The sequence below is a fragment of the Castor canadensis genome, chromosome 15, assembly GCF_047511655.1.
Source record: "Castor canadensis chromosome 15, mCasCan1.hap1v2, whole genome shotgun sequence".
Taxonomy (NCBI): Eukaryota; Metazoa; Chordata; class Mammalia; order Rodentia; family Castoridae; genus Castor; species Castor canadensis.
Genome location: NC_133400.1, coordinates 64,523,380 through 64,595,468, shown reverse-complemented (window position 1 = coordinate 64,595,468; position 72,089 = coordinate 64,523,380). Strand labels below are relative to the sequence as shown.

General features: G+C 37.6%; 1 protein-coding gene across 3 annotated transcripts; it reads left to right on the top strand.

Moving 5' to 3' along the window:
- The first annotated feature begins 21,129 nt into the window (after positions 1–21,129).
- On the top strand, positions 21,130–66,465 carry LOC109697920 (integrin beta-1). Of its 3 annotated transcripts, none has more exons than XM_020181819.2 (17): positions 21,130–21,225; positions 38,116–38,182; positions 39,327–39,412; positions 42,316–42,538; positions 44,522–44,692; positions 45,105–45,343; positions 47,456–47,611; positions 48,551–48,646; positions 48,926–49,015; positions 50,723–50,863; positions 51,008–51,207; positions 52,727–52,965; positions 53,212–53,434; positions 54,983–55,215; positions 59,569–59,735; positions 60,579–60,659; positions 65,265–66,465. In XM_020181819.2, exons 2-16 carry the CDS (start codon positions 38,116–38,118, stop codon positions 60,651–60,653), a joined length of 2,406 nt encoding a protein of 801 aa, XP_020037408.1. In that variant the 5' UTR covers positions 21,130–21,225; the 3' UTR covers positions 60,654–60,659; positions 65,265–66,465. The 3 variants fall into 3 exon arrangements, with proteins under 3 accessions (XP_020037408.1, XP_020037411.1, XP_073912423.1); XM_074056322.1 differs by lacking the exon at positions 21,130–21,225 and adding an exon at positions 32,405–32,428; XM_020181822.2 differs by lacking the exon at positions 60,579–60,659 and having other exon boundaries at positions 21,131–21,225.
- Positions 66,466–72,089: the final 5,624 nt, after the last annotated feature.

The window sequence follows — 72,089 nt, the reverse complement described above, 5'->3', positions numbered from 1 at the left end:
CAAAAACATAATTGTATGAAAGCATCATAATTTATTTAACAAGTTCCTTGCTGTTGAACATTTAGGGCAATTCCATTTTTCTGTATCATAAATGACTCAGTGTTTTATCCTAAAGCTATCAAATTGACATCCATAAAATCATGGCCTTGAGTAATGTTCCTTTATTGAAATACGTTGCATCATTTATGGTTAAAGATGACCATATGTTTGTTCACGTGTCATCAATGAATCAGTAAATGATTTTTCAAGAAGTACCAGATTCGTAATATACATACACATTTTTGTTAAGTTTTTTTAAACAGGATCATGCTACATGACCCAGGACAGCCTCAACTTTGCCATCCTCCTGCCTCAGCATCTCATTACAGACATGCACCATGCCTGGCTACCTAGATACATTTTTAACCTAACATGCTCATTCCCCCAAACTAGAAGAACTCTTGGCCAATTTGTTTCAACAAATATTTACAGCTAATTTTGGCAAGCTTTATAAAGCTCTCGTCTCTGCTTTTATGAGTTTATAACTAAGCAAATTAACTCTCAGCACTTAAAGCGTTAAATTACCAGAGCTGTACATACATTTGTTTAACATTTTTTGGGGCATCTGTTACATGCCAAGCTCTGCTCTGGAAAATGGGTGCAATACCCTGGTAGAACCTGGTCATCAGTCCTCTTAGGTACCAAGAAAGAAGTCAAGTGGATCTTTCAAAGAGGTTCTTCATACTTTTTGTTCCCAAGCCCTTTGTAACATAAAAGGAAACATCTGGTCTCCCTTTTTTAAACATTTTTGAAAGAATAATCTATGGACAAGTTCTTCCATTGGCCTTGTCCCTGATGTCATAGATACTGTGGCTATTTAAACAAATGGCTAGACACAGCCAGAAAATGTAATTTAATAAACTTTATTTCCTGATGTAGTCTGTAGTTCACAGACAAGGCAGGAAGTGCTGCTCACAGGGTACTTCACTAGCTGTGGCCGTGACTGTGAATGATGTCAGAGCTCTCAAATACTGCAGAATCAGTCACTGCTAGCAGTTTCTTTTTTGAGTCCTGGACCAACCAGCATGTGGGAGACCATGGAGCATTGGACTGTGCCTTAGGACTTTTGTTCATTTGGGGGAGGGGTTTAGGATAGAATTTCAATCTTACAAACCAGATTAAATATAAACAGTTCCTTTCTCAGGTGAAACTGGCAAAAACAAACATTTCAATTTTTATGAAAGTAAGATTATAAGAATTCTTCTATCATTTTTGTGTCTAAAGTAATACAATTAATAAAGTCATTTCTTGGCTCAAAGGGACTAAGTTGGAAGAAAACATTGTGACTCTTTAAAATTTTAGACTTAGGAGGGCCAGTGGAAAGCAGGTAGTCTGATGATTGGCAAACGTAACTGCCAGATTCTAAGGTTCCTACTGCTCACTGCCCTAGGGAAAACCCTGGGGACAGAAACTAGTGTAGGGAACTGGATTCACTCAAGGTCAGCCCTAGAGAAAACAGGAGACTTCTATGGGTCACAAAGGGAGTAGCCTGAGACAGAGTTCTGGAAGAGGTCTTTATTCTCTTCTTCAAAAGTCATTCTGACCTGGAACCTCAACCCCTGGGAACCTCAACCTCTGGGGACCAGCAGTTGTTTTCTTTTCAGCAGACTTTACTTTTTGCAATTTGATTCATAAGAGCCAAGAAGACTCAAATGTGTTAGAGACCTCTCTAGAATTTAGATACCGTTTGAGAAGGATGAGTTCTTAAAAGATTAGGGGAGAGTATACAGCCTGTAATCCAAGAACTGGTGAGGCAGAGGCAGAGCATAGGATCTTGAATTGGAGGCCAGCCAGGGCTCCAAAAAAAAAGAAGATGGAAGGCAAAAATAATTCTGCTGGTTCTGTTGCAGGCATGTACAAGGTTGTGGTGGTGGAGAGGCAATGAGTGGTAAGGCTCTGGGATCCTTTCCTGGCACCACCAACAAAAACAAAAAAAAAGTAGGTTCCCTGGCCCCACCTGGACCAACTGAATCAGATTCTCAAGGCGTTGGGTCATCTTTTGAGGCCACTGGTCCAAACTTCTCAGTTCGCAGGAGAGGACAATGTAAGCCACAGTGTTAGATGTGCCTGGAGTCATACAATCAGGGATGGCAACAGACATGGCACATTTTATTCACTCAAACATCGACTTCCCTCACATTTATAATTGAGGATCAAAATCCACAAATTATCATACTCTACTTTGTTTTTTAGTATAGTATTAACCTATTTATTTATTTGCAGCATTGGGATTTGAATTGATGGCTTGTGCACTTGCTAGGCAGGTGCTCTACCACTTGAGCCAGGCCTCTAGCCCTTTTTGCTATGATTATTTTGGAGATAGGGTCTCGCTTTTTGTTCAGGCAGGCCTAGACAGTGATCATTCTATTTTAAGCTTTCCATCATACTGGAATGACAAGTACATGTCATGTTACCCAGCTATTTTCCATTGAGATAGTCTCAGAAATTTTTTTGTCCAGCTGATCTGGAAATATGATACTCCTGATATTAGCCTCCCAAGTAGCTTGGGATGACAGACGCTTTCCACTGAGCCAGCTATCAGTTGAGATGGAGTTTCAGGAACTATTAGTTTGGGCTGACCTCAAAATGAGATACTCCTGATATCAGCCTCCCAAAGTAGCTATGATTATAGGCATGAGCCACCAGCACTGGACAAAGGGCAAGGGCTTTGAAGCCAGGACAGGGTATAAATTTCATTCTGACCCTTAACTGATGCGCAACTTTCTAAGCCTGAGTTTCTCAAGCAGCTAATGGTGAAAGATCAGAACTTCTGATTTTTTCTCCCTTCTTCTCTTCCTCCCTCCTTTCATCCCTGCCTCATTTTCCTTCATCCCTTTCTTCTTTGTTATTTCTAACATATTACAGAACAATACTTTGCAAAGTACAATCAAAATATCTTAGCAATATTAAATTGCTATAATGTTACTTCTTTTTTTTAAGAAAAGGTCTTGCTAAATTGTCCAGTCTGGATTTGAATGCTCAGTCCTCCTGCCTGTACTTCCAGGGAGGCTGAAATTACAGGTGTGCACAAAGCAACCTGGCTGTTGTATGTTCTTAAATGCCAACTGTCAATTTCTGTTGTAATTTCACTGAGGACTGTGAACACTCATAGATTACACTCTAAGCTTTAGTTTCTTAATCCATTAATTTGGCACCCTAATACTTATATTATGTGGTTGTAATTTTTTAAAAAGAAACTGAAGAGAAATAATAGAGTGTTTACCACACCGGTATACTGTGAACGCTGAAGAATTAGAAACTTCTCAGAGGCCTATGTGAGAACGGGGATGGCAAGAAAGAGAGCTGTAAGAGGCAGACGCCTCAAGTATTCACAGACAGTGCTGTTTGAGTTAATTTTCTCCCTGTCAGACCCCCACTCTGGACTGCTCAATTGTTCCCTGGGACACATATTCCAGAACTCTAGTTTTTAAAACAATGTTTCACAAAGGATAAGTGATTAGTCTGGCCCAAGCTGTGAGTCATGCCAAAGGCTTGCACATTCTGGACTCAGCCTGCTGTTCTATTTTGCTCTACATAAGTGTGATCCTGGAACATCACTAAAAATAAGCAGTATAGAAATTAATATGCCGACTAAAAGAAGTGAATGTGTTATGACAGGATTTCAACTGTGATTCAAGCTGGCAACTCTCCCTGTAATGCCCAGTCAAACTAAATTGAGAACGCACTGCTTAAGTAACGCGTTTAATAGCTGTGTTTTGCCCTTGGGCATCACTAGTTCGTCTTTGGGAGTGGAATGAATCAAGATCCCAAAAAGGGTGGGGATGCCCTGTAATGATACCCCAGGCAATTCATGCACTCAGCGATTGGGTTGTCTGGAGGAGCAGCTGAATCAGAATGACTTCAGGCAGCCCCCAAAGCCTCTGTGGGCATCCAATGTCTAAGTCGTGGTGCTCACACGAAACAGGAAGGGCTCTGCTGGAGTTTCACTCACCCTGGCATAAGCCACAGTGGAAGCACCAAGGAAACATAAAGAAGGAAAATGAGTTATGGTTAGGATATGTCTGATGATTCTAACCCTGAGTAATATCCTCTGAATGATGAACAAAAGTGGACTCAGGAAATCAGCACCAAGGCCTGCCTGAGCTGTCAGGGCAAAACCCTTCAGAACCCTGATTCATATCAATTCTGAGTTCATACCAAACCATACCCGCATAAAGTGTTAAAAACACTTTCAATCCCTGGCACCAAAAAAAATTAAAAATAAAAAAAATTTTTTCAAGCCAGGCATGGAGGTATATACCTGTAATCCCAGTATTCTGAAGGCAAGGTAGGAAGATCCTGCCCAAGGTCAAGCCTAGGCTACATAACAAGATTCTGTTTCAAAAAGAAAGGAGGGAAAGAAGGAAGAAAGGAAGGAAGGAAGGAGGGAGGGAGGGAGATGATTGATTTGGGGCTAGTTCACCTAACTTAATCTGACAATCCACCAAAATGTGAACATTATCTTAAACCTAATGATAGTAATGAAATACATTTCTATATCTGGATAGCTCTCATAAAGGGCAAATTTTATTATAAGGAAAAAGTGGAAATAAATTTGGCAAATTCACAATGGACCTACTTTATTTTATTTCATTTGTAAATTGGAATGAAATAAACTAAGGACTAATTTCATGTCAAGTAATAAAATCCTTTAGGGCTTCAATTACTTACTTGGCAATGTTCCAAGTACTTACTGTGATGATACTATATTCCTATTTAGCTTTTAAACTGAATACTTAAAAATAAAGACTTCTATGGTAAAATGACCTGGCTTTTCAATCACCCGGTAAGCTTGAGGGAATAAAGGAATGGGCAGGAGTTAGTGTTATAGATTGTAAGAATTAAAGGACATAATAAACACAGGTAATGTAAGGTTGGTTTCAGGTTTGTATTTATTTACCTACTAGGTTCTGGTAAGTAAATGTGATTTACATATCATACAATTGGTTGTAATATATATGTTTAATGACATGTATATACTTATGTATTATATATTGTATGTATTAATGTACATATATGATAATCAGGTTTGATACTTGATATTAAGGGAAAAACCATTTGATAGTAGATATTAATAACAAACTAGGTATTTCCTTTATCATCTGTAATGACAATATTATGGGTGTGTAAGAGAATATCTTATTTAAAAAAATTATACTGAAGAATGTAAGTGTACAATGGGTTCTCACTAATTGGGTTTTGCTTCCAAATGCTTCAAAAATGGGAAAACAAGGCACAGGTGCAGCAGAGCTGGCAAAGCCTGGTAAGCTTCAGGCTGGTTTAGAGGCAGCACAGCTCTGTTCCACAATTCTCTCAGCTTTAAGTGTGCCTGACATTTTAAAAGATAAGCTAAAGGAAAAGCACTTACACACCAGGCAGTTGATTTTGTCTCGATATTGTGAAAAAATGATGCTTAGAAATGAAAACTCAATTTATTCGTATTTGAGGTTTTTTTCCTAGGAAGGTAGATCATATCATGTCTCTACATTCTGTGAGAAGAAATGTATGTCCTTGTTTTGGCAGTATTGGGGTTTGAACTCGAGGCTTCAAGCAGGTGCTCTACCACTTGAGCCACTCCATCAGCCCTTTTCTGTTTTGGGTCTCATGAACTATTTGCCTGGGCTGGCTTTGAACCATGATCCTCCAGATCTCTGCCTCCCGAGTAGCTAGGATTATAGCTGTGAGCCACTAGCGCCCAGCCAGAAATGTGATGTCTTAATTTTAAATTTACAGTATCTGCTTTGCAAAGTATACTTCCAAGCTCTGCTATTAATGCACAGCACAGTGAGGGCAAAACAGCTCTTTCTGGACTGTAAAGTAATAAAACAGTGAATTTGTATCTAGTCTTGTCTGTGTCTAGTGTCTGTGTCTAGTCTGCTAAGCACTGTGTTGTACATGTCTAAGAGCTTCACATGCATTTAGTCACTCATACCACATAATTCCAGACAAGAGCACTATCCTATCCTGAAGTTATCCACAGAGGTGGAAAATAATGGGTGGAGATGCTACATCAGTTGCCTACCTAGCAAATTTAGGGCAATATCATTTAGAAATGTTTTTTAAAAATCAAAACAAGCAAATGTTCAATTTGAAGGAGTTGGTTAAGAAAATAACAGTACAACCATTTAGAAGAATATTTGTTTTGAGGTTGGGTTTCAAACTCCTGAGCTCAAGGATTCATTCTAGCTTTGCCTTCCAAATAGCTGGAATTACAGGCATGCACCATTGTGCCTGGCTGTTGACACTTATTGGCACATAAAGATGTTTATATTACTGAATGGAAAAGTAGGTTGAAAACTGATTTTATATAATCCCATTAGAATTTTCCTTACAGAACTATAAGTAATTATTTTTATTCCTCTGTTTTTCTGAGTTCTTCCTTCACAAAAATTTATCAAATTGTTCAATGAAAATAAAAGAAAAATAATTTAAAAATGTGAAAACAGACTCTATCCAGGGAGACTGGTTTATAGGCTGTTCCTGTAAGTGGAAAATTATCTCAAGGAATCTGAAGTAAGGTTAAAGTATTTGAGTTGTTTCTTTGCTGGTTCTACCTTTGTTACTGGGAGGACAGAAAGGAAGGGAAGAGGGGAAAACAGAAAAAGAAAAATCTTACTATCCTTCAAGATTCATTTCAACTGTCTCCAAGAAGTGTTCAAAATTATGCCCTAAAAACACTTCAATGCTAAAAGCAACCAAGAAATCATCAGGTATCAATCCATTCCTATCTCGTCATTCACTGATTCACCTAGGTAGCAGGCCTGTTGCTAGGTACTGGGCAGCAAGATCTGGCTCCCAACTTCCCAAATGTGAGCCCTGAGAACAAAGAGCCCAGGACACTTCTATGGGGTAGGGCCCTTGCCATGGGCCAGTAGCCTATGCTGAGAAGTGCCCCAAAGCAAGAAAAGAAATGAGGAAAGGAGAGGAAAGGAAAAGTACAGTCCCTACAATATCAGAACCTCTACAGTTTTTCTTTTTCATCTGCTTTATAGAGACCTCTGGTGTTAGCAGGAAATTTGGCTCCTACAAAGCAAGTTTGTGTACTCTGAGAATCTAGTTAGATTTTAAAGGTATTCACTTTAAAACGATGTAGATTACTGGTAAAACATATTTTTTGCTTCAAGTAGAATAAAACAGATTCTGCAATTGATTCTTTCAAATTAAATTTATTCATCCATGTATACAAAACTCAGAGAAGAAATTAAAAGCCATGAACTCAAAGGTCACTTCTGATTTAGAAATTTGTGAGATAGTCCTCTCTTGGTGCATGGCACAAACCCCTCTATACTTTCATTTCAAAGCTTTTATTTCTACTGTCCTTTCTTAGGGACAGAAAGAAACCATTAGAAATTTGCAAATGATACCTTCTGTGTGCATATGTGTGTGTATGTGTGTGATAATGTGTATTATTTACTTCTGACCTGAATCTAGTCCAGCCCCCTCGTTTAGCCCTTCCATAGTGATTAAACACCTGGGGAAGGTCTGAAGTCATAACCACAGACCTTTAACCTAAGTGGCTCCTTAATAGCACATCACCAGAGCTAGTGATATAGTTCAGTAGTAGAGCACGTGCCTCGTATGTACAAGGCTTGGGAGGGCTTCAACTCCAGGCACTGCCAAAAGCAACAAAAAAATTTGATCTACATGAGAAATGAAGCAAGCTCAAAACAGAACTGCAAGTCTACTTGAAAGAGTGGTAATATTGTTCTACTTTATAAATAATGTTTAGATTTACAGAAGAAAGTTAGAAATGAATTTTGAAAGTTCACACTTTCAAAATATGAGGGTGTGCATTGAAGTTGACACTGGTGACATAAAAATCAAATCAGAAGAGAATAACAGTAAAAGCTATTTCCTTCCACCTATTTTTGCATGACATCCTGATAACAGCTGCAGGACTTTTCATACACTTGAGATAGTGATACTAATGGACATGGTAGACCTGCCTAGGTTCAGTCATTCTGTTAAAAAATAAAAAAAGTGGCCTCACCAGGCGCTGGTGGCTCATGCTGTAAACCTAGGTACTCAGGAGGCAGAGATCAGGAGGATCACAGTTCAAGAAACCCTATCTCGAAAACCCATCATAAAAAAAGGGCTGGTGGAGTGGCTCAAGGTGTAGGCCCTGAGTTCAAACCATAATACTGCCTCAAATCTTTTGTGCCAATAATAGTTAACTATTTCTTTTAATATTTGATGAAAGCCGCTTTCTGGTTTCCCGGAAAATATTTCTTTCTCCTGATAACCCAAGGAAAAGAGCGTCCATCAATGTGAAAATCAAAAACCTAAGGAACAATAAGAGATTATTTGGCATGTTCCTCAGTCTTAAGACTTTGAATAAGCTAGATGATTTAGTGCATATAACTTAGCCAGTTTGTAAAGAACTCCAGAGGTGATTATTCCACAACTTCAGTGACTAATTCCTATTCAACAATTCTTTATGTTCTTCAACCAGAATCCCAAGGGCTGCATTGTCCTAATTTCCTCCACTTCTGGACCCCACCCTTGGTATATCTGACCTGAGGTGGTCTTCATGTTCTGCTGTAATTTCAGTGTCAGGTGTTTTATGTGCACAGACACACAAAATCCACCTGTCCAACCATCACTAAAGCTTTACTTATCAACAGAGTAATCTCACCCTGGCAGAGCACTCACTTGTCCTGGCTTCCCTGTGAAACCCCCTCCTCCCAGCCCAATAATTTCACATTCAGATATGTAATTTAAATTTCCATTTTACTTCTCAGAGCTGTCATTTTTGAGGTGTCTTCATTCTCATCTCAGGGTCAGAAAGTCAACTTTTTGCCCCTAGATGTAGGAAACTTTTCACATGAGGATACCGTGTTTGCTTTTTGTTCAACTTGCTGTGTTCCATGACAAAGGGAGCACATGCTGTGCCTGCAGGCAGCAGCTCAGTCCTGACAGCAAGGACACTGATAACAATGACTTTAGTTTCTGTGTGGCTGATTAACAGTAGTAGAAGCTGTAAATGTTAAACTCCAGCCAGTGACCATGAATTCCTCTCAAATCAAATTTCCCTTGCAACTCAGGCCGCTGCAAACAGCAAACACTGCTGTTAGCACTCTAATTTAATGGTCTCCTCTCTTCTTTCTTCTCTCTTATTTTGAGCTTCTTGATTATATTGAAGGATAATGTCTTTAAAGTCCTCTCCTCCCATGCCAATTTTGGTCAGGGGGGCATAGGTCACCCAGTGCACCATGGCATATTTAATATTTTTCAAAGTTCCAGGGTGGAAATGGCCGAGTGACGCTGCTTTACATAGCACAGTGGCACTAGAAGGCTCTGGTGAGTAATCAGCCCTCCCTTATTTCTCCTGGTTCAGTAGTTCTGCACAGTTTTCTTCTCTTAGCTTTTAATCTCCTGATCTTTGATCTCTAGGGATCTTCTCTGAACCCTTACCAAGCTTAGTGGGTCTCACTGCTTTGAAGCTATCAGTGCTCGGTATAACATTCTTAGAAGGCTCCAGTGGGCCCAGTCCCATATGAGGAAGAAAATGAAAACTTCCTGAGTATCCAGAGTTCCAAGCAAGGCCCCAGGGGAGTTGCCACAGCCCAGCCAGGCCAGTGAGACTGGTCCCTGTCTTGGATTTATGTAAATTATTCTGGGATGTTCTAAGGGAATGAAATTAGACTATAGTTCAGCACTACCATTCTCATCACATGTGGTATTTCAGTAAATTCTTAGATTACATATATTGTCTCATTTAACTTACTATCCGTAAGAACTCTGAGGAAGAGGGTTCATTTCACATATTAAAAGGCTAAGGCTTAGGAGAGAAGGTGTGAAGAATCAGAATGGGTGGCTGGAGTATAGTTCAGTGGTTGAGCCCTTGCCTGGCATCCCCAAGGCCCTGGGTTTGATGCCTAATCCCACGACATACACACACACACACACACACACACACACACACACACACACACACACACCCCGAATGGTGTTCCAGGTTGATCTGCCTTCAGAGTACAAACTTTTACACTAAGTAATGCTGTTTTGTAAAATAGGGGCAAGGGGCAAGGAAATACTCCTCTGCCTAAAAAACAACCCAGAGGGGACCTACTTAACTAGTTATTCAGAATGGTGTAGTAAGCCTCATATCTGTGAAGAAACCATCAGTTTCTATTTGTTTACCTCTGCTCTTCCAGTTCAATACTGCTTTCATAGAGCTGTGTGGAAATATAAGACAAAGCAGAATTAAAATTGATTTGATAACAAAGATATAATGTTGAATTATTTTCTTCAGTCTAACACTCTCCCAACTGAGCTATCCCGGCTGCCTTAATGTTGAATTATTTTCTAACATCAACATTGAGATGTATGACTGAGACTTCTAGAAGGTTAGAATCAAGTCTCTCCAGTTTTAGGATTTGAGAATATTCTAGATTATTGTAGAAGCATGGGAAGCAATTTCTATACTAATGGAGTCTAGAGGCATGCCAGCCATTTTCAAGACTTGGCATTTGTTAATGACTCTATGATGTCATTGTTCACCAATCTCTATCAAATCTGTATACAAATGGTCTTTTCTTGGGTTTGTGTAAATTATCTGTGTTGATGTTATTACACATTCTTTCTGGGTTTTTCTTTCATTCTATTTTTCTATTCTGGCCCACTTCCCAAATATCAACATGGTTTGATACTAATCTTGCTTTCCACAGTATCATCTATCCACTCGGATTGCCAGTAAATTCTCTTGGAACTGACTGACTTTTGTAAAATGTTTACATCTCTGGAAGATCAAAATCTGTAATGCTTCCATTAGTTTAAAGAGTAATAGAAAAGATGAAGTCCCACTGTACTTTTGGACAGATGTATTCAAGGAATAAAATGAGAGTAAAGGAAGCCAGATGCGGTGGCTCACACTTGCAATCTTGCCTTAGGAGTTGGAAGAGAATTGTGGTTTAAGTCCTCAAAAGCCCATCTCAAGCGACAAAAGCTGTGATGGTGGCAAAGGCATGGCATCCTAGCCATGAGGGAAGCATAACAAGGAGGATAAGGTCCAGGCTGGCCTGGAAATAAAGGCAAGAATCTATTAAAAAAATATCTGAAGCAAAAGGGACTGGGAGTGTGGCTCAAGCCACATTAAGCTAAGCAAGCTCAAGGCCCTGAGTTCAAATCTCATATGGCCAAAAAAAAAAATTGGAAGGAAATTCCAGAATATGAAGGTTTTCAAATCTCTTCTATGACTTTTTTTTTTAGTTCTGGACTTTGAACTCAGAGCTTGACCCACACCTCCCAATCCTTTTAGCTTTAGTTATTTTTCTGGAAGGATCTTCAGTTTTTGCCTGCAGCCAGCAGAAGACTGCAATCTTCCTGCCTGTGTCTCCTGAGTAGCTGGGATCACAGGCACTGCCACCAGGCCTGGCTTGTTTGTTGAGATGGGATCTCAGTAATTTTTTTTCCTGGGCTGGTCTTGAACCATGATCCTACTGATCACTGCATCCAGATCAGTAGCTGGGATTACAGGCATTAGCCATCATACCCAGTATGTCTTTCCTTTTTAGAAAATCATAACTCATGATTTTTTTAATAATAAAATTTAATGTGCCTGAATAAATTGCCATTTTTCCTTTTTGATGCTCAAGTTGTCCTATCTTGGACAATGGAGTCTTTCACACTGGCTTCTGTGTCCTTTGCACATAAGCAAATTAATCTAGGTGGTTTCCTTGTTTTCTGGCACATGCACACACACACACACACACACACACACACACACACACACACACACACCTCAGATCCATCTTGTACATTCTCTATTTCAGTTTAGAATCAGTCATTTTCCAAGCATCTGGTTGGTGTGGGGAGGGGCTTATTTCCAATGCACCACAATTACAGCCCTAGTGGTGCTTATTGTTTCTGGGTTATTATTACTTTTGTCTTTTCAGTATACCAAACCAAGAAGTATGTATTTTTATGTGGTAAAATATATATAACATAAAATTTATCATCTTAACCATTTTTAAGTGTACAAGTCAGTAGTGTTAAGTACATTCACACTGTTGTACAACCAATCTTCAGAATGCTTTTTATCTTATAAAACTGACACTCTGTACATGTTAACTAGCAATTTCCCAGTCCCCAAGGCCCTCAGTCCATGCAACCACACTGTTACTTTCTGTCTCAATAGTTTTCTACTCCAAGTACCTTACATAAATGAATTATACAGAATTTGTCCTTTTTGTGACTAGTTTATTTCACTTAGCATGATATCCCCAGGTTCATCCATGTTGTAGCGTGTATCAAAATTTCATTCCCCTTTCAGACTGGATTCTATTCCATTGAATGTAAGTACCACATTTGGTTTATCCACGCACTTGGATTGCTTCCACCTGTTGCTGTTGTATGTAATACTTCTATGAACATAGGTAAACAAGTATTTCCTGGTATCCCTGCTTTAAATTCTACCAGGAATATATTGTAAGTAGCTTTGCTGTACCATATACTAGTTCTATGTTCAATTGTTTAAGGATCTACCATATTGTTTTCCATACAAGTTGCAACATTTTACACTCCTACCAACAGTGTACAAAGGTTCCAATTTCTCCACATCCTCATCAATACTTGTTATGGTCTGGGGTTTTATTTTGTTTTGTTTCAGTAGCAGCCATTTTGATGGGTGATAGTTTAAGATGAGGTCAAATAGGAATAGAGGTAGTGATTTTATTTTAAATGTAAAGAGAAGCAATATAATTATATAAATAAAACTGTGTGAGAGCTGGAGATGTAGGTTAGTGGTAGAGTGGTAGTCTAGCATGCATGAGGCCCTGAGTTTGATCCTCAGCACTGGTAAACAAAAACAAAAAGAAAAAATTGCAGATTCCTTAAGGAGTTAGGGGTGTAAGTCAGTGGTAGAGCGCTTGCCTAGTATGTGTAAGGCCCTGGATTTATATTCAGTACTGCTAAAACAAACAAAGAAATAAACAACAATAAAAAACAAAAAGAAAACCCACTTGTGTTAGACATACAAACACATAAGAGATGGCCATTGCCCTTGAGAAAGAATCTTTAAATTCTCTAATAAAAAATATGTAACTGACCACCTCTGGAATGAATTGGTTGCATAATCTTAGCCATACCCATATGCCTGTTTACCCTGATATCTAACAATTGTAATCATGTCATCATTTCTGTATGTATATATGGTTGTTTAGGGTCTAAGAGGTTCTCATACACTCTCATGCCCACCCAATTCTACATAAATTAATAGGTAGGCATGGAGTAACATAGAGATGAAAATGACATATGATTATTATTGCAAATGCTGATATTGGCTTACATCTGCAGGTGATCTACCTTTTTTGTTTGTTTGTTTGTGGTTCTGGGGATTCAAGCCAGGACTTTCACATGCTAGGCAAGCACTCTACCTCTGAGCTACACCCCAGCCTTAAATTCTTACTCTTCATCACCAGAGTTACAGACTAACCTGCCACAGTGGAGCTTAATTAGAGCAGACCCTGGTACTGCAAAGTTAAACAAGAGATCAGAGACAGTAATCTAGACTCTGGAGTGGAGGCAGGCTGCCTGGGTTCCAATTTTGGTTCTATAACTTACTAGTTGTACAACTTAACCTAACTTGTCTCAGTTTCCTTGTCTATAAAATGTAGGTAATATTAATACAGTTTTGCATAAGGGATTATATACAATGCATTCTGCATCTTTTTCAACTTGTCTAATTCATTTTTATTTAAAGCTGTTGATTATTCAAGTCCATGGATATACTCTGATTTACTCAAATAACTAATTCAATCATTTATTCTTTTCTTTCTCTGTTTCTCTCTCTCTTTCTCTTCTTGTTGCTTATTTTTTGAAACAGGGTCTTGAACTGGAGGTGTGGCTCAATCTATAGAGCACTTGCTTTCAAAGCCCTGAGTTCAAAGCCCAGTCCCACCAAAAAAAAAAAAACAAAAAAAGGAAACAGGGTTAAAGAAACAGGAAAAGGGTCTTATTTACCCAGGCTGACCTCAAACACATAAGCATCCTACCTTAGAGAAATTCTTAAATATAAGAATTCAGTACCCTCTACTCCATGAACTAGGTATTATATATCAGCAACATTTACTGATGAAATTTTGGTTGAAGCTTTTCATAACCAATATTCTGATGTAAGAGAAAAACAGTTTAGCTGACATTTAGGCATGTGGAAGTTATAGGACAATTATAGATAATGAAGCACTTATTTTATGAAATAATAGTGGTGGGAGGCTTTAGCATAAATTTACTTAAGTGAAGCAGAGTCAGGCAAACAAAAATACTAAAAAGCTAAATAAAACCATCAAAATTTCTCAGACTAAGATTATTTCATTCTAGGGATCCACACTAAGGGGAGTCTGCTCATGGGAAGAACAGGGAAAGGTAAGGAAGCCTAAAACTTGAATGTGGTCGATATGCTCACTGTATAGAAGCAAATATAGTAATCTTAAACTGGCAGAGACCACTATGGGAAGGGTACCAGGAAGTAACGAAGAGGTCTGGTAGACATGAACCATTGTGGGTTGTAATACATATATACATGGTAACAACACTAGGAATCTTTCTGTACAGCTATCTTTATCTCAAACTAGCAAAAAACGCTATGTCTTTCTTATCTCTTATGTTTTCTCTTCAACAAAATTGGAGAACAAGAGAGCAGAACAGATTCTGCCTGGAAGTGGCTGGGAAGTGGCCCAAAGAATTATACACATGTAAGTAAACATAAAAACGATAAAAAAAAACAAAACAAAACTATAGTCTGTTAAAAAAAGATTATTTTATTCTAGTTCAATAAAAAACACAAAATGCAAGAATTTTTCAATTTAAAACGTTACTCAGCTGGCAGTAACAAGTAGTTCTAAATAGGGAATTTTTGTGATCCTAGAGGGTAAAGCCTATGACATCAGCTAACAACCATGCAGAAGTCTTAAAGCAGAGTGCCACAAGGCTGATTTTCCAAGCGCTGCTGGAAAACATGAGGAAATATTTTGAATTGTCTTAATCTAGTTAAAATTTTGCAAGTTTTTAATCAGGGGTGGTTTTTAGATATAATTTAAAGGCATCAAAGCCCCCACTTTGCTAGGGGTTTAACCCAGGGCCTTGCACATGCTAAGCATGTGTTCTGTCACTGAGCTACATCCCCCAGGCACTAAATTGGGTATCTAAAATAAAAATTCTAGTTTCTTTTGTAGTTTATTTTGCTTTGAAAAGTGAACACAAATAGCACTCTTCAGTTGTGTGATATGATCAATTTTTTGTTCTATCTCAAAAATTCTAGTTTCCTTTTGTAGTTATTTTCTTTGAAATGTGAACACAAATAGCACTCTTTAGTTGTGTGGTATGATCACTTTTTTGTTCTACCTCCTTTACGTTGAATAGCATGCAATGAAAATCTTGTTATAAGAAAATATTTGGAAGTACTAGCTAATGTTTTGAAAACTGTTTCAAGAAACAGCCAAGATGCCCACTACTAACGAATGGATTAAGAAAATGTGGTATTTATATGCAATGGAATTTTACTCAACCACAGAGAAGAAAGAAATTTTGTTATTCGCAGGTAAATGGATAGAACTAGAGAACATTATCTTAAGTGAAATCAGTCAGACTCAGAGGGTCAAAAGCCATATATTCTCTCTCATATGTGGTAGACCTAACACGGATGCAGCAATGTTATGAAACACTGGTCACACTAAGGGGAGGTCACACATGGGAGGGGTAGGGAAACTAAGAATTTGAATAGGGTTGATATACTCTCTATACAAGAAAGAATACAGAAATCTTAAACCTACTCAAACTACCATAAGAAAGGGACTAAAGTAGAATGAAGAAAATTAGAGGAGATAAACCAATTGGGGTTATAATACATATACATATAGAAGTATCACAAGGAAATTCCCCAGGTAGCTACCTTTACCTCAAATAAGCTAAAATGCCATGTTTTTCATTTTCTCTTTTCTCTCTCTTTTTTTTTTCTACTAAATTGGAGAACAGGATGGTGGAACAAGTACTGCCAGTGGGGAGGGCTAGCACCAGTGGGAGGGGAGAGGTATTGGGGAAAGGGGGTAGGAGGGTGAATATGGCACAAAAATGTGTACATGTTTGTAAAAGTAAAAATGATATCTGTTGAAACTACTCCAGGAATGGTTGTGGAGGAGGGGGGGAGGTTGAAGGAGAATGGTAGAAGAGGTGAATTCATGTATATTTGATACATTGTAAGAACTTGTATAAATGCCACAATGTACCCCACTCATCACAACAATAATAAAGGAAAAATAAAACTGTTTCAGGTAAGAATAAATCAATATACAACTCAAAATTCCAGGGCAACAACAGAGAATTTATTTGGGTACCTCATCTACAAAAGAGACTAATCATATAGATGCTGAAAATAGTGATTCTTAATGTTTTGGGGTTAAGATCCCGTTAAAATCAGAAAAAAATGCAGAGATATATGTGTAAGTGAAATGCTGCCTATAATTTTAGGGGCTTCATAATATCCTATTCATAGGAATGAAGAAAAAACTTGGTGGAGCAAGAACCTTGCCTTACATAGTATGTTATGAGGATTAATTTGGGGGTGAGTGCAAGATGTTCTTACCAAAAATACCATTTTTAAAGGGGAGTCTTTGCTTACTACTCCCTAAAGAATCTAGGCTAAAATCAAGCTGGTCCTCATTCAAAATTGCAACTGCTAACTTTTTTCCAGATACTCAGAAGTAGTTAAATGAAGAAAGAAATGTCGTTTCATAGCCACTGGCCATAACTTTTTTTTTTTTCTCATTTCCTGTACTGAATGACCCAAGTTCCTAAAAATAACTTTAGTGCTATTCAACTGCTTATATTTGGCATAATCTTTATTCTTATTTGGGAAGGCACATTCCCTTCTACAGCTGAAGAAATTCAGTGTGTGAAAAGAGCTGCTACCGAACTCTGTTCCCTCTAGGCCTTTAAAAATGTTCAGCATCCAAGTGTGGCAAGGAATGCTCACACCCACTGGAGGCAATACTGTGAGGACTAGACAACAGAAAAAATAGAGATGCCTATATATGGAGAACAGGAAGCAGAGTCAGTGGAGGAGCCTCACTCATATGTGGCCATATTCAAAGCCATGATACAGACACTGCTAACTATCCAGAAAAGGAGAAGGCCTCATGGCTAGCATAAGCTATAAGGGATACCTGACAAATTGGGTCAGAGAGTTCTGCCATTTTCCACTTTACTTTTAAATAGACAAAGAAATGAAGCACTAGTCACAGCCTTACCATAGGCTAGTCAAGTAAATACATGATGTCTACTACACACTCAGTGGATTGCTGCCCTGTAGCAAAACTTAACTTTCCACAGTTCCTCTGACAGAGTATTGAGGGGTGTCACTAGGTGGAAGCTCCCAAGTTAAAAAAAAAAAGTTGTGAAATAAACTTCCAGTTTCTCTGAATTATATGGTTATTTGTATACTATTTACATATTTGGAGACAGAAAAAGGAAGAACTACAAAGACAGTCTCGCCGGTTTTTTTTTTTTTTTTTTTTACAAAATGTCAGTAAATTCCCAGGGCTGCTTCTTTCCAAGGCACACAGCTTCATGTGTTTTTTGCAGTGTTTGAGCATCAAATTCAGGGTCCCTATCACTGAGCTGCACCACTACCCCTAGATTTGCAATTTTACAAGGGCTCTTAGTTTCATATTATCAGATATTTATTTCTTGTATACCCATCTCCCCCTCTTTTCCTTTTTTTTTTTAATGTTTAAAGAAAGAAAGAAATTACACTGAAATCAGCTGGAGGAGATAGCTGAGAAAAATATTTCTAGGTCACTCTGTAGAAATAGTTCTTAAAAAAGTAGCAGACTTACCTAACCTCTGTCAACCAATTTGTACTAGAAGCCACCAAATACATTTACAACAATACTTAAAACCCAAGTTCCATTGATCAGCCAGACTATTTACAAGAGTTTTTCCTTAAATCTCCTTGCAGAGCATTTTCATCACTCAAGAATTGCCTAATTCTGTACACTCACCTCTACACATTTCTTCCCCTGTACTTCAGCGATGTTGGAATTGGTCTTTACCTATAAACCCAGAACCTGATTTGCAATGCATCCCAATGAAGCTCCTTTGAATTTCTAAAGTTACTCCTTATTTCTCATCATTCAAGCACCCTTATTTATAGGATGATCATACAACTTGGTATCTAAACCAGGACACTGTTTTGAGAATGGAAAGTGTTATTAAGTTTCAAACATAGACACACTGGGGGTATCTTGGGATACCAGGACATAGGTTCACTCTGCACTCTTGATTATTTAAAAATGATTTGTATGGATTGTCCCAGTCAATGGAAAAATTTGGTCTTTTATATATATATATATATATATATATATATATATATATATATATTCTTACAATTCATATATCCATCCTTTGTTCTAACCCCATGGGGTCTTGCCTTCTGAGGGTTATATTGCTTTTGAAAAATGATTCATAAGTGAATGTGTAGTAAACTATTTGTCCCCCAAAATTTACATTGTTTAGGATTGTATCCATTCTTAAAGACTGAAAACCCAAGGCACCATGGATGACTTGTGACTTTACTCAAGAGGCCAGTATTTGTCGGACTAAGTCCTAAGAGTGCTCAAGTCAGAAGAGATAGATAGGTAGCAATTCCTGAAGCTAGTGTTGATTCATTCTCACTCCCAATCCTGTCTTCCATAATCACCAGATCTAAAGTCAGTAATCAACTGTGATCCCAACTGTTGGAGGGAGATAATCGGGTTCCTAGGGTTTCTTTCATTTATGGAAACCATTTTATAATTACATGAAGAAACAAAGATAAAAGGCTAATTGAAACAATCCTAGGTAGTTGATGACATCTTTGTGGTCAGCAAGTTTGAAAATTAATTTTGGAAAACAGTAGGTTTGAAGAGCCTTCTACATTTTGAAGAGCAAGTGGTAATAGGGTGTCAAAACTAAAGGAAAAAGGCTAGCTTTCATAATTTGATGTAATTATGACTTATGAGATGGGAGAAGCCAACTTATTGGGTGATAGTGCAGGTAAGGTATGGGTTTATCTTAAATTCAAGATACTTACACATGTTCTATCATGATGATCTAGCAATGTGACCTGTATTATGCCTACTTACTAGGATTTCCTGTTGAGTATGGTAAGACGACCAACTCTTGTTGGGAGCAGTCACACATTTTACAGTTAGCTAATGGACCACCCTACTAAAAATTTGTATGAAATCATAAGTAGAGTCATACCTACTCTTGACCAAGCACTGCTTTTCTTAGAGAACATGCTTCTTTAATTCCTTTTTCTCAAAGCTCATGACTTCTGTATGTAAATTGCTCCTATTTCAGATTAGGCAATTTGCTAGGCTGGTCCCTGGGGAACAAGAGGACTCATTTGTTCATTTACCAAATATTGTCTGGGCCTCTATAATGTGTCTTGGTACAGTGCTTGATATTGGTGATAAAAAAGATTTTCAAATGGTCTACAGGAACTAATTTTAGTTGAGAGCTGTGTAAATGTGAACCTAATTACAGTTCTTGTGGCAAAGATTGCTAATGGCTCCCCAAAGCACATCCAGGGAAAGGACATGGAGTGCAAGTCAAGCATGGATAAATTGTGGTTTGTCTTTTGAACTATACAGTTTCCTGTGCTGAGACTGGGTTAATTTTGATAATTCTGAACAATGGTAAAATCAGTAACTTTAAAGTCAAGAGAGTTGAGCTTTACTATTGGATTTGTAATACAGCAATAGCTGCTTAAGCTTGGTCATCCATTAACTGGGAAAAATAACACTCATTCCTTTGAGGTCTTTAGAAATTGGCTAACCAACAGATTTGATTTTGCTGGTGAGCACCTATAAGTTTTCCATACATGGGATTTTTTTCTTTTGTATTTAAGATTGACAGCCAAAAGGGCATCCCATTCTCTAATGTCCCACATCAGAAACACTACTTGCTAGGTTCATAAATCTGGCAATTTGAGTTGTCTTGCAGCCCATCAGGTGAGAAGTCACAACTCTTTCTGCCAACTGGAGGGTAGCATGGCAGCCACATGTTCTGCATTATTGGGTTTCAGTATGATGTGGGTTGGTACAGGTTTCAATCCTCTAATCAGAATGTGCCCCAGCCAATCTTGTAATGAGTGTGACCCTTCTCTTTTATTTTACTTTTTTTTCTGTTCTGGGGCTTGAACTCAGATAGGGTTTTTCGAGATAGGGTCTTGTGAACTATTTGCCAGGGTTATCTTCGAACCGGTTCTCCTGTTCCTGCCTTCTGGGTAGCTAGGGTTTCTGGCACGAACCACTGGCGCCAGGCTGGTACTAGGGTTTTGAACCTCTGGGCCTGGAGCTTGCTAGGCAGGTGCTCACCTCTTGAACCACACCCCCAACTTCTTCTCTGTTAAATGTTCTTTCTCCAATCCCTAACTCCATCTTACTTAAAATAAAAGTGAGAAAGAGACCGAAGTCTTGAGATTGAAACGTTTCCCCTCATCCTTACTCCCCACAAACAGATTTCCAGCTACATCTGTCAAAAAAGCTTCTTGCCAACTCACCCCTTTTTCTCCGAAACTTCCCTCACCTCCGCTTCTGTGGGCACCCAGCTCTTTCCTAGCCTTCGCGGTTTTCACACACAAATCTGGCACAGGATCGCAATACTGATTTTAGCTAACTCCCTTTCCAAGGGGCGGAACTAACCTTGGCCCTCGACCAACCCTCTCCACTTGCGGGGGACTGGGGGGGCTTCCAGGGATCGGGGCTGGAGCACCACTCGCAGAGGGAAGCAGAACCTGCGGTGGCCTTCTCGCCCTCGGCTGCGCGCACCCCGGCACACCGCCGGCACTCCGCGTCCGGCGGGCTCCTTTGTCCCAGCCGCGGACTTCCGGCCTCCGACTCCTCCTCCTCCTCCTCCTCCTCGCCCGGGGCGCGGCTGACGCGGCCCGGGAGGAATGCGTTTCCGGAGGGAAGAGGGCGGCGGCGGCCGCCTCTGGAGCGGGATCGGCTGGGTGGAGGAGGCGGCGCGCTGGGGTCGTTTCCTGCCGGGAGTCGGCTCGGGCGGCCGAGTCTCCTCGGCCCGCCCCTGAGGAGGAGGAGCCGCCGCCCGCCCGCCCGCCGCGCCCGCCGCGCCCGAGACCCGCAGGCCACGCCAGCCCGCGGAGAACCCGAGCGCGCCGCGGAGCCGCACGCGCCGCGCTAGAAGGTAGGGCGGGCCGCGGTTCTGTGCGCGCCTAGGCCGGACCGGGTTGTGTTCGGTGGCGGCGGGAGTCGGGGAGCCGGGTGGGGGCCTCAGAGTTCTTGGCGCCCGGCTAGTCAGCCGCGTCCCTCCGGTGCGATCCGCCTCCCTCTCCTCCGGGGCCCGTCCGGACGCACCCTTCCCGGCGCGGCGGCCTTGGGGCGCACAGCAGGCCCCCCCTCGGGTTCCGAGTGGGTGGGTCGCCGGCCTGGGCACTGTCAAGTCGGGGTGGGGTTGTGAGGGACCGGGCTTTAGCCGGTCTGCCGACGCCGGCGGCGCTTGCACGGGCCTGCGGCCTGTTGGCTGACGCGTCCTGAACCGCACGGCTCCGGGATGTCGGCCCCCCGCCGCGGTGCGTGTGTTGCGGGGGAGAGGCGGCCGGGGCTTCCCGAGGACTCGTCTCGGGGCGGTTCTGGGCGGGCCCGGGGTGGTGGAGGTGGTGGTGGTGAACAGTGCGAGGCTGGGGGTGCACCCGGCGCCACCGGGTTCCCAAGAGGGAACGACGCGCGCCCGGACCTGCCGCGCTGGGCAGCGGGGACAGGCCCAGGACATGGTCCAGGCGGAGAGGCTCGCGGCCCCTGAGGCTCCACAGTCACCCTGTGCACCGCGGGACTTTTCCCTCTGCCCCTCATAACCAGCGAGGGTCGTGACAATCCTAATGTCTAATGCCTAAACAGTTGTAATCCTGTGGATTTCGTATTTTACTGATTGGAACCCTAGCACAAATTGGTAAGAGTCCTGGTAAGTTACACAGCTTCCGTTTCCTCATCTGCAAAATAGGAACAAAGTGTCTACTAATAATGATAATTATTATAATAACGAGGGTGAGAGCCTTGCTTAGCTCTCGTGCTCTCGTGCCTTGCTTGCATATATGATCTTATTTTATTCTGTAACCCATTCCTGGAGGTGTAGGTTTTTAATGCCAGTTTTACAAATGAGGAAACTGAGGTACGGCGAGTGTAAGTAATTTTCCTGCTTGTGGTTATCCTTGAAAACTTGGAGACCCCGTGTTTGAACCATAAGTAAGTAACCTTAATTGCAGTATGCTTGTGAAAATCAAATGTGAACAAAAAAAGTGAAATGTGAAGTAAATGCTCAATAAATACTGGATTTTTTTTGTTTTTTGTTTTTTTTTTTACTTTTTGAATCCTTTTTATGCTTTGTTGGTATGTTAAAAAGACTTCAAAAAATTTTCACACTGTTTTGGCAACGTTTGCTTTAGGTCTGCATTCCACATGAACATTTAAGTGGGTAATATCACTCGGTTATTTTTTGTTTTCATGGTACAAAAGTAAATGCCAAATGAATTTTGATTAGCCTCTTTAAAATCACACAGCCCCTTTGCATTAGTTTGTGTATTAGACAACTTTTAGAGAGTACAGGATTGACTTAAGACTTCCAGTATTATGTTCACCTTTTAATTAATTTTGGTTTATTGGTCAGTATTAAATGACTGAAGATGATGAAGTGAGAAGTAGGAAACATGCAACAGATCAGTGTTTTGTTTACTTCATAGACCTACCATTTAATTATCTGTGATGTCGATTTTCAATTTTTTTAAATAAGAAATTTCTACATTAAGTTCTTTTTTATTCTCAACCATTCTGAACATGAATAGTATGGAATCAACCATTTTGAAAAGTCTCTTGATTTTGTAATTTTAGTGTTCAGGCAGCCAATTATTTTCATTTCCTAGGCAGCACTGTTTAAATCTGCCCCAAATTATCATCACTGATGAAAATGTTCTGTATTGATGTTGATAAAGTCCTACCTCCAGAAGGGATCCTGAGCTCATCTCCTCACTCTGCCATAATCAATCAGTTTGGGTGTTACTGTTCACAGGAGTGCTTGCTACCTTTACAAAGAGTTTGGTTTCCTCTAATAAGAATGTGCTTTCCCGTGGGGAGGGGAAGGAGTACAGTATAGTATTCTATCTGCAGAAATATTTCACTGATAATCTGTAAATGCACTGGTACTTTAGGGGGACAGGGCGGTACTGGGATTTGAACTCAGGGTCTAATGCTTGCTAGGCAGGTGCTCTACCACCGGAGGAGCCACTTCACCTGCTCCCCTCATCCCCCACCTTTTTTTTTTTGGGAGTATTGGGTATTTTTGAGAGGGTCTAGCGAACTATTTGTCCAGGCTGGCTTGGGAACTTCAATCCTCCTGATCACTGCCTTCTGAGTAGCCAGGATTGCATGCAGGTGTAGGCCACTGGCACCAGGCTTCATTTGTTCTTAACTATGCTGCTAGAGTGGTTTCAGAGAACTTTTGGTTTTAAGATTTTTAAGTTTAAAGAAGATTCATTATGGGTGGAAATTAAAAAAAAAATCTGTATTATTACATTAGCAGTGTTTCTTCTGATTTGGTTATGTTTTTGAGATTTTTGTTTGTTCTTTCAGTAGTAGTTGCTATGGTGCGGGAATCACAGCCAAACTATACTTTGTAAATTTCTCATTGTTTAAAAAATGAACAAATAACTTTTGCAGATTGAAATTTGATGTGGGTTTTCAGAAGTCAACTAACTTTAAGCTTTATTTTTGATTTGTGGCATTAAAAGATATGGATAACGATATTTGTCAATATGCTTAGTATGTGTGTGAGAAAGGAGTAGTTTCACATATACATATGAATAGACGTATACATACATATCTGTGCACATTTCTTACAGGACTAGTCTCATATAAGTATCCAAAGTACAGACTTCTGACCCTCAGAGGTGTGTAAAAGAAATCACTGCAGTGTACATAAGAAAATTTTAGGTTTACTCATATTTTAAAATCTCATGATTTTAGCTTAAGCTTCTTGTTATGCTTTGTAATATCTCCTTATATTGCTATAGAAATATGTGCATTTAAATTTATAAATGTGCATATGTTTTGAGTACACATCTTCAAATTTTTTGGTAATAAAAAGCAAGTAACCAAAAAATTTAGAGACCCCTGATGTAGGAGATGGTTGGGTGGGGGCACAAGAAGTACTGTATTTAGGAGAGAGAATTGACAGGTTTTGGTATCAAGGTTAAGAGAAATGAAAAAGCCACTAACACAGGGTTCTGGCAGGTGGCACCATTCACCAAGGTAGGCAGTGTGATCACAAGGGGGTGGTGCCTGTTGGCTGGCTGTAGGGGAAATGATCAACTTAAAAGGCTGAGGTTTTTTAAAGTGACCATGAGACATCAGTAGCGATCCTAGATTGCTGTTGAATACACAGATCAGGAACTGATAAAGAAGTCTGGTTGGGAAATTTAGATTTGGGAATTCATAGTCTGTAAGTACTAGTTGGAGGTATAGACTACAGATGACAACACCAAAGGAAGTGTGGAGTGAAAGGAGGGCTCTAGTGAACTTGGGAACTTAATGTTGTGGGGGTGGGTAGAGGAAGAATAATCTAGAAAAGTTTTTCCCTTTCCCACTTTCTTCTGAACTTCTAGCTCCTTTGAGTATCTTTTTTTGTGAGTGACTTGGGATTTGTGGGACTTTCTAATGACTGACATGTTTAAGGTAAAGAGAAAAAGACTTACTAGTTTATACCCCTCAGTGGTAAGTTTTTTGTAGATAGTTGGTTTGATGCAGTGAAGGTTTCTTGATTAGGAGGTGGAAACTAGGGTTTCAATACAGGTTTGGCACTGAATTTCTGTCGCCTTGTCTCTACACTCCCCTCATTCCGTAATTCCATGAGTTGAGGGATAATTGCTGTTGGATCTAAGCACTGTGGAGTGCATTTCTCTTTTCTCCCAAGAGCATCCATTTTCTTGTATCATCACCAGAGAACCTAGCTACTGTGCCAGATGACCCATTTACAAATATGTACCAGTGCCAGTCAGTCAAATCTGTTTTTGTCAACTCACTGTCAGGACGTAGCTCAGTTGTACATTAGTTGATCGGTATATTGACTGTCAGTTACCTAAAAAATGCTGTGCTGAGTGTATGTACGAAGTTGGAGCAGGCATGGTGAGGGATGCCTAGCTGTTTGAGAGGATTGCGGTTTGAGGTCAGGTCAGGCAAAAAGTCTGAGAACTTCCCCCCCCCATCCCCCCATATCTCAACCAATAAAGAACTGGTTGTGGTGGGACTGGCCTGTCATCTCAGGTACAGAGGAAGTATAAATAGGATTTTGGTCCAGGCTGGCCTGGGGATAAAAGCAAGGCCCTATGCAAAACCGAAAAGAGCTGGGAGGGCCTGGTAGATCACCACCTAGCAACTATAAGGTCCTGAATTCAAACTCTTAATACCGTCCTCACAAAAGGGAAAGAAACAAAGTTGGCATGGTCTTTGATATTCAGTGAATTGTCTAGATGGGGCAAGTTGTGTTCAATTCAGGAAAACATACAACAAGAATACTAAAGAATATTTTTACAACATGTGCTGAACTAGATGATATTTTCTAATAGTTTTTAAGTTCTACTAATGGGCTAACCTTTGGCTTAAGTGATTTTGAGAGGCTTGGTGGAGGAGCTGTGGCCTGAGCTTGGAATGATTTGAATGTGAGTGAGGGTATGGGTGGAAGATGGGTGATACAACTAAAGGACATTGCAGTTACAAGCCAAAATCCTATCTCATTTAACACTTTGTTACTTATCAAGATACATGTGTATGTTTAAAGAATAGCTTAGAATGAAGGCCTAAATTCTTATCATAGTCTGGCAAAGGATACAGATCTGAATACAATTACTTATATTAGAAGTTTTGAATAAAAATAACACTACATTATTGAGCATCATTGGAAGTTTGTCATTTCTGTGCTGGGCACTATCAAGATTATGTGCTGGGGCTGCAAAGAAAGTAGTTGACTCTATTTATTGTGGTTGTTGAAGAACTAAAAGCCAGTGAAGGCCAAAAAAAGTCACAAAGGTGGAAGAAAAATAAGCATTGTACTTTGTTTAGGGAGTATAGTTTCAGTGTAGGGATGAGGAATATAGTTATTTGCAAAATCAGCTATGTACCATTTAAAGTACAAAAGTCCCATCTCATTGTATAAATGTTTATAGACTATGTGAATAAAGTTTTTATGCTCTGAAATTAGAAATTATTAGGTTGTTCCACTGCATTCAGTATTTGATGACTTGCGTATGATTTCAGTGCTTCTTAAAGGTGAGGTCCTATCTGATTATTGGGGAGGAGGTTGAAGTTTTGAGAATGACATTTAGTACTTTGTTATTTGGAAAAAGTAACAAAAATATAATAGGGTGTAAGAGTTATGCTTACTAAAGAAGTATGGTTTATAATCTGTTGCAGAGGTTAAGGTATAGTGGTAGAGTCTGTGGTTAGCATCCTGGAGGCACTGGGTCCAGTTCCTAGAAAAAAAAAAAAGTTGAGAAACATTTACCAACAGTCACTCAGGTTCTTTTTTAGAAGTCTTTGACCAATGAATGAATGACTTGGTAAGCAAGAAAAAAAATTCAATAAGCAGGTAAATTGTGAGCTGTAGGTCACTATAAAGGTAATTATTGCTAAGAACTTACACATTCGTGGTCATTCATATTTTTTCCTTCCAACTGTTCTGAAGTAAATTTATTTCCAGTTTATTGATGAGAATACAAGAAATTAAGCAATTTCTTAGTTTGGTTTTAAAACACTTACATGTTTAAAGTATAGACACCGCTGTGCTTATTCCACTCCATTACAGGACAGAGAGAAAGAAGATAGGACAAAAGATGGTGGTCAAAATTAGTTTGATCAGGGAAGAGTTTTGGGAAGATGTGTTTAAGAAGTGAATACAATTATGCAGTTTGGGAACTTTATTCACAGTTCTTTTTAATTGAAATTACGTAGAACAAAAGTGTTTTTGATAACTTTTGATACCTCTATTCCCAATTACCACCTGTGTAAACTTCCTCAGAGTTATTTTCTCAATCAAATAGTTGCTAATTTTACTCCTTGTTTTCCCAACTTAAGGAAAAGCAAAAACATGTGCATATTTAAAAAGTGTAAAGAAGGGACAACTTACTAGGTTGGTTTGAAAAAAGAAATCAATTGCTAGGTAAAATCTTTCCTTCTGAGTGAAAGGAGAAGCTGAAAAGAGTTAAATTAGGAAAGTTTTTGTAATAATTTTGGATCAGCCTTTCATATTATGGCTTAATAGCCTTACTTAAAATGTTTTAAGTCCATCGTTCTGTAGTCTTTGAATTTATTTTGTACTTCCCCCATTTAAATTTAAGCTTAATTTTTTTGTATTCTCCCGTGAGACAGTCCTTTTTTGCAGGTACAGGAGTGGTGAATGTGGTTCATTAGTTGTTTGTTGGGTCACCATGAGGTTCTTCTATCATCATGTTTCTAATTGGCTTGAATTTGTTGATTTGAATTCTGTGTGATTTTTCTCAGGTCTAATCTTGTTTTGTTAATTATAGTCTTTGTGTTTAACAGAGGATTCCGACCTAAATTTCCTTTCCTTAGCTCTGTATGCTTTTTGTTTAGTGGTCTTAACAGTTTTGTTTTGCTTTTTTGGTTCTAGACATTAAACCCATGGCCTCCCCATACTTGTTCTACTGCTGAGCTATATTCTCCAGCCTGGTCTTACTGTTTGGGATCATTGTATGATACAGTTTAGTTGAGCTTTTTGAGAATGCGTTGAAAAGCATGATGAATTCATCTGTTTATTTTCTTCTTTCGTAGAAAATTCTTCAGTTACCTTCACTTTTTGTCCTGTTGATGTCTTCCCCAGGTATTATTTATTTTGCCCACATGTAGGTTCTTTATCTTTCCTGTGATGGTGATTGGGCTGTAGTATAGCCTCATTTTCCTGGGGCTGGTGGATAGAGTAGTTATTAGTGATGAATTTTATCTTTATTCACTTCTGATATAATTTTCTTAAAGTATCTAGCTGTCTTATGAGCAGTTTTCAGATTTCAAACCCCAAATTCCATTGTTGGAATTTAGTAGTCTCAGGCTAAGCTTACATTGGGTTAAGAAGGGATTCATGTTCCTTTAAAAGGCTATTATTTCTTTAGGTTGGAGCAGTGAATTTTAGGTTTTCTAGTTCAGAATACTGTTCATGTATCCACAAGGGTGTGTGTGGGTGAGGGCATGAAATGAGGTGTCCTTCACATCTTTGCCTTGGATTAATTAGCCTCTTTTCTTTTCTGTCCTCTTAGTTTTTCCTTCTCCACTCTTTCTGCTCAGTTTTGTTAATCATTAATTCTTGCTGCTTATTTGGGCCATAAACACTTCCCTAGTCACCACTGTACCTCTTCCTGCCAAACAGAAGGAAAAAAAAAAAAGTTGAGTTTTAATTGTTCTTCCTGTAAGGGAAAGGTGCTCTTGCCCAGATATGATTTCATCCCCACATTTAATCCTCAAATAGCAGAGTGCTCAGTCGCAGTTCTGTTTGTTCCATTTATGCATTTCTCATTTTATTACTCTCTATGGGGGACAAGTAGGAACAACCACATGTTAATTCTGGAGTCTATCAGTTTGGCTGTATTCTTTTTCTAGAATGCATTGGGTTTTAAACATTAAAACCTGTTATTGGTGCATTTTTCCCTCTTAAAAACAGATAAAGCAACAGACTTGGGATGGATCTAATGTTATATTTTTAAGAGATATTGATGTTATACTTGAATATAGGTATCAGAATCGTTCTACTATTACAGGAAAAAGATTTTAAAATGCTATGATGTAGAAAAGGAAGTATTTGAATGATATGAACTTTTAGGTTTTCATACTAGAAACCTAAATTATAGCGAAAGCCAGGATGCAGGCTAGGTTGAATCAGGCCTGGGTTCCTATTGCAGCTCTGTTACTTGCATGTCTGGCATATTGTAGGGTGTTAACTCGAATTAATTGCGTTGAATACAAATGTACCTTTGTACAAAGATTTTATAGGAAGAAATTTGGTGGATTCTTCTTTTCAATACAGCTGGCTTATATACACCTTATTTAACCCCCCCTCCAAATATAACTATTTTTTTTAAAGTAATTTTTGTCTAAAGTGTAATTAATTTTTTCAAAGATAGTGTAGGCCTGAAAATCTGAACTCTGAAATGCTCTAGTCTGAAACTTTGAGGACTGACATGCCACAAATGGAACATCCTGAACCTGATAGGTCACAGTCATTTGCAGGAACACTAAAAATGTTGTATAAAGTTGCTTTCAGGCTATGTGTACAGGTGGATATGAAACAATTTATGAATTTTATGCTTATCTCATTATACATGTGCGAATATTCCAAAACCTGAAAAAAACAGTTTTGTTCTTAATCATATCAAGTTTTTAGAGATTTCATCTATAAATGTGAAAGGAAATACCAAATGAGTTATTTATAACATTGTTTAAAAACATTAATGATTGTGTATTTAAAAGTTTGAACAGGATGTAAAACCACACAATCTTTTTTTTTATTGTTTTATTATTCATATGTGCATACAAGGCTTGGGTCATTTCTCTCCCCGCCCCCACCCCCTCCCTTACCACCCACTCTGTCCCCTCCCTTCCCCCCCCCAACCCCCTCAATACCCAGCAGAAACTATTTTGCCCTTATTTCTAATTTTGTTGTAGAGAGAGTATAAGCAATAATAGGAAGGAACAAGGGTTTTTTTCTGGTTGAGATAAGGATAGCTATACAGGGAGTTGACTCACATTAATTTCCTGTGTGTGTGTGTTACCTTCTAGGTTAATTCTTTTTGATCTAACCTTTTCTCTAGTTCCTGGTCCCCTTTTCCTATTGGCCTCAGTTGCTTTTAAGGTAACTGCTTTAGTTTCTCTGCATTAAGGGTAACAAATGCTAGCTAATTTTTTAGGTATCTTACCTATCCTCACCCCTCCCTTGTGTGCTCTCGCTTTTATCATGTGCTCAATGTCCAGTCCCCTTGTTGTGTTTGCCCTTGATCTAATGTCCACATATGAGGGAGAACATATGATTTTTGGTCTTTTGGGCCAGGCTAACCTCACTCAGAATGGTGTTCTCCAATTCCATCCATTTACCAGCAAATGATAACATTTTGTTCTTCTTCATGGCTGCATAAAATTCCATTGTGTATAGATACCACATTTTCTTAATCCATTCGTCAGTGCTGGGGCATCTTGGCTGTTTCTATAACTTGGCTATTGTAAATAGTGCTGCAATAAACATGGATGTGCAGGTGCCTGTGGAGTAACCTGTGTCACAGTCTTTTGGGTATATCCCCAAGAGTGGTATTGCTGGATCAAATGGTAGATCAATATTTAGCTTTTTAAGTAGCCTCCAAATTTTTTTCCAGAGTGGTTGTACTAGTCTACATTCCTACCAACAATGTAAGAGGGTTCCTTTTCCCCTGCATCCTCGCCAACACCTGTTATTGGTGGTGTTGCTAATGATGGCTATTCTAACAGGGGTGAGGTGGAATCTTAGTGTGGTAAAACCACACAGTCTTTATAAGTAAACATGAGTTTACTGTGAAGATGAAAACAGTTATGTGTATTTTTTGACAATGGGAATAGTTGCACATATTTTGAGTTATTGGCTAAAATGAGATTCTTTGTGGGTTGTGCTTAAGAATATTTATTGTTCAAGGAGTGAATTATGAATCCTTAAATAAAATTGCATATGGTAAAAAATGATCTCAACATGAAATGCTTTTTGTAGGACCAAGATGCAAAACCTTTGTCTATACTTATGAAATAAAGCAATTAAAATAGCTTTTGTTGACCTCTATTCACTTTGAATGCCCAGCGAATAAGCTCATAGAACATTATAAGCTGTATCTGTTTCTGTGCTCTGAGTCAGTTCTAACACTAGACGGATGTTCTTTTAAACTAGTAATTAGGTAGGTCTTAAACAACAAAAATTAGTTTCTTAAAACACTTAGGATCATAGCTTCTGAGTTTAGGTGGTCAGGCTACACTTCCTTCCACCAGTGCAGCCTTTCATTCTACCTTTGCAGTTATTTGACTTCTCTATGGTTCGGTTTCTTCATCTGTAAAACCAAGAATATCATTCCCTACCTTGTAGGATTCTTTAAAGGAGATAATTAGATGCTGTTATGTTTATCATTATCGTCACTATAGTCAATTAAAGGTATTGAAATAAATGACTGACATTCTCCACTTCCAGAACTGGGGATGAGAATCAAGAGCCTCACATGTGCTAAAAGCAGTCTACTACTAAGCCACATCCCTGGCTTGGAAGTCTAGTTTTTAAAGGAAATATGAAGTTAACTTTAACTCATCAAAATTCACTGTACTGGTAGTATTCTTGTCTGTGCCTTGTGTGACCCTCTCAGTGGACAGTACTTCCTTTTCTCAGTATTCCACAGTGGGGAAGTGCCTGAATGAAATCAAGCTAGTATATTTGTTTGAAAAACATAACACAGCTCTGATTAAAACTTCCACTAGTAAAGTGTCTTTTGAGGGTAGTTTTCTTTGTTTAGCCCCTGCTAGGTTTGCTTCAGTTGTTCTTTCTTATTTCTGTTTGTTTTAACTATGTTATCTCCTAACCCAATTGTTTTTTGAGGTGGTCTGTGTTAGTAGTTTTTTGTAAATAACTATTTTTGCTAATATGGAGTACAAAACACTAAAGTTTTGCTGCTTTATTATTTTACATACAAACTGTTAGAAATTCAGTTGTTAGAAAGCACATTATATAGCCTCAAATCCTCAGAATTACAGAGCCCTATACTAAAGATAGCTACAAGTGAGACAGGTAAGTGTTACAAAGGTGCCTTTATGAATTAGGTTGTATCTGCTGGGCCCCAGGCATTGCTCTGTAATCCTATTGTATCTTCCTTAGTTTTCTTCACCTCCCACCCTAGCCCCACCTCCTTTTCTGTCCTGGCTTCCTATGTCAGAAGGAACTTTCAGACATGAATGAGCTCTTCAAGCTTCCAGCTGTGCTGTAGAGAAGAGAGGTGCTGCCCTGTATGCTTGGAAAACATTCCTTATGTATTCCATGGGTGCCATCCCTCTTTGCTCCAGGGAGGCCTGGCGCTGTCAGTTTTCTTCTTTCTCTATTTACCTCTTTAAGTCTGCTGTTTTCATAGTTTCATTTACCACTTAATAATGACATCTGTTGTGTCTCTGTCTCTAACCCTGACTTATCTTCTGAGGTCCAGACCCATGTGTCTTCATCTCCCTAGAATTCATGCAGGCATTTTACTTCCACATTTCTAATACAAAATGCATCATTTCCTCCCCTAGCTTTTCCTACAATTTTTTTGTGGTGCTGGAGATTGAGCCCAGAGCCTTATGTATACTAGGTAAGTGCTCTGCCACTGAGCTACATCTCTACTCCCCCCTTCTTTATTTAAATATGTTGGTTATTCTTGGTTTATTTCTTTCTCTCACCCTTTCTCATACAAGCAAATATCAGAAGCCAGTTAATCACTCACTTGTTTGTCATTTTGTCCATTTCATAAGTTCTGATGTGTTCCTTTTTTTTTTCTTATTCTTTTTTGAGATAGGGTCATTGTATGTAGCCCTGGTTGGCCTCAAACTTCTGATCCTCCTGCTGTAGCTTCCCAAGTGCTAAAATTACAGGTGTGCACCACCATACATGACCATACATTGTCTCTTACTTGAACTTTTGCAGTAAATCCCGCCCCCCACCGTCTTCTAAGCTCCTATCTTGCCACCCATCCTATACCTCACTGTTTTCCTGCCATGTATATTTAGTCATCTTATTATCTTACCCCAGTTTTTTCAGTTTTCCTACAGTTTATTAGATAATATCTAAGTTCCTTCAGCATAGAATGCACACAAAGCTCTTTGTAACTTGGCTTCTCCAGACTGCCTGCTCATAGTTCCTGCTATTTTCAACTCATTATTTAAGTCTCAAGAAAACTTAAGTATTTTAAGATTCTTTTTAATATTTTAAAATAACATAATTTATATTTAGGATAGAAATTTATAAAGATAAAGTAACTTAGCTCACCAACAGGATATAACTACAAAACATACAAATACATTTTTTTCAAGACTTTTTCTGTAGAGAGAAAACATGAAACCAAGAATTCCAACTCGAGGGCGGAGGAGGCACCCAGACATATGTATTAGACATAGAATTAGAAAGAAGTCAGTATTAGTTCTCTCAAGGAGACCTTGGCCTGGAACAGCTTCTCTTATCTTCCTGTCCATCTCCTATGTGTCTTCTATTCTTGTTGAAAGCCTGCCATCTCCATGAAGCCTCTGAATTTTCCTAGTCAGATTAATGTGTCCTCTTTGCACTGTGTCCAGCCTTCATTATAGGAATGATTACATCATATTGCAAATGTATTTTTTATCTTTGGACTGAACTGAAAGTTGCTTGAGGCAGCAATGTTTGTATTTCCTGATACGGCACAAAAGCTGACATAACTGTCTGAGAGAGGACCCCCAGAGGCATAGAGAGGGAACCAGTAGGATTCAAGGGAAGAGACGTGTTAAGAAAGAAGTGTGGATTGCATTAAGTGCTGTGTGTAAAAGCTTTGGTGGTAAACAAAGAATTTCCTCAAGTGCCTATTATAGTCAAATGAACGAGTGAAAGCAGATAGTAAGATAGGTGCAGAAAGAGTTCTTTTGCAGTATCAGTTCACATCATGTAGGGAGTATCCATTAACTGCACTAGGCGAGGAGAGAGGAGGTGGTTAGCAAATGAATACCAGTATGACAACTTGTTCTAGACCTCTGGCTATGAAAATGAGTCACAGATAGGATTAGGATAGTGTCTGAATGGCATTTTCCCCTGTTGTTCCCTCCTAATGGGTTATCTTATGTGGAATGCCATGAATAGGCAATTTTTAGCCCCTTTTCTCAGCATGGGAACCATCTGAGAATAGGTCCTGTCATGTTAAGGTTGTGGTTGTTAGGGTCAGGAGGACCTCTGGGCAAACCTGAGGCCACACTGAGAAGTGTTGCCTGAGGAGGTTGTAAGATGCAGGACTTTGGGCACCTTTCACTACACACATAAGCACACACACACATGAGTGAGCGGGGCTCTGGTATCTTCCAGAGACTGTCAGGAGTGACTGACTGGGGCAGCCGGGTGTCTCTCTTACCACTTCTTCACCATCTGCTGCTTGCTGCTTTTATGACCACTTGCATCTGTGCCTCCCATCCCCATAGTTGCTTTATTCTTAATTACTGTCAGCTTCATTGTCGCTACAGATCTTTATTCTGATTTGTGCTCACCTTCTGTTGCTTTTTCATTTTGTTGAAACCTGACCTTAATAGCTAGCCAGTGACAGCTCTTTCTGTTTCTTGCAGAAGAGTTGACATCTGTCCTTATTTTCTCAGCTGTTCTTTTAACAGTGGAGCCATGTTTTGCCTGCTTCTGGGCTTGGTACTCTTCCAGAGGTTTAGAAGGTTTTGGAGGGTTGTTTGGCTTGCTAAGATCCATAGAAGAAGAATGTCACACTGCTCTTAATGGTCCACAACCATGCAGCCTCAGGATATTGGGAAACATTTTGTTCCTAATAGCTTTTTCTTAATGTGATTCTCTGAATTGTGTGATATTTTGAAAGATTTCTCAAGGCAGTCCAGTATTCATTACAGTAGCCTGGGCAGACACGTATCAATCCTTATATGGGACAAACATAGTTTACTTTGTGTGAAACTTCCCAGATGCTGCATTTATCACAGTGATGCATTGATCTCCTTAGGAGTTTCATGTACCACCCCCTCTACCTCACAGCTTCAGAATTAAACACATTATTCGAATTGTTAAGAATAACAGACCATAGATTAATTAACTCCATTAAACCTTTTAGGCAGGCACTGAAAAGTGAATTGTTAATATTTCATACTTCCATGATGCTCAGCTTTTGTCAGTCACTGGGATGAGGTCACAGTGAGCTGTAGGCTCACCATAAGCTCAAGACAGTAGAGAATTTTCTGGTATAAGTCCATTTGTGAAGTAGATGACTGTGCAAGTTATTCTTAGCTTTTGTCTCTGGGAAGCCAGCATTGAGCAGAGGCAGCACAGGATCCCAGGGGTGCTCAGATCAGACCTTAAAGCACCCTCTCTGCTGCACGAATGAATAGCTTCTTGGGGTGTAAACCCTTGATGATGGAGGTCTTTAAAAAGAAAAATTTAAGTGTTAACATGGAATCCAATCAACTTTTTTTCTTACAAAAGGAAATTTACCAAGTTAAAAATAAACTGTGATATAATAGTTTTCATTAAGGAAGCAGAAAGAATGCCTATAATTCTAGCTACTTGGGAGACTACAATCGAGAGGATAGTGATTTGAGGCCAGTGCAAGACTGTATCTCCAAAATAACCAGAGCAAAATGAACTGGAGGTGTGACTCAAGCTTAGAGTGTCTGCTTAGCAAGTGCAAAGCCCTGAGTTCAAACCCCAGTCCCACCAAAAAAAAAAAAAAATAAGAGTTTAAAAGCCCCTATTTCTTTATATTGTGCATATAAGTTTCTTTCATCTGCTTGGGTCTGTTTGATTACTTTATGTTTGTATATTATTATCTTACATTCCTCTCGTTAACTTATACTTTGCGTTCAGAATTATTCTACAAACTTTTTAATGTTGCTGCATATTTCTCTTTATTTATTTGTTGGCAGTACTGGAGATTGAACCTCAGGGCCTCACACCAGCTAGGCAAGCACTCTACCACTTGAGCCACACCCCAGCCCTTTTGCCTTTGGTTTGTATTTCACATAGGGCCTTGTACTTTTACCTGGGAAGGCCTCAGACATGATTCTTTCTACCCTGCCTCCCAAGTAGCTGGGATTACCACACTTCACTTGTTTTTGTGACAGGATCTTGTCCTAACTTTTGTACCAGCTGGCCTCCAATGTCATCCTCCAACTGCCGTGCTCTTATCTCCTCCCTCCCAGGAGTTGGGATCATAGACATGTGCGGGCTGCATTTTATTTTTATTTATTTATTTATTTTTGGGAGGTGGTACTGGTGTTTGTACTCAAGGCCTCACACTTGTTAGGTAGGCTCTCTACCACTTGAGCTACTTTGCCAACCCTTTTTTTTGTTAGGTATTTTCAAGACAGGGTTTCATGAACTGTTTGCCTAGACTGGCTTTGAATGATGATCCTCCTGATCTCTACCTCCTGAGTAGCTAGGATTACAGGTATGAGCCACTGGCTGCTGGCCTATTTTATTATTTTTATGACTGGCTAATGGTCCATAAAGCTGATGTGGTTAGAGTTCCCTATTTTCCTAATACAGAAGATGTTTGCTGTTTTCCTATTGTACATATACTAGAGTACCATACTTATTGTGTGCCTGTGTGCTACCTTTTGTATTTTTAATTATTTCCTTTTATATTTTTAATTGTTCCTTTACCCTCAGACAAATACTCAGCACTGAATTACTAAGTTAGAGGGTAGAAACATTTTTTAGTTATATTTTTACCCAGACTGTCACACTATTTAGAATAATTAGACCAGTGCACAAAGCTACCTGTTGGTTTTTCTCAGCCACCTTGGTTTGTTAGGTTGGAAAGCTTTTTTTCCCTCTCACTAGTTCACCTTCTATTGCTTTAATATATATATATTATGTATGTTATGTAAGTATATATATAGTATATATTTTATGTATATAGTATATATTTTATATATATACTATATATATGTTTTTGATGAATGCTGAAGTTAAACCTCTTTGGAGGTGGTATTCTTTCTTTTTTTGTTGTCTCTAAACCTGTGATTCTCTTGTTTCAGGCTTCTGAGTGCTGGGATTATAGGCTCAGGCCATCATGTCCTGGCCTTTTCTGTTTTTCTTTTTGTAGGAAGGGGAGGTGCTTCTGCATAACTATTAGGTTGGGTGCTGGTCCAAGACAGTGAATAATTAAGTGCAGTGTTTAGCACCATGTATTCATAAGCATTTTTGAACAAATTTGGTAAGGTATGAGTTGAATTTTGAAACTGTGAAAACTGTTTCAGAGAAAACAGTTAATATATCTAGTGATTAGAGGTTAAAGTAGTCTAACATACAGAATACTTATTACCTAAATTTTTCTGTAGAGATTCTAAAAGACATATGAGACTCCAAGATTCTTTCAGAAACTTCTTAGTAGTAGTGCTGGGTATTGAACGCAGGGCCTGTGCCACTTGCTTGAGACATGCCCTCTAATCCTTTTCCTTGTTTAGTTTGTTTTTTAGATAGGGTCTCAGGCTTTTGCCCAGATTATCTCCATTTGCCACCTTCCTGCCTCTGCCTCCTGGGACCACATGTCTGGCTTGCTTTTTGAGATAGTATCTCTAATTTTTGCCCAGGCTTTCCTCACAGCTGGAATTGTGAATATGCTCTACTTTAGCTATCGTTTTTCTGCCTTTTGTTGTTTTGGTCTAGTTTGTTGATCTGGAAAATGTGTGGATTAAAACTGAATGTTTTACTAATTCTATTCATAGCTGATTTTCTTACAAGAGAAAAATAGCAGAAGATCAAACTATATAATTATGTTGGAGCTTTGTACAGCATGTTGGTTTAGCCTGAGAAGAAACAAAAACTATTAAAGAGTTGCAAACAGGGAATGACTGGGTCAGTTTATGAAAAGTTCACTCAGACTGACATGCATGAGGTAACTGAGCGTCTGAATGTGCCTCTTTGGGACCCCGAGAGCCCAGGGGATCGTGGAGATGAAGATTCCATGAGACAGAGGCTGTCCCTAGCTTTCAAGTGATAGGGAATACTTGCTATTCGTATTCCTTTTTTTTTTTTTTTGAGCATATTTTTAAACATTTTATTAAATGTAAAAGCTTTTGATTTAGAGACTGGCAAGAATGGATTCTGAGGATCTGGCGTGCAAGTCATTTGAGTACTGTAACAAAAAGGTGAAGTAACAAACTAGGGAAGAAAGGCAGGTAATGGGAGGTTTGGAGAGAAATGCTTTGAGAGGTATAAGTTTATAAAATCAGAAGATGAAGAGGATGGAATATTTTGTCAAATGCATTCTCTTTATTTTCCTAATATAATGATGTACATTTTATATTTCAGATGAATTTACAACTGGTTGTGTGGATTGGACTGGTCAGTTCAGTTTGCTATGTATTTGGCCACACAGGTAAAAGGAAATGTTTTCTCCATTATCTTTGTATTTCAGGATCTTGTATCAGTCTTTACTCAGATTCCTAGGAAAACCTAAGTCAGCTCATGGTGCTTCTTCTGAAAGCCCTATAATGGTGCTGTCTCACCATGAGTAGAGTATTTGTACATGAGTAATTCAGGGTATTTCCAAGGGGCTACAAGGGGCTTCATGATCAGGCTCCTGCTATCTTTGCCGTCCAGAATGAGGGTAGTGAAATGGGAAAACGATAGACTGCACGAAGATTTCTGATAGTGTGAAGTGAACAGGGAGAAAGCAAAAGCATGCAGTGTACTCAGTAATTAAAGTAAATGTATAAAATGGTGGATTTTGAACTGTTACTGTGTAAAAACAGAAACCAGGGGCAGTTGACTTTTTAGAAGATGTTCTTGCTCTTTCATAAACAAGTCTTGCAAAATGTTGCCATATGTAGAAGAGCTGTGAGAGTAAAGCTGAAGATCTGTTTCATCTTCAGTAAACTATGGTGCATCCATATGTGGAGTCATGGTGCCCACTTCTCTATATATCCCAAAAAGTACATTGAGTTGGAATTATTTCACCTCAGAGTGGGGGTTACCATATGTTAATGTGAAGGAAGAAACATGAAGAACCTATTGATAAGTTCAAATTATGTAAAATTAGCAACAACCCAGTATTTGACTTCAGAACACTATAAACAAGATGGAAAACTAAACAAAGCTTAACTTCTTTAATATGTATAAAAATCCAATAAAAACCAGTGTGGGCATGGTACATGAATCCCATGAAAATAATGCTTTACCAAGTTGTATGAAAACTCATGACATTTATGACCATTCAAAATGTTAGATTCTGAAATTATGCCTTTGAATAAAATGATAAATGTTTAGGTAGATTAATAGTACCTAGTCTTTGTTATTAAAGACAAGATAACCATGTCCTGTCATGACTTTGAGTGCCACAGTGATCCAAAATTACCAGTGTTTCCTTATGGTAGGTCTGGTTTAACTTGGAAATTAGGTAAGATTAAACATATGTAATTTTTATGAATATTGTATCATTTGCCATTGTGATACTGATTTTTTTCATTTTTTTTCTCTGAAAGTTCAAGTGAAGTGGTCTCTTTTTTCATTTTTCCTAACAGATAAAAATAGATGTTTAAAAGCAAACGCCAAATCATGTGGAGAATGTATACAAGCAGGGCCAAATTGTGGGTGGTGCACAAATTCAGTAAGTAAGATGGCTTGCATCCATTCCATTTAGTCTCTCATTATTAAGTGTTGTCCAATGCTGTATCCTTGGGGAGTACTAGATACGAGGTTTCACTTAAATGAATTTTATTGACTAATGGGTGATAGCTGTTGAACACATTGGCCACCAGGCACATGTGGCTATTGAGCACTTGAAACATGGGTGTTACAAACTGAGAAGTGCCTAAGTCACAAATACATGCCAGATTTTAAAGACTTAGTATTAAAAAAATTAATAATGTTCAAATGATAAATGATAATATTTTATATAAATATGTTGAGTATTGAAATTAATTTTGTTTCTCTTTCTTTTTTTTTTTTTTCATCTTGAGACAGGATCTCACTTTTATAGCCCAGGCTGACCTTGAACTCAAGACCCTTTTACCTCGGCCTCCCACGGCCTCCCAAGTATTGGGATTACAGGTGTATGCCACCATGCCTGGCTCAAACTTTCTTTTCTTCATTGTGCTAGAGATCGAACATAGGGCATTATGCATGCTAGGTCCTGGGTTGTAAACTCAGGGCTTCGAACTTGCAAAGCAGGTGCTCTACTGCTTGAATCAACCTTACCCAGCCCATTTTGCTCTCTTTCCCTCTCTCCCTTTTTTTTTTTTTTTTTTTTTTTTTTGCAGTACTGGGGCTTGACCTCAGGGCCTACCACTTGAGTCTGTCCACCAGCCCTTTTTGTGATGAGTTTTTTCAGGATAGGGTCTTATGAACCATTGGCTCCCCACTTCCTCTGGTTATTTTGAAGATGGGTCTTGTGAGCAGTTTGCCCAGGCTGGCTTTGAACTGGGATCCTCTCAAATAACTAGGATTACAGGCATGAGCCATTAGTACCCACTGCTAGGTTCTGTTTTACTCCCTTCCCCTCATTTCTTTTAGTGTGGCTACTAAACAATTTAAAAATTATATATACATATATATATATATATGTGTACTGAATAATTTTAAGGAAAGTTCTACTCATTTAATTCCTCCCCCCTTTTTTGATAGGGGGGGATGTAAATTATATTTATATATATTATAAATTATATTTGTTTTTAACTGATAGAGTTGATTTGCATACTACTATAAACCCCTTGAAGTTAGGAATTGAATTTTATTCACTAAAAAACTTCTACCTTGCCTAACAAGGTATCTTGTAAATAACACTTACTAAATTTTCAATGAGTGAATATTCAAATGCATACATCAGAGCAAAAAGTGAGGAGTCAATTTGAGGTCCTAATATTAATAAACAGAATAAATAGCTTATAGTGGAAATGAACAGGTTTATTGATTATCTTTATCCAGGCTTTTGGACCCAAAGTACAAGTGTCTATATGTAGACGTAAATGTTCAAATATGAGAAATGGTGGATAGTTTGACCATTTAAAGATAAAATGAGAGGTTTTTATTTTAGTTTTTCTAATAGCATTTTCTGTTCTAAAATGGTATACCAGGGTTAAATTAGCTACCGTGGAGAGTATGTGTGCTGTGGGTTTTTTTGAGGCAAGGCTTATCTAATGGAAGGTCTTGGTTTTCTTCTGGAAAGTGAGGATAACTCCTGCTTGTCTGTTGTTTCAAGTAGAATTTAATAAACTTTAATAAAGCAGTTTTGCCTTCAAGATTAGTAAGTGGTAGCTGCTGTTATCAGCATCCATTTTATGGGGCCATAGTTTATGTGAGGTTGAAGGCTATCCTAGCTAAGTGTTGTTTAAATAATTTAGTCTTTGAGGGTTGGGGCACAAATCCTTAATTAATTAAGATTTTTGGGGGGAGTATGCTTAATGAAATTTTACTTGGGTTTATGACCTTAAGGCTTTTTGGATTGGCTAGTATTTGAAATGAATAATTTAGCAGGATCTTGTGCTTTGGTAGTAGTTTAGGTTTGATAATAAGTAAAAATTGTACAGTTTAGACACACCTGGCCCTTAACTTTCTTTCTCTTCTGGTTGTTTCTGGATAGATTCTCATAAATGCTCTCATGACTGTTGTATTTGTCTTAGAAAATAACTTAAAAAGCTTTTGTGTATTCTTTAATGTCTGCAGTCACTTCATACACCATGAAATTGATAATGGACAGTACTATAGATAATGTCATTAGTTTTTTGTGTGTTTACTCTCACATTTCATGAAACACTTTTGTTCAAAATCTTTACATCTGTAGCATCAATGTTTTTGTCTTTTCTAAGGTACTTTGTCAGATAAAATTTTTATTTCTAATATTTGAGGTACAGCACATTTTGAATTTATGTCTTTATTGGAAATTTATTCCCATGCCACAAGTATCTATTTGTATATCATTCAGAATTTTAAAATTTTCAAGATAAAATTTAAAAATCTTATTTACAATAATAGCAAATACTTAAAATATTTTGAAACTTTTAAGACTATTTACTGTTTATTAGATTTCTTTATCTCTGTTTGAAGATGCTACCATTAGTTGAGATGTATTGAGGCTAATATGCTTTCCCTAAACACTGGGCTGTACTATGTAATACAAAAGACATGGTAAGGACTTTTATAAGGGAATTTATAGAAAAATACTGTCTGTTATTTGGGTATGTATATTACTTATAGCTGTTAACCTTGCTTAACAAGTAATTTCAGTGAAGAAATACAGTTAATGGTTAGGTAGTTTGAAATTGAATGTGGAGCATTAAAAATATATACACTTAGGGCAGTCCTGGGAAAGGTACTACTTGTTTAGTATTGATTTTGCTTGTTTTTAATCAAAAGCACATATGATTTGAGTGAGTCGAGCATTTTATTTAAAAGCCAGAAATTAAGTACATTAGAATTCATTTGATTTTTGTAGTTTATGCATTTGCTCTTATGATTATGTAAAATGGTTTGACCATTACACTTTTTGATACCAATATTTTATATGTCATTTAGACATTTTTACAAGAAGGAATGCCTACTTCTGCACGTTGTGATGATTTAGAAGCCTTAAAAAAGAAGGGTTGCCATCCAGATGACATAGAAAATCCCAGAGGCTCCAAAAATATAAAGAAAGATAAAAATGTCACCAACCGTAGTAAAGGAACAGCAGAGAAGCTCCAGCCAGAAGATATTACTCAGATCCAACCACAGCAGTTGGTATTGCAATTACGATCAGGTACAGAAATACAGCTCCAGCCTCCTGTTTGAGTTTTTGGCACCACCTTTATGCAAGCCTTTTAATCAGCTTCTATAGAGGGCTCATTGTGTCACTTAAAATTGAATAGATTTAATTTTGGAAAGTTTTTGCAGACATAACAATTTGTAAAACATACTTTGAATAGTATTAAGTGTTATGTAATGTCAGAAGCAGATTTTCTTGGTGAGTCAGGAGTTATTATTTAGACTTGAGTCTAATGAGTTTTTAAAATAATAGTATCCATTTTCTGCTATAATTTCATAATACAAAAGCAATGTTTTAACCTACATGTTCCTTTGTATTAGTTTAGTACTGTTTAAGTAATAGTAAGTACCTGTATCTGTCCACATCTAAAAATAAAGAAACAGGCCCTCTTCCTGGCTTTCTTGCTTCCATTATTTCTCTCAGGAGAATGGTGTGTGCTCCCCATCCATCTGCTCTTTGACTTGTGCGGTCAGGATTCTATTGCAACACCTGCTGCAACACAGTGCCACTGTCATCTGGGACCCCAGATCTACAGGATCCTTATCTGGGCCATGCATTTATTATTATTGTTTTTATTATTGTCAGTACTGGGGTTGGAACTCCGGGCCTGGCATTGCTAGGCAGGCACTACCACTTGAGCAGTCTCCAGCTCTTACTTCATTATTTTTATACCAGAAAGATGCTTTCTGTTCCCATGGCATCACTCCTAGTTGTTCTTCTCATTGCTTACCATTGTTTTACACATTGTCTTTTTTTTCTCCTCCTTTTCTGCAGATCACTTAAAAGTTGTTTTTCCTCTCCTGTATTTGAAAACAATCACAGATTTTTTTCGAGCTCAGTACCTGTTTTTCTAGCTGCCTACTAGAAATCCATACAGAGAAAATTCACACATTAAAATTAATAGTTTTTCATCCAAATTTCATATTCTTCTGTGTTTTCTAAGTTTTTTCTGTTTTGTTTGTTTTAAAATGCTGGAAATCCAACCCAGGGCCTTGTGTGTACTGGGCATGCTGTGCCCTTGAACTACATCCCCAGTCCCTTTATTTTCTAAGTGACTCAAATTTAACATCTCTTTTATCTTTCCTTTTCTCTTTCGTCAATGTTTAGTTCAGAGTTTCATCATCTCCTTGAATTTTTTTTCTGTAGCTTCTTAGGTAACCTCTTACTTTTAAAAGTTTTTGCCACATTTTCTTAAGTAAAATAAGATTAAATTACTCACCTGTATATTGCAGTGGTGCATTATACAAAGAACAGATTTCTCACAACTGAAATGTCAGTTGTGTCCTGTGATGTGCACAGTCTTGCCTTCTCTAGTGAATTCATGGTGTTTTATGTTTTTGTTTACCGGTCTCATAGTTATCAGTTGTTCGTGTTTCCATTACTGTAACAACTACTGCAAATTACCACTTTATAAAGAGAAAAGGTTTACTCTGGCTTACAGTTTTGGAAGTTTCAGTCCATGATTAAGTGGCTGCTATTGCTTTGGGGTTATGACAGGTGGCACATCATGTTAGTAGCACTTGGTGGAACACTATTCACCTCACATTCAGGAGGTGGGTAGGTGGGAGACTGTCTCTCTCTTTTTATTCCCTGCCCACAGACCTTTCCCTTGGTGTAAATCCTCCCTCTAGGCACCACCTCTTACTAAGTTCCTATCAGTTGTGCCAACCTGGGGACCAAGCCTTTAATACGGATACCTTTGTGACACATTACAGATCCAAACTATAGCACATTTGATTGTCTTGTCCACTTTGGTTGGGGATGTTGTCTTTTTCATCTTTGGTGAAAGGCCTGGTGTTACAAGTTTTGGTTGAATGAAATTGAGGACATAACAGTTGAGTTATTTATAGAATCTTCAGGTTTTGTAAAAATGTACACTTAGTTCATTTCATTTTATAGTGTTCGCTATGTAAATTGTATCTATTTGCTTTTGATTGCTGGGAGGCTAATTTCATTTTCTAATCTCTGTTACATTAGGGGAGCCACAGACATTTACATTAAAATTCAAGAGAGCTGAAGATTATCCCATTGATCTTTACTACCTTATGGACCTCTCATATTCAATGAAAGATGATCTGGAGAATGTGAAAAGTCTTGGAACTGATCTGATGAATGAAATGAGGAGGATTACTTCAGATTTCCGAATTGGTACGAGTGTTTGAAAAATTAATAATTTTCTTATGTATAACATTTCTCAAAGCCCTGTGTTTTCTTTCTTTGTTCTTTTCTACATATTTGTGAGATAAGTAGGGTAGTTTTTCATCTTTTTTCTGAGAGAAAACTGATATTCCTGTCATGCAGCTAATACAATTTGTGATTCTTTTCCTCCATCAATGTGTACTGCATGTAATTTGACACAAATTATGCCTCTCAGATAATAAAATGTCTGATTGTTTTCCATTCATCTATTGGTTTATTTTGTAAACCTGTCAAGTACCCCAGTATCTCATTACTATTTAGTATTAGATGTTCAGTTCAATCAGACTTATCTGTGATAACATAGTTTTAAAAAATGCAAGTTTGTCTGTACATTCATCTGTCCAAGTGCATTTTTTGTCAGGTTTTGGCTCATTTGTGGAGAAAACTGTGATGCCTTATATTAGTACAACACCAGCAAAGCTCAGGAACCCTTGCACAAGTGAACAGAACTGCACCAGCCCATTCAGCTATAAAAATGTGCTCAGTCTTACTGATAAGGGAGAAATATTTAATGACCTTGTGGGTAAACAGCGCATATCTGGGAACTTGGATTCTCCAGAAGGTGGATTTGATGCGATCATGCAGGTTGCCGTTTGTGGAGTAAGTGCATTTATTTTCTTCAAGGGTCCATTTTTGTTATTTTTGTGGATTTTAATTGCAGTTTTACCAAAAGTTACTAAAAACATGACTTTAATTACCATATCATTAGATTGTCAGTGAGAAGTATGGGAACTGTTACGTGTTTTGAAGTTTATTTAATCATTATGCCCCTAATTAACCTGGGCAGTTAGTTCTTTTCATACTGTTTTACGAGTCAATATGTTAACCATTTGAAACAGTGTACTTTCACTGGTGTTCTGGGTTTTTGGAAGAGTCTGGCTTTGTATAGGAGATGGAACTGATGTCATCTGAGGTATCATCAGGAATCTTGAAACTGGTCTCATGGAATACTGTCTCACACTATTTTCCTTTGGTCAGTTTTCTTTCACTCATTTTCTTTGAAAGGCATCTTTTTTTCTGTGTCTTAGCAACTCAAAAAGAAGGAACTTTTTGGGCTGGTGGAGTTGCTCAAGTGGTAGAGTGCCTGCCTAGCCAGTATGAGTCCTGAGTTCAAACCCTAATACCACACAAAAAAACGAAGGAACTTTTAAAGCCCTAATTTATAAGCTGTATAACAACATACAGAGAAGCAACAAAGCATTTGTAGTTTTAAATTTCACGATTTTCAGTGGTAACAAGTTCATCTCTATTGGAACAGTGACTCACATTCTATGACCCAGGTACCAGCTGAGTATTTTGTGATGGTGTTTTAATGACACAGCTGAGGCTGAAAGTAGATGAAGTTTTTCTCACTTTCTCTTTTGTCCTTGGTAATGTCCTAACTGATATCCAAGAAAATAAGTGATACTGTATGGTAGGTAACAGGTATGGTAGTAAAGAACTTTCTCACTCTCCCTAACACTAGGAAGTTTACTTAGCATCTCTAGGGAATGTTTTCTTTTATTTTTGAAAGAACAATAACAGTATAGTATAGAACTCAGGCTACCCTGAAGTTCCAGTGCAGTGATCTGTATTAAGTATCAGTACACACTCAGCAAATGTTAACTACTGTCTTGTTAATTCTGGTTTTTCACTGGGTGATTGTAATTTAAGATTTAGTCTCAGCTTTTAAGCTGAAGAGAGAGTAGACTTTGAGGTAGTACCTAGTACTATGTAGTACCTGGTACCGCTTTTCTTTCTTTCTGGCCAGTTGTTTGTGATCACTGTGAGGAGAGCATTCTTGGGGCTGCCTGTACCTGTGCCTTATTTTTGGGATCAAACTGACTTCTAGCACCTAGAGTTACGGCTATATTTCTGTGTTTGTCATGCTCTACTTCTCTATTGGCGCACAAGAGAGATATTGCACTTTTGAAAAATGATTGCCATTAATAAACCTAGTTTTTGCCTTCAAGGAATTTAGTCTTTTTCTAGGAGGGACAGAACTGGGATTTGAACTCAGGGCCTTGTTCTTACTAGGCAGGCAGTCTACTACTTGAGCCATGCCCCAACCCAGAATTTAGTTGTAAGAGGACAGGTGGATTGGGGCAATTTAAATTTAGACAAATATAATTACAAAACAGAAGAGAATTCTATTTCTACTTTAAATTATTTGTTGAATAAATGGAGAATAAATTACACATGAAAAATTCAAAGTATTGATTGATGAGTTCAAGTAGATGGATTTATGCAGGCAAGTCCTGTGGCAATTTTTTCTATAATTAGAAAAAAGGAAAGCCTATTATGGAAGGCTGATAAAGGAGGCAGATGGGATATAAGGTAGAGCAAGGGTGGGTGACAGGAGGATGGAACAGGACCCCACAACAGGGTAAAGAATATGGGGCAGAGATACTTTTATTCATGTAGCAGGCACTCCTGAAACCTCTACCAAGAGATAGGCACTGTGCTAGCTCCTTTGAGTAAAATCAAGCAACAGTTTCTAAAAGGAGCTGAGAGTTGTCTATATGGACAACTAGGAAGAAATTGCTGAGCAGTGATGTGGAGGAGTTTTTCTCAGTGGGATCTCTGTTGATTAGCAAGATTATAAACATTGTGAAAAGAAAAGAGAGAACAGAATTAGGTTAAAAGTAGAGTGGTAGCTTGCATGAAAAGTAATAGATTTCTGTTGAGTTATTGTGAGTAGCATTTTAAAATTGAAATCTCTTCCTTTTCAAGTCACTGATTGGCTGGAGGAATGTCACACGGTTGCTGGTGTTTTCTACAGATGCCGGGTTTCACTTTGCTGGAGATGGGAAACTTGGCGGCATTGTTTTACCAAATGATGGACAGTGTCACCTGGAAAATAATGTATACACAATGAGCCATTATTATGTAAGCGCTTAAGTCCTTACCTAGCAGATGGGTTAATGTTGAATTTTAGTGTCTAGTGTTAACAGTATTGTGGGTAACTGGCTTGTGGGTTGTTTAAAGTTGACGGTTTTTAAAGTATAGACCATGATGTAATAATGTCCAAGCAGGTATTGCTGTTGGTGAAGGTGTGTGTTGTGCTTGCTCCTTGCACTCAGGCTAGGGTGAAGGGTGGAAGGGGTGGCTGAGACACCACGCTACTTCTGCCTTCAACTAGCTGTCTCCTCACTTGCATACGCATATGGTAGCAAACTTGCTATTTAAACGAATTATCTAGGGTTACCCTCTTGCACTGCATTCCTCCTACTTATGCTTCCTACATAGTTGGGATTATAGGTGTGCACCACACCATGCTTGGCTTCTTCCTTGAGGTGGGAGGTCTCCAACTTTTTTCCTGGGTTGGCCTCCAATCACAGTCCTCCCAAGGTGGGATTACAGGCATGAGCCAGTGCACCCAGGTCTAATCTTGTTCTTTTTCTTAAGTGATAGATCATAGAACCTTTAATAATGAGTGGTTCTTTAATTTTCTTGTCCTAATATTTATCGTACATAGAATATCTTACTATTTAAGACCATTTTAATATGGAGGTTCTTAAACATGCATAAAAGTGGAAGATTAGAGACCCAAAAACACACTACCCATTACAGTAATTATTTGCATTTGTTATTATTTGAAAGCAGTCTTGTCTCAGGAATCCAGTTATATATGCAAATTATGACTGTTTTCAAAAAGTACTGAGCAGTTCAGATACTGTAACCTCAGCACTCAGAATGTGGAGGCAGGAGAATCACAAGTTCAAGACGAGCCTGGGCTGTGTAGTGATCCCTGTCTCAGTAATACAAAAGCTCAGAACACATTAGAAGGGTGTTTTACATACTGAATTGTATTACTTCATTTCTTAGGACTATCCTTCTATTGCTCACCTTGTTCAGAAACTCAGTGAAAATAACATTCAGACGATTTTTGCAGTTACCGAAGAATTTCAGCCCGTTTATAAGGTAAATATATGTGAGATAAAAAGAACAAAGTTCTAAATCTTTTTTTGTTTAGTCATTCGAAGCAAAATTGTATGTCTCATGAATACGAAATGGCACTGTGTAGGCAGACTGAATTTTTTAAGGGGATTTATGTCAATTTTTGCTCACATGCTGTTAAACTAATTTTCTTCTGGTTTGATTCCTAAAGTTCTTTAGGAAATACTTAAAGATAAATATTACTTGCTCAGTGGATTGTTTAATATCCACATTTATATTTTTTGTTTTATCTTTTCATTGTAGGAATTAAAAAATTTGATCCCTAAGTCAGCCGTGGGAACATTATCTGGAAATTCTAGCAATGTAATTCAGTTGATCATTGATGCATACAATGTGAGTATATTTAAGTAAGATCAAATTTGGAGAAGACATTGCTCAAAGAAAGTAAAACTTCCTTTGCACACAGTTAGCAAGACTAGAGGGCAATAAAAATGTAAATTCTCTATCTGGAGGAAGAGCTTTATATTGTCTCATAAAAATCATGGCCCAGGCAAAGCAAAAATATGCTGAAAGCATGTAAGATTCTGAACATCTCTGTTATGTCCTTAATCAAAGATCTTGTTGGAGTAGGTGTAGAGTATAACTTACATTTAGATAGACAAGATTCTTCCGGTCTTCTTTTTTTCCCTTTGTAGATCCATCTATTTTGATGAGTTTTACTAGACAAACTGTTTGGCCTTTTCTCCTCTTGCAATATATTCAGGGAATAGAATTTTCTATTTTCCATTTATATATGTGTTTTCTCGCTTTATTTTTTTGACTGTACTGGATTTTCAACTCAAGGCTTCATTGCTGGATAGGCAGGTATTCTATTGCTTAAGCCGTAACTCCAGTGAGTTTTCTATTTTTAGTAGGTACACACATACACTCATGTATATACATACCCTCATGCACATATACCTTAAATTTCATAAAATGTAAATATAATGTGACTTGCTTGCTTTAAAAAGATTTATAAGCTTTTTTTTTTTTTTTTTTTCCTAACGTGAAAGGGAGGTAAAGCTAAAAAGAAATTGTCTTTCCCTTCTGGAGTTAATTCAGAGTATGTTTAATGATACCTATTAAACATTGGCTAATAATGGTTTTAAATAATCTGTAGGCATTTATAATATTATGGTAACTATTGTGCTTTACACACACCACTATTACAGACCTCTCCTAACTCTTCGGTTGAATTTTAGATATCTTTTACCTTATGATACAGGTTTTGGAAATAACCAAATGTTTTGGAAAGACCTGTGACAGGCAGGGATTTTACAAAGGTTTTCACGATTCCAGTTGTTTCATCTCTTCCCATAGTTGCTGTCTGTGCTTCTTAGGGGTTGCTTGCCACTGCAACCTCCTCTGTTTGTCCTAAGATATCTGATATTTTAAATAGGGTCTGTTTTGTGGGGGGTGGAAAGACAGTATTGACCTCCTGCATTCTAGGCAAATGCCACTGAGCCCTACTTCAGCCCCTTAGAATTTTTTCCTCTTTCCAAAATTATAGTAGTTCTAAGCAAATTTGTTCTTAGACCTTAGAGTAGATCATTTTCTCTGCTCCCTAGTTAGCTGAAATGGACAGGGCAAGAGGACAGCCTTTGCCAATTGGGAGGGAAATCATTTGTTCTGCAGGAAGCCTCCTACTTGATGTCAACCCTCTGCACTGTTTTAATTGAAAATTTTACAAGGAAATGTTCTTTACCACGTGTATATTATTTTAAAGATTGGGCTCTTATGAGTTAATCTGTTACTCTGGGTTTTCTCATTACCAAAGTGTATTTCTTGAAATACTTTGTGCATTCAGGTGACGTTATATTTGACTTCCTTATCATGATTATTCTCCTGTCTCTTTGTATTACTGTGTATTAATTGTACATGTGGTTTCATTGTGATAGTTCCATACCTGCATAGCATGTACCTTGATCAAATTCACCCCCTCTATTACTCTTTTTAATGTATTTTTTAATGCATTTCATTATTCTGTTTTCATACATGTGTTCCCACCCCAAAATAGTCCCCCATTTTACATTTGTGTTGTGATTCAGTCTTTTTTTTTAGTCCCTTTCCTCAGAAGTCATTTTGGAAAATAGCAAATTGCCAGAAGGAGTAACAATAAATTACAAATCCTACTGCAAGAATGGGATAAATGGGACAGGAGAAAATGGAAGAAAGTGTTCCAATATCTCCATTGGAGATGAGGTATGTTGCATAAACATTTTCTGTAGAAAAGAAAAAAATGTTGCATATTTGTAAGCAAATTTTAGTTTCAAAAAGTTTTAGTTTTATGAAATATTTTTTCATTAGTACCTTGTTAACTTCATCTAGTTTTTTTCCCCCCCCAAGGTTCAATTTGAAATTAGCATAACTTCAAATAAATGTCCAAATAAGAATTCTGAAACTATTAAAATTAAGCCCCTGGGCTTTACTGAAGAAGTAGAGATTATTCTTCAGTTCATCTGTGAATGTGAATGCCAAACCACAGGCATTCCTGAAAGTCCAAAGTGTCATGAAGGAAATGGAACTTTTGAGTGTGGAGCTTGCAGGTAAGCTGAGAGCTGTGGAAGAACAACAGCTGTGTTGCTTTTGAAAGTTATAATCAGACCGTCTGTTGAGACACCTATAGAAAATCTCAGTGTGACAAATAAATCCTTTGTTCTAACCACTGTTGCTCCCCATAGGATCATTTTGAAGATCTTTTCTGACTGTTTTTCTTAAGAAAAACAGCTTTCTAAAATGAAATGTTTCATAGTTATGTAAGGAGTATATTCAACACTGTTAAGATAGTATTTGGAAGGCTGGTAGAGTAGCTCAAGTGGTAGAGCCCCTGCCCAGCAAGCCTAGCAAGCGTGAGGCCCCGAGTTCAAGCCCCAGTACCACCAAAAAAAGAGAGCTTTTGGGTTTTTCTCTCATGATAGCATTCTCAGTTTTTTATGGCAAAATAAGTCTCTATGAAATACATTTATAGAAAAATGTTTTGGAAATATGTATAAAACTGGTAATGGAGATTTTTCTGAGAAGTAGCAGTAGGAAGTAAAAATGAATGTTTACATTGTACTGCATTAATTTTGTATAACTGGAATAATGCTGTGAATGAATTAATTCTAAAATTAAAAAGAAAATGTTATTTTCTGGATGTAGAATCTACTAACTTATTTTAAGTACTTTTGCACTGGTTACTTTTTTAATTAAAAATTAAAAGTGCTGAGTTTTTTTCTGTTGTTGTTGTTTTGTTTTTGGTCGACACCCATCCATGTACTCTGAATATTGCTCTCTCTTAAATATTAGAAGACGACATTTTTAATCTTCTAAGCAAATGACTATGCTTAGGATTATTTGCCATAAGAAAAATACATGATGGACATTGTTCACTGTGAATTAATTGCCTTTTTAAAGCAACAGTTTAAATGTTGCAGTTTTATTTCCATATTATAAAAATCCAGTTTGAGTCCTGAAGATCTACTTTTGGTAACATGTCATTTAACCAAAAAGATTATCTTCAAAACTGTTTGCCTTTCTTCCCTTTATTTATAAGATACAGGGTAAGTATATCCATAAACATTAGGTGTTCTAAAAAATAAAAGGTTTCAGATAAGTCTCGCATGTAGGATAAATTTATTTTAAATAATGTGTTAATATTTTCAGTGGATGTACTCTATGTTTTTTTGGGTCATTTATACCTTTATGTTAATGGTTGGGCTATTGCTTGAAAATTACAGGTAGTAGATGTACAACAGCAAAGTAATATCATGTCATTTGAAAATATATCTTAACATTCTCCTTAAAAATAGGTTTGTTTTTGCAGTTGTTTTGTTCACTTCATTTTTGTTAAAATGACTTCTTTCTGAAGACATTTTTCTCCTAGACCCTTTCATGTTCCATAAGACCTTGAATGGCTACTGGGCCTGTTTGTGTTTCTTGGTGCTGTCACACACATCTCTGTGGCATGAACATTCCCTGATATTTTGTTAGTTGAAGAGATTGTTCAATTTTGTTTCCTTTTCATGACTTGGTATTATTGAGTTATTTTTATTTTATGTGATTGCAATTTGGAATTTTTTTCAGGTGCAATGAGGGACGTGTTGGGAGACACTGTGAATGTAGCACAGATGAAGTTAACAGTGAAGACATGGATGCTTACTGCAGGAAAGAAAACAGTTCAGAAATCTGTAGTAATAATGGAGAGTGTGTCTGTGGACAGTGTGTTTGTAGGAAGAGGGATAATACAAATGAAATTTATTCTGGCAAATTCTGCGAGTGTGATAATTTCAACTGTGATAGATCCAATGGCTTAATTTGCGGAGGTGAGAAAAGCATCAGAAGCGGTTATAGAATGTGATCCCTGCTACTTTGGTACAACATCTTTTTTTTTTTTTTTTTTGGTACAACATCTTAAGAGTATTCATTGAACTAGTAGTAAAGGGACAGCATTTGGGGTCAGTCTATCCTTTGTTAAACTTTCTTCTTTGTTGTTGCTTGTTTTTACTTTAAATCAATGTTATCACTTTATGTTTTATCCTAATTTTGAGAAATGATATTTTTAATTGCAGGAAATGGTGTTTGCAGGTGTCGTGTGTGTGAATGCTACCCCAACTACACGGGCAGTGCATGTGACTGCTCTTTGGATACTACTCCATGCATGGCAGCAAATGGACAGATCTGCAATGGCCGGGGCATCTGTGAGTGTGGCGTTTGTAAATGTACAGACCCGAAGTTTCAAGGACAAGCTTGTGAGACGTGTCAGACCTGCCTTGGTGTCTGTGTTGAACATAAGTAAGTTTCTCCTAATTGCTTGAAATAGTATTTACTGTCTGCTTACCTAAGTATGTATTATAGTCATCACTAGAACCAGCACATATTCTAATGTATTATGCTATAAATAAAAACAAAGTCCACATTTTGGTTATTAGAAATTCTTACTCATTAAGTAGTGTATGTCATCTGAGACTTGTACTTTTAGTTTGATCCAAAATTGGGAATTGGTATATAATTAAATTTATGTAGTTACCTTTGTTAAATTGACATTGCTATCTTTTTTGGTTTCAGGGGAGGGAGCTGGGAATTAAATGCAGGGCCTTGTGGTCTACTACTGAGGAGTACCTCCTGCCCAATTACTATCTTTTGACTGAACAAAATTTAAGGTTTCTCCCCTTGAATTTTAATTGTACCAGTAAGGTACTGCTTAACTTACGGTTTGCCTACATGTTTAACATGTTATAGGAATAGTTTTTATTACCTCTGTTTCTTTATTGAGATTTTAATTGGAACTTTAGTAAAATAAAAACATTTTGTTTGGGGAACTAGTGTTCATCCCCCCTCCTTTTTTGCCAGCAAGAAATTTATTTGTTAAAAATATCCAAATTCTGGAACTGTCTAGCAAAATTTATCAGGTTATTTATAATTGTAATAAAGTTGCACTGCTAAAATTGGTTCACTAAAACATTTGACATGTTAATGCTTTATGCCTTTGCTTTCATTTTAAAATTCACACATAAATGAAAGTGAGAGAACTGCCAATACCTGATTTCTGTCCCCTTTTGTCCACTCCCAGTCACGTACTTCTGTTCTTTCTTATCTCAATGGCGAAAAGGATCTAAGGTTCAGAACTACCAATAGTAGGAAGAAGTTTCATTTTTCTTGAGAATGAAATGCTTCCCATCAGAATAGATTTTTAAGCCTGTTCTCCATTTTTGCCATGTGCTACCTGGCTATCTTTAGACTGAGTGGATAGCACATGGGTTTGTGTCTTTAAAAAGGTGGAGCAGAAATGCTCACTGGCCTCCTGCAAAGTAGCAATAGCTGTTCTCTGGAAGTGCATGTATGTTTTGAAGTCTGTGCAATTTCTCACATCAGACTCTGGAAAAATGTTTGTGAATAAGAAGTTTAGTGGATTTATGATAAGGTCTAATTCTAGGAGCTGGACAGTACCAACCTGTGAGAAGAAGCTCCTTCACCGTCCAGTAGAGGGCGCACTCTTGTGGGAGCCTTGGAAGACAGTTGCCTCTTGGGCTCTTTACACAAGGGTTACTACTTGTTGGAGTCATGGAGCAGAGAGCTCCAGACCCACACCTTTTCCTTTGGTTGAGGCTCCACCAGCCACCTTGGCACTGGTGTTAGTGAAGGCCATGTGGCCACGATCACTGAAAACTAGAATTTCTTGAAGTACACTTCCCATCCAAAATTATACTATGCCTCTTTTTTTTCAAATTCTTGTTCAAATTGAGGTGTTGGCTTAATATGTCATGGTCTTAGCACACAATACTCTTTAAGCAAAACTGATTTTAAGAATACATTTTAAACATACCAATTTTGTTTCAACAGAGAATGTGTTCAGTGCAGAGCCTTCAATAAAGGAGAAAAGAAAGACACGTGTGCACAGGAGTGTTCACATTTCAACCTGACCAAGGTAGAAAGTCGGGACAAGTTACCCCAGCCTGTCCAGGTTGATCCCATGACCCACTGTAAGGAGAAGGATGTTGATGACTGCTGGTTCTACTTCACCTACTCAGTGAATGGGAAAAGTGAAGCTATTGTTCATGTTGTAGAGACTCCAGGTAAAAGTCTGATAATGTCACCAATTCTTTTCATTTTCTTTTATGCCTCATTTCTACCATTCAGGCCTATGGTCAGGTTCCCTGATACCCATCAACAAATTCCAACTCTTACTATTTTAGGTTCAAGTTGAGAAATATTTCCTCTCCCAAAGCTTAAAATGCTATTTAACTAAGAAATAAGGAAAAGAGAAATTAAGTTTTGAGGTTTTTTGGTTTTTTCTTATGTTGGTACTGGAGTTTAAACTCAGAGCCTCACATTTGCTAGTCAGCACTGTACCACTTGAGCCCTTTTTGCTTTGGCTATTTTGGAGGTAGGTTCTCACTTTTCACTCATTCAAGCCTGGACCACAATCCTCTTATGCTTCCTGCCATTGCTGGGATGACAGGTGCATGCCAACATAGCAGCTATTTTTCTGTTGAGATGGGGTCTCACCAACTTGATTTTTGCCTGGGATGACCTGGAACTGTGATCCTCCTGATCTTAATCTCCCATGTAGCTTGGGGTGACAGGCACACACCACTGTGTCCAGCTATTGATTAAGATGGGGACTTCCAAACATTTTACCTGGGCTGGCCTTGAACCATGATCTTCCTGATCTCAGTCTCGCAAGTAGCTAGGATTACCGGTCTAAGCCACTGCAGTGTACCTGGCTAATTAGAGCATTTTAAGATTAAATGCAATCAACTGTTCAAGGCACTTAAAACCTTGCCTGACAATTAGTTAGGAGGTGGTGCTCAATTGATGTTTAACTTTGAACTTGGTTTGCCTTGGACGTGGGGAAAGGTAATTTGTTAAAACATACTGTTAAGTGTTGAGTTCGTTTAACTTCTCAGGGATGAAATATTTTGTAATCTTGGCTTACTAGTAGAGCTTTTTGTAGAGTCTTTGGAATTTTCTACATTCATGTACAGATTTTGTGTGAACATATTTTGGAGAATGCAGTAAGCAAATGTTTATAGCAAACTGCAAAAGTTTAAAAAGCCTCTCTACTGTTGCATTGTTAGATAAGTGTATGGAAATGTTTTCGCCCTTGCCGTGCCTCCATATCTCTTCATTTTCTTAGTGTCTTTTGAACATCAAAAAAAATTTTTTTTTTCTGGTGCTAAGTTTCAAATCCTGGTTTTTGGGCATGCTAGTCAAGCACTCTAACACTGAACTGTACCACCAGCCCTGGAAGTTTTGGTTTTGATTAAGTATAGTTTACCAAGTTATTCTTTTATGGATCTTGATTATACTTTTCCATTTAAGAACTCCCTTGCAAAATCCTTGTGAAGGTTTTTTTTTCCCTGTGTTTTACACTTTCTGGTTCTACATTTAGGCCTGTAACCTGTCTGAGTTTATCTATTAATGTGGAGTGAGGTTCAGTTTTTTTTTTTTTTTTGCATATGGCTGACTTATGCAATAGTTCTAGCACTAGTTGTTGAAGACAGTCCTTTTTCTACTTTGCTTGAAAATCAGGTGACCTTTTCTCACTCTGTGATCTGCTCCTTTAATCTGTATCTGTCTTTTAGCCATTCACACAGTCATAGCTGTTTGAGTAGACTTTTTTTAACCAATTAATTTCTTAATGATAAATAAAAAATTGTACATATTGATGGAGTAATGTAATGTTTTGATACATGTATACGTTTTGTAGTATTTAAATCATATTAAACATAGCTACTTACACATTTATCATTTCTGTATAATGAAAACTTTCAGTAAACTTTTCAAAAGATTTTATTTAGTTTTGAGGGGCTGGGAATTGAACCTAGGGCCTGTTTTTGTTTTCTGTTTTTTGTGGTACTGGGGTTTGAACTTGGAGCCCTGTGCTTTCTCTAGACAGGTGCTCTATCTTTTGAGCCCAGCCCTTTTTAGGTTTTGTGTTTGGATAGCATCTTGTGTTTTTCTCAAGACAAGCCTCAGACTTCACTCTTCCTATCTATGCCTCCAGGTAGCTGGGACCATTAGCACACAGCACCATGTCCAGCTTGTATGTTGAGATGGGTGTTGCTAACTTTTTGCCCGGATTGGCCTTGAACCATGATCCATCCTCCCAGTTTCCACCTCTCGTGTAGCTGAACTCACAGGCATACACAACTCTATCCAGCTGATCCCAGGGCCTTGAATATGCTAGCGAAGTGCTTTACCACTGAGCTGCATCCCCAAACACTCTTAAAGCTTTTTGGGTGGTACAATTCATTTACTTTAGTTGCCCTACTATGCAATAGCACACAGGCTTCCTCCTACCTCACTGTAACTTAGTTGATCAACCATTGCCCTTCCTTCACCTCTTCTCCTTTATTGCCTTCTCCCATCCCCAATCCTCTGATAACCATTATTCTACTTCAACTTCTGTGGTAGCAACTTTTTTATATTCTGCTTGCATAAGCTCATGTGCTTGTCTTTCTGTACCTGGCTTATTTCACTTAACTTAATGAACACTAGCTCCATCTGTACTGTTGCAAATGATAGAATTTCATTCTTTTTGTCTTACTAGTGTACTGTGTGTATGTATCACATTGTCTACCCATTCATCAGTTCCTGGATACTTAGGTTGCTTCCATTTCTCAGCTATTGTGAAGAGTGCAGATGTCTCTTTAACAGGCCAGTTTCCTTTCCTTTGGATGTACATTAAGAACATCTTACTCACAAATTTGTTGCATGAGGTTTTGACAAAGTACAGTAAAAAAATACATAAAAATCAGAATAAATTTTAAAAACAAAAATTTTAAATTCTGCTTGCATTACACAGCTCTGTTGATACAGAGAAGCTCTCAGTCTGTCCTGCATTGTTGTCAGTTGTGTTTAAATTTTATGATTTCTTGAGTGTTTCCCTGCCTTGAATTTTGTGAAAATATACTTTCCACAAAGCAAATGGTGCCCAAAAAAGCAATCTAAAAGCTTATGCTTTAAATTTAAGTGATAAAATAATTTTAGATTTGTGGAAAGCAGCATGTCTTTAACAGAAGTTGGGAGTCTGTATGGGAAAAATGACTCAAGCATCTGCAGTACAGCACTGAACTCTGTGCAGATATCAATTGTCTACTCTCCATGCAAGGATGGGATTGCTGGATCATATGGTAGTTGTGTTCTTAACTTTCTGAGAAACATGTTTTCCATAATAGCCATACTAATTTACTTTATCTACAATAGCATGCAAGGGTTCCCTTTTATCCACACCCTTGCTAGCACTTGTTATCTTTTGTGTTTTTGATAATAGCCATTTTGACTATGGTGAGGTGATACCACATTGTGGTTTTGATTTTCATTTCCCTGATGATAACTGATGTTAAACATTTTTTCATTTATCCAGTGACCATTTGTATGTCTTCTTTTGAGAAATATCTATTTAGGACTCTTGCCCATTTTTAAATTGGTTGCTTTTATTTTGTTCTCTTCTGTTGAGTGTTTTCAGTTATTTATATATTCTAGATAATAGTCCCTGCTGAACATAAGATTTAAAAATGTTTTTTCCCATCCTATAGACTGTCTCTTAACTCTGGAGATTATTTCCTTTACTGTGCAGAAGCTTTTTAAAGTGCTCCTATTGGTCTAATTTTGCCTTTATTTTTCCTATGCTTTTGTGGTGTTTTCTAAAAAGTCTTTTCCTATTCCAGTGTCCTGAAGCATGCTGCCTATGTTTTCTTTCATTTATACTTTGTTTCATTTTGAGTTAATTTTTGTATTTGGTAAGAGGTATCTAATTCCATTCTGCTGCATGTTGATATACCCAGTTTTCCCAGTACTGTTTATTGAAAAGACTGTCCTTTCTCCAGTGTGTGTTCTTAGCACCTTTCTTAAAAATATCTTGGCTGTAGCTGTATGCATTTATTTCTAAGCTCTGCATTCTGTTTTATTAGTTGTTCTGTTTCTATACCAGTAATCGTCTATATATCTGCAAAAGTCCTGCCAGGATTTTGATTGAGTTTATTGATCAAACTGATGGGAGCTGACATTTTGAGAGTTTTGTCCTCTAATTCTGAACATGGGATATTTCTCTGCTTTTTCAGATCTTTTTTGATTTCCTTTAGCATTGTTTAGTAATTTTTAATGGAAAACCTTATACATATTTGGTAGTGGTATACATAAGGTCTTGATGATTTTGTTTGTGTTTTTTTTTAACTTGCAGTCTAGAAATAAATGTGTGAATGTGTTGGGAAGTACCTGATTTTTATTGATCATGTATCCTACAACCTTCGTAAACTCACTTGTTAGTTCTAGTAGCTGTTTAATAGTTTCTTTGGGATAGTGTGCATTGACTTCTCTTGAGTCTTAAGTGCTATTTATTTTATAAGACTTTGTGGTTGTGTTGTTGGAACTTGTGCCTATTAAATGCTTTTATGCTTATTATTAATCTTCCTGTTTTCTAGACTGTCCCACTGGTCCAGACATCATTCCAATTGTGGCTGGTGTGGTTGCTGGAATTGTGCTTATTGGCCTTGCGTTATTGCTGATTTGGAAGCTTTTAATGATAATTCATGACAGACGGGAATTTGCTAAATTTGAAAAGGAGAAAATGAATGCCAAGTGGGACACGGTAAGTTGCAAAATATCTAAGAAGTAAGGCGGCTCATAAAGTGATTATAACTCTTGTTTATTAATGGTAGTGCTGGTTATTGATCATTAAATGTCTCTTTAAACATTTTTCCCCCAAAATTAATTATTTGTAGAATTTGCAGTTATTGCAAAACAGAAAGCATACCAAGCATGTACACTGAAATAAAACATTGTAAAAATATATACTTTGTTGATGGTTGCCATTGTTTTTAGTTCTCTAATAGATTTTATCCTAATTGTACTGTTCTGCCCTTTTGTCTGTTACATAATAGAATTTTAAATCCTCTCTCTCTCTGTTTCTCTCTTTGCATTTATTTGGCCTTCTAGAAAAGACACAATTATAGGGACAGGAATCAGAACAGTGGTTGTTAGTGCTGGAGTGGGGGAGAGGGTTGTCCAGAAAGGGACTGCAAGGTATCTTCTTAGGATGATCTGGGTTGTGGGTGTGTTGATGCATTTGAAAACTCACAAAACTCTCATGGTACATTTTATTTTATGCAAGTTATACCTCAATGCACATTGCCATATAAAAACAATACACAAACTCTGACTGGAAGATGATGCTAGCATTTAATGCTTTGGGTATGGAATCTGGTGGTGCAGTTAAACGTTAGACCCTCCTTTTGATACAAGAATGCAATTTTTCAGTGTTCTTAAATTACATTTGAATTTTATTCATTTGCATCACCACTATTTGCATGGGTTTTTTTAAAAACTAAGAATTTCAAAAGTATAGAAATAGTAAAAAGTCTTTTACAGTGTTTAAACACTCTGTCAATTTTCATTCTGATGAAATCATTAGAAAATATTTCTTTCACTTTAGCAAGAAAATCCGATTTACAAGAGTCCTATAAATAATTTCAAGAATCCAAACTATGGACGTAAAGCTGGTCTCTAAGTTGTCGTTCGTATTTTTTTTTCACTTCTGTCGTTGCATGTGGACTTTTATCTTTCGTGCTGCACTGAGTGTCTCTTATCGCTGTTGCTATTTTTTTTAAGACTGGCTTTATTTATATGGCTGTGACTTTCCTTTTTGCTTGTTAACTTGATGCTTAGAAGGACTTTTCATTATAAGATATAGAAGCAACAGCTGTGATGTGCTTTGCAGTCAGACAGACCTAAGGTCTAAGTAGAGAAGCTCTGACTTACTCATTTCCCAGAGTTGCATTTCTCATACAGGTAGCAGGACATGGGCACTAACAATCACATAGGCTGCTCTAATCCTCATGACAGTCCTAGGTGACATTATCCTTATGTAACAAATTAGTTGGTGTAAACTTTAGGGTTTAGCACTGAAATAGTGAAATTTAAATGCAAAGTACAAACATGTAGCATGGTATAACGTATTAGTTTACATGTACAATATCAATGTTATTGGTTCTAGAAAGAATTTGAGATTTTTTAGTTGTCAGTTGTAACTTGAAGTTTCATTAAAAACTAGTAAGACTAGGCAACTGTGGTGGTACACATCTATAATCCCAGCTACTCGGGAGGCAGAGACAGGAACATAGCAGTTCAAGGCCAGCCTGAGAAAAATTAATGCAAGACCTCATCTCAAAAACAAACTAAAAATGCAAAAGGACTGGGAGCATGGTTTGAGTTGTAGAGTGCCTGTCTAGCAAGCATGAGGCCTGAGTTCAATCCCCTGACTTTAAGGGGGGGGGAAATATCAGAAGATAGTGTGTGTGTGTGTGTGTGTGTGTGTGTGTGTGTAATCTGATTTCATGGCTAAGATTGGAATTTTTTTATATAACAAAAACTTTAAAGGGAAAAATCTTATAACAGTCTTAGTTGAAAGTTTTGCCATTGTACATGGGTGTAGTGGTGCCCATCATTTATCCCAGCACTCAGGAGGCTGAGGCAGAAGGAACATGAGTGCCAGGATAGCCTGGGCTGCATGGTGGTATACCTGTCTCAAGGAAACAAAACAAAGACCCCATAATGACAATAAGGCTTGCTCCTTCTTGTTTCAAAGCTTGGGTGTTTTATTATGGAGAGTGTGACTGGATTTCACGCTTACATTTTCTCTTTTATTGGTTAGTGGACAAAGTTCTTTTTTATATAGTTTCAAACTGTTTATATCTGAATTTTTATGAAATGCTTCCAGTATATTTTAATGTAATCATATAAGCCCCTGAAACTCTCTCATAAAAAGGTAGTGTTTAGTACCAAAATATCCTGACTATTGACACAGAAACCTGCTTTCTTCTCTCAACTGACTGAACGTGATAGAGCCTGGGAGGATTCAGCGTTTCTCACCTCCCATCTTACTGGATAGAGCTCTTACAGTAAAATGGTAGCTAATATTTGCATAACATTCCTTGTTTCTCAGGCCTGGTACGTAATACTTCATCTCCATTTATTTAATGTTAGTTGTGAAAATAGTAGGAACTTCTGTTATTACTGTCTCACACATGAAAAAACTGAGGGTTAGGTAACTTGACCATTACCAGGCAGATGGACTCCAGGGTCCACGCTCCTACCATCCACAGTGCACTGGTCAGCAAGCCCATACTTCAGGAGCTGCTGTTACCTGGTCAGGAAGACGTAGATCACTTTTTCTACAGTTGTTGATTTTGACTCAGGGAAACACTATTGCTGTAGCAAATGTCATAATGGAAAATCACTTTATTACGTAGAACTCAGCACAGCAGTTACACTTATTTACTCTGATGGGAGAGAACTTATAAAATGATGCTGGTCGTTTTGTGGATGGAGCTCAGCAGTAGAGTGCTTGCCCAGCATGCATAAGACCCTGGTTTTAATATAGGATAAAAGCCAAAAATATGGAAATGTTTGATATTTTAGAGGATATAAGAAGCACCAACAATACTAGGAATCATGGTTTGCCAGATCTTTGTTAAGTAGCAATAAAACTTTCTCACAAAGTTAAACGTCTTGACAGAAGTATCATCAAATTCATATAGTGGTAGGTTTATGGATCTTTATATTTATTTGAAACTTTTGTTTCTTACCTTATACTTTGCAGAAAGTCGTATTTGGAAGAAAACTGGTTAGTTAAAAAATTACTGGGAATTTTTCTTTGTAAATAAGATGCAATCAGATAGTGGCAGTGTCGTGCAGTTGTTTCTCACGTGAGAAAAAGCTCCACTTTTTTCCCCCTTTCTGTATGTTCCATTGTGTATTTGAAGGAAATTATCAGTAAATAATTATTATTTATGCCTGATGTTTATATTGCTGATACAAATTTTGGCTAAAATGTTCCTTCTTCAGCCAAAGTAAGCATTTCTCATAATTCAAGAACCAAATATTTGGTAAAAATTTCTTCATGGATTAGTGAAGTTCATACAAATTCTAAGAGATGTTTTCTCAAAATAATTATGATAGAAATTATTAACAGCTATTAATGGATGAAAAAGTGGAACAAACCATGGCTTGTAAAGCACTTTTCTGATAATGGGATCTAGATTTGCTAGTTAATTATGTCCTTAGCAGGCACTGTAATTATTTTGGTGTATGAAACTACCATGTAGGTACATTGTAAAAATTAGCCTATCCTCCCCTGATACATTGCAAATTTAAATGTGGCTCCCAGATCTCCCATAGTTTGCATTGGATACCTGAGGTTTTAAATTACAGAAATGATTGTATAGCCACCACTGTCAGCCGTTCCAGAGTGAGACTGACTATCTCCAGAGGACAGAGTCTCACCTCAGAATATAACCCTGCTCTCTAGATTTAAATAAGCTTTGAGTTTTTGTGGAGTGTGGTTGTACTCTGAATGTTAGAGACTAATCTGAATCACTGTAGTTTATCTCCAATTAAACTGCTGCCTAATACAGGTAGTTTAATTTTATTTCTAACCTTGCATGTTAAACTTTGGATGGTTTTGAAATAATAAAAGTATTTCTATGTATGGCAAAATAAACTTCTCCAAAGGTAAGTTCTTCTATGTAAATTATACTTTGGACTTACTAACAATAGTGGACATTTGTTTCTTTACATTTTGCTCTCTATTTTTGTCCCTCCCTTATAATTCTTAAGTATTGAAATTAGATTTATCCAATATGTTTTTTCAAAAGAAAATTAAATTATAATTTATTATCCTAACCTATTTAGAAGAATGGGCAGTACTAGTAGCCTCATGTGCAGAGAGGAGGATGGAAATAATGAAACCCATGTGCACTGACTTTCTAAGAAGATAGTTGCTAGGATCCTTTTTTTTTTTTTTTAGTCTTTTTTGAAATATCTGTATCATAATACATTAGCTCCAGTTGGGCTTACAGCTTAGAATTTGAGATTCTGATGATTTTTTCATCCAGATGGTATGATGTTTGACTGAGGGATCCTGACATCCTTCATGCTCAGAAACAACTGATTATGTTGTATGTTGAGGGTGAGGGTGAAGGCTAAAGTGTATTGTCTTGGTCTAACTGGTATTCACACAGTTGCTGATCTGAGACCTCAGTGTAGCATTTGGTGCCACACAGCACTGAGGCTTTAGATGCCGGGTCCTGTGAGATAAATTGGTACGGCCTTTCTTTCTTGTCTCTTCTTTCTCCTGACACCTCAAAACACACACCTACTTAAAAACTTGTGAATTATATATATTTTTGTATGATGTGCCATTCTTTTCCCTGTACCTTGACTTTGCATATAGTCATATATCTTTGGCTAATTAATCTGAAATCAATTTCACTGTGAAAGTAGTCCTAATTTTCTCAAAGTTACTGTCTTTTTTTTATTACTGTTCCCATATAATTATACTTTGTACTCTTATCAGAGTGCCATTTTCGTGTCTGTAACCCACCAAACTATGCCTTCCATGAGGGCAGAAATACAGTTGTATGTTATTTTTCTGCTTAAACCATCACCATCAGTGCATTTTTTGGATCTTGAAAGATCTCTTGTGTTTATGGTGTGGAGTCACTTCTGGGCCTAGAGTTTTCTTTAAAGTATGGTATAGAATGAAGACGTTGCCTTTATGATAGTAAAAAAAAAATAACTTGAAGAAGAATGGTAATTAGTTAACATTCTAACCAAATTTGGCAGTGTGACTTGGTGGAGACACAATACTTTCAGTGGCCCTACTCAGAAATCTAAATCAGTACCAGTCCAGGGGCTTACCTCCATATGAGCAAAGCTAAGGTTCTGGTTTTGGTTTTCAAGCACCTTCTGTGCCTATGAGAGAATCTGAGTCAGGCAGTTAGTTAATGCTTCCTTTGCAGGCACTAAAACTCAATCAAAGGAGAATCACTGATGGTAGCAGCCTTATTTCTGCTCTGGAGAACATTCTTAAAGCTCTCCTCCAGTGGAGGAAGGACTCATATACCCTGTGCCAGATGACAGGGTTCGCATTACATGTACAGAGCTGTCATTTTCATCTTTGTGTGAGCCATTATTAATGCCATCTAAAAATTGTGATAGATGGGTAGATAATATGAAAAGAAGTGTCTGTAACTTTTACTTTATTTACCATATAATACTACATGATTTTAGTAGAATAACTGGTAATTTTTCTTACCTTTTTTTTTTTGTTGTTTTTTAGGGTGAAAATCCTATTTACAAGAGTGCTGTGACAACTGTGGTCAATCCAAAGTATGAGGGAAAATGAGTCATACATGCAAATTCCACAACACTGAATGCAAAATAGCAATTTTCATATTCACAGTACAGTAGTGTTAGGGCACATTTGCCATGGTTTTATTCATATGCAGGTTTTGAAATGTACAATATGTATAATTTTTAATTTTTTTTATTATTTTGAAAACAATGTTATAATCTATGCCAGGGACTGACAAAAGACTTGAGACAGGATTGTTATCCTCGTCTGCTAAGGTCACAGTGTGCCTTTTTTCACCTTTTCTTCCTGAAATCAGCTCTCATTTGATTATCTGACATTGCTAGAGTGATTGAAAGGGCAGTAGTTGAAGTTATGAGATGATGAGAGTTTCTGCCAATCATGTATTCAAACTGATTTATCAGTTTTCAGTTACACAGAATCTAAAGTACAAGTTCTGTTAGCTAGTTTTGGATTGTTTTCATTCTGTTATGCTGTTTGCCTATTGGACATGACTGAAGACATATCTGGAGAACAAGTATTTTGAGAATTCCTGGTGTAAAATAGTTTGAATCAATTCATGCACAAAGGCCATGGGAAGAATTCAGAGAGTTAGGAAAGAAAAGCAGATACCTTCAAAAACCTGTGTGCCATTTTCAGAGTTGCTTAATCTTGGTAACTGTTATGCCTTCTCTTTATAAATTCAAGCCTTGGATAAAAGTGCTGGGAACTTTTCTGCTACGGAGTCCTTGATTTATCACTATTATAAAGACCATAACTTAGGTAGCATTTACTGAATGGGGATTTTTGGATTGAGTTTATTATTTTTATTTTGTTTGATCCTGGTGCTTTTTATCACCTCTCCTAATCTCTTAATGTATTTGTTTGCAATTTGGGGATAAGACTTTTTATCAGTATCTTTTCTTTGAATTTTTAGCTGTAAATTTACCTTTTTGTGAACATGTGAAGTTGTACTGTGTGGCTTATGCAGCAACCAACACTGCAACAAGGCTCATTTTCACCTGGCCCCTTAACAGACCTTTGTGTGCTTCCCACTCACTGCTCGAGTTGCTTGTCGTTTCATACTTTTCATGTTCCTGTTTTAAGTGCCTTTTGATTTTAACAGTTCACTTTTTACACTGCTGTTTACTGAAGTTATTTATTAAATAAAAATGGCTAAAATACTTGATGTTTTGGCTCTGTATTGATGTTTCTTGTCAGTTTTTGTGCACGAAATTTTTATGAGTTGAAGTTGAGGTAAACATTTTTGGTTGGCTGGTATTCCACTTATGGTAAACCAGTTCTTTTGGGGAGGCAGGGAGTGGTATGATAAAATACAGACTTAACTCCTCATTCCCCTGTATTGAGAGGTACGTTTTAACCCTACATTAAGCAGAACTAATTTTTTATGAACATCATCTTAAGAGCTGTTACTAGAAGATAGAAATTGTATCATTTTATTTAAGAGAAAGGATTATCATTTTTAAAAAATAGAGAAATTTTTATTTTCATCTGGCTTTGTTTCATGTTTTTAAGACTGTGTTAATAAAAATACTTTTGTAAAGCTTATTAAAAGAAATGTATTTCTTCTTTGATCATACAACAATTGTCAGGAGGACTTTGAGGATTCTTTGAAGTTTCTAAGTTACTGGTCTCCTGTGTAGTACAGCACTCCTCACGTTATTGCTAGTAATAATTCTCTTCATTTATTCCACTTAAATGTGTTTCTTGTTTTTGAGTAAAGCATTTTTGGGGTGAGAATTATACATTTTTACTAATTTGTGGGATCCATGGAAAAAATTATTGCTTATTTTTAATCCTATTTCCTGCTGTCCACACCCCTGCTTGGTTTAATTTATTTCCTTATGGTTTAGGCATAATCAATTGAATTACATATTTCTGTCCCAGAGCTCTGCTCTTCAAATAAGATTTTTAAGTAAATATCTTAAGAATGAAGTCTAATTTTCCACACATCAGTATTTGTTTTCCACGTCTGTCCTTGGGATTGAAATAGAAAATTGACAGTGATAAAATTTTTCCAAACTATATTATAAAATTTTTTATAACATACTAACAACCACCAATACATTTCATCAATTCCCTGACCTTTTACAAAGTGTTTCCTATTTTGCTAAGCATTATTTTATATTGCTTTATAAGTTCTCTTGATATAGATGCTCAAATAAGACCTTGAGCCACGTGGACAGTTCATAATACTACTTTAAAACTTGAATTTTTGGACTTTTTTTTTTAACCTGGAATTGGCATTTCCCCCTCTGTTGCCTGATAGACTTTGAGAGGCAGTTTTCAGTAGAGGTAATTTTCTTGTAGTTCACTGCCTGTTTTGAGACTGAGGACGATAAAAGAATTTCAGAAACATCTTTACGGTACTTCTTTTGATCCTATAAAGCTGCCTCATTGCCTCTGTAGAATCTCAAGCCCCAGGATTCTTCTGAGAACTCTGAGATAAGTAGAAGTGACTTCTGAGTGAACAGTGTTAAAGCTGGATTAGATCAGGATTGAATACCCATCAGCCTGCACCACAAGAGGGTGATACATCATCTACAGTAGAACCTCTGCAGTCCAGAAATGCTTGGAAGAAGCGTGAGTCAAAAATGACTCAGTGTGCTATGTATTTATTTTCTTCCACCATCTCTGAGTATTTATTGGATATTACTGTAAGAACTTACATGAATATTTTAGGGGTGTTCATAAAAAGTAGTGATTTTCTACTTAACTCTAGGCTTACTGACATATTAAAAAGGAATCCTTATGGATCACTTCCTGTGAAGCACTGTTCAAAAGATTAAAAATGAATAATTTAACCCATTGCTTTATTATAAGTTTACAGAACACACAGCTGTGTTCAATTTCATCTGTAAAAGTTGATATATAGGTGTTTTTACCCATTCATATTTATATAAATGTTGCTTACTGATAGAATTATTCCTGAGAGATAAGTTAGTTTTCAGATCTCCTGCAACAGCAACTGGCCCCTTAGCAGCCATTCAAAAGATAATTTGATCATATCGTCAGACAGCCCTATTGCAGTCTGATGTTCAGATCCCCAAGCCTTCCAGGCCTTCCGCATATTCTTCGTATTTCATTTTTCTGTTTTGTACTCAGAGTTGATAGCTGCATTAGAATAGGAACCTGTGAGTTTTGATTCATCGCTGTCCTTAGAACAATATCTGTCACAGAGTACATAGCTGACTGATAAGCATTTGTTGAATGGATTGATTAGCTTCCATACTTTCCTGCCACTGTTACCTACCTGTATGCAGTGATATCCTCTTCCTTCCCACAGGGCACTCTGCTTCCAAGGCCAAACTTTCCACTGGTTCCTAGATGCCATTCCTTGCAAAGAGAAATAGCTCTGTCCTCTCCTGCATCATCAGCTTCCCTCTTCTGGTCACTCCTGACAGTCAGAAGCGTGTTGCAATTACCATCTCTGATCTTCTCTTCCCTATCACAACTCAAAGGAGTTATTTAAACCATGTTTGGCCAACTGAGTTTTGACAAGGGTGCTAACTCTCTTCAGTGAGGAAAGGAAGGTCTCTTCAGATAGTGCTGGGATTTCCACACGTAAAAGAATGTAGCTGAGTATCTTCCTCTCATCATAATACAAAAATAAACTCAAAATGGAGTAATGACTTAAATATAAGAGCCAAAACCCTATGACTTCAAAGAATCATGAGTTACATCTTCACGCTTTGGATTTGGCAAAGTGTCCACCAAACATGACAAAAAAACAGCAACAAAAGGAAAAACAGATAAATTGGACTTTATCAAAATTTTAAATGCATATGTATTAGGTCATAAATTAGCATTACCCCATTTCAACTACCAGCTCTGGGCACAGTGGTGTTTGACTCATCCCGGATAGGTGCAAAGCCTAAAATAGGATCAAGGTTCAAGCTAGCCCAGGTAATCCTGTCTTAAAAATAATGAAAGCAGGAAGGGCTGGTGTATGGCTCAAGTGGTAGAGCACCTGAGTAGTAAGGGCAAGATCCTGAGTTCAACCCACCTTCCCCCCAAAAAGAAAGCAGGGACACAAATAGATGCTTTTCAGACCGTATTCATTGCAGGATTTCCCACAACTCCCAAACAATTCAAGTGTCCAAATAATATTTAAGCAAAAAGTAATATATACAACTTAATGTTATTTAGTCATAAAAAGATGAAGATATGAGACATGCTACCACATGGATGACCTTTGAAGATCTAAGACCCAAAATCAAAAGATTTAAATCGGGCAGAGAGTTGAACATCTTCACCATAAAGGAAATGCAAACCAAACTACCCTAAGATTCTGTCTCGACCCAGTCAGATTTGCAATTACTGTAAAAACAAGAAATGATGGCAAAGATAGGGAGAGAAAAAGCAAACCTCATACCTTGTCGGTGGGAATGTAAACTTGTTTAACCACTATGGAAGTAACTATGGAGTTTCCTCAAAATAAAATAGAGCTGCCTTATGATTCCTTCTTCTCTTGGGCATACACACAAAGGAGTGTAAATCAATATATAAGAGAGATACCTGCAAACCCAGGCTTATTGCAGCATTGTTCACAATAACCAAACTTGCAGCTGGGGTGCCCCAATTGAATGGATAAAATATGAAAAAAAAGTGTATTGTGGAATATTACTCAGCCATAAAATGAAATTATGTCATTTGCAGGAAAATTGATGAATCTTGAGATAACCATGTTGAGAGAGAAGCCAAGCTCAAAAAGCCAGATAGGCATCTTCTTGCACATTTGTGGAATCTAGACCTAAAATGAAGATAACGATGGGAAATTGTTAGTAAAATAATGTGAAGGGGGAGTGTTTAGAGGGATCAGTAGGAGGCGGTGGGGCAAAGAAGAACACGGATGAAGAGGACGAAGTATGCTTCGTATAAATGAAGGAAGCAATGAAACGCACCAACACTGTTTGAAAAAGGGAGGAGGAGAGTGGGGCGAATGGAAATGTAATGGAGATGGTGAGCTTGTTAAATACTGTATGCATGCATGGAATTACCACAATGAAATGAAAAAGCTACTGGAAATAGAAATCGCAATGAGATACCACTATACCCTCATTAGAATGGCTGAAAATACCAAATGTTTGCAGAGATGTGGAGCAACTAGAACTCTGATAAGTGAGAATGTAAAATAGTATGACTTTGGGAAACAAGTTCTCAATTCTTAAAAGGTTGATCATTTAATTTAAGATTCAGAATTTTGATTTTAGGCATTTACCCAAGAGAAATGAATATTTGCACAAAAATTATTATATTAATGTTAATAGCCATTAACTAGCAACAACCCAAATCTATCCATGGATTAAATAAATGAGTGTATATTTAAAAAATGAAACATGGGTTAATGTCAGAAAGGGATAAACTGTACATGTATTCTATTGCAATAGAATAATCTCAAAAAACATTATCTCCATCATAGAAGACAGACACAAACATGTATATTCTGTATGATTATTCTTGCAAGAAACTGTAGAAGGGACAAACGTAATCCCTAGTGACCAAACCTGGGGTCAGGGTTACAGAAATGGGATACAAGAGGCTCTTTATGATTAATGTGTTCTTGCATGTTGATTGAGTTGGTAATTCCACAGTACACATTTGTCAAAACTTTTTTGGTGGTGGTGGTATGTAGTTTGAGCTCAGGGCCTCACACTTGCTAGGCAGGTGCTTATATTTGTCAATACCTATTGAAATATTTGTTTAGAGTGTTTTATTGATTGTAAATCACATCAACAAAATTGATTAGAAGGAAGAGTTGCTGTGTGTCTTTGATTTTTCCTGTTCACTCTTTAACCTACTTAAGTCCCCAGCACCCCAACAAAATTCTTTTCAAGGTCACTAGTTCACTCCAGTGGAAAGTTGTATTTTATTTGGCTGTTCAGCAGCATTTAATGTATTTTATGACTCTGTCCTTCTTGAAACACTTTCTTGACTTGGACTCAATGATAACATGCCCTCTTGATGTTATTTTACCCCACAGACTGCTTGTAAATCTACTGCTTCATCTTTGTACCTCCAAACTCAAGGTGGGTGGGGTAAGCTCAGTCTCTGGGGTCACTTCTCTGCTAAAATAACTCCCTTAGCAATCTCATCAATTTTGTGACTTGCAATACTTTCTCTAAGTTGACAATTCCCCAGTTGATATTCCAGCTAAAATCTCTCTTCCAAAATATATGCTAATTCAACTGCATATTAGAACAGGAGGTGTAGAGCTTCAGATGTTAGTGATAGTAACGAGGACTTAGAGAAACAATCCTTAATAATAAACATGATTTCAGTGTGAGAGATAAGATAAGGAGGGCTCCATGTGAATTTAATGTGGTTTCTGAGACAGAGGCACATGAGGAACAGGGTGTGTGGGGGTGGGGAGGAAGGAGATAAGCCAGGAATAAGAGTGGTCAGAAGACCCATCTTTGAGAAGAAATGAAAGGAAGAGGACTGAGCTCAGTATACGCCCCATTAAAGCTATTGGTATTTTAAGACTTGGGAGTTTTGTCATCTGTGTTAGAGAAATGAATTGTTACTGACAAACTAAGTCTAAAATTTGACATGCTAAAAAGGGGAAAATCTAAAGCATGTGCACCAATTCTAGTTATTAAAAACTATAAAGTATGACTCAACACAACTTTTACCTTCTGTATTTTTTTAAATACAAATCATATTTAGTGCAGAGCTAGTGAAAGACACTACAGTATGGCACAGCTTTACAATTGAGTTAAGAAAATATAACCAACTCATTAAAAGTGGAGCTTTTGTGGAATTTGCTTAGTAAAAATACTGGCTGATGCC

Excerpts from the sequence above, each read along its gene's own strand:
- LOC109697920 (XM_020181819.2), top strand. The coding sequence starts at position 38,116 with ATGAATTTACAACTGGTTGTGTGGATTGGACTGGTCAGTTCAGTTTGC. Across the intron at positions 39,413-42,315 it reads GTGGGTGGTGCACAAATTCA|ACATTTTTACAAGAAGGAAT; the intron begins GTAAGTAAGATG and ends TATGTCATTTAG. Across the intron at positions 50,864-51,007 it reads ATATCTCCATTGGAGATGAG|GTTCAATTTGAAATTAGCAT; the intron begins GTATGTTGCATA and ends TCCCCCCCCAAG.